General features: G+C 40.4%; 3 protein-coding genes across 5 annotated transcripts; 2 read left to right on the forward strand and 1 right to left on the reverse strand.

The window, feature by feature from the left end:
- Positions 1-9,356: 9,356 nt before the first annotated feature.
- ipmkb (inositol polyphosphate multikinase b) lies at positions 9,357-46,028 on the reverse strand. Of its 2 annotated transcripts, XM_039787946.1 has the most exons (7): positions 44,699-46,028; positions 34,724-34,756; positions 31,609-31,694; positions 25,096-25,192; positions 23,927-24,099; positions 16,071-16,152; positions 9,357-15,931 (listed from the first exon to the last, which is right to left on the reverse strand). In XM_039787946.1, exons 1-7 carry the CDS (start codon positions 44,934-44,936, stop codon positions 15,108-15,110), a joined length of 1,533 nt encoding a protein of 510 aa, XP_039643880.1. In that variant the 5' UTR covers positions 44,937-46,028; the 3' UTR covers positions 9,357-15,107. The 2 variants fall into 2 exon arrangements, with proteins under 2 accessions (XP_039643880.1, XP_039643881.1); XM_039787947.1 differs by lacking the exon at positions 34,724-34,756 and having other exon boundaries at positions 44,699-46,027.
- A 6,651-nt stretch (positions 46,029-52,679) lies between these two features.
- Positions 52,680-60,153, forward strand: LOC120551516 (ubiquitin-conjugating enzyme E2 D4-like). Its single transcript, XM_039789001.1, has 7 exons — positions 52,680-52,877; positions 54,846-54,909; positions 56,684-56,715; positions 57,446-57,523; positions 57,757-57,862; positions 58,818-58,911; positions 59,026-60,153. Exons 1-7 carry the CDS (start codon positions 52,854-52,856, stop codon positions 59,069-59,071), a joined length of 444 nt encoding a protein of 147 aa, XP_039644935.1. The 5' UTR covers positions 52,680-52,853; the 3' UTR covers positions 59,072-60,153.
- A 2,018-nt stretch (positions 60,154-62,171) lies between these two features.
- tfam (transcription factor A, mitochondrial) lies at positions 62,172-68,548 on the forward strand. Of its 2 annotated transcripts, XM_039788199.1 has the most exons (7): positions 62,172-62,461; positions 63,429-63,571; positions 63,752-63,822; positions 64,008-64,157; positions 64,506-64,601; positions 66,755-66,811; positions 66,939-68,548. In XM_039788199.1, exons 1-7 carry the CDS (start codon positions 62,376-62,378, stop codon positions 67,212-67,214), a joined length of 879 nt encoding a protein of 292 aa, XP_039644133.1. In that variant the 5' UTR covers positions 62,172-62,375; the 3' UTR covers positions 67,215-68,548. The 2 variants fall into 2 exon arrangements, with proteins under 2 accessions (XP_039644133.1, XP_039644134.1); XM_039788200.1 differs by lacking the exon at positions 64,506-64,601.
- Positions 68,549-72,089: the final 3,541 nt, after the last annotated feature.

The raw sequence follows: 72,089 nt of genomic DNA on the forward strand, positions 1-72,089 counted from the left end.
TGGCGCATTTGCACGGGATTAGCGAGGCCTGCTTTTACTTTAATTTCCTGACCTGTACCCTGAGGGTTGGGTACCCAGAGGCGCGCGGAGGACGGCCAGGGCGAGACCGCTGCACCGCACTTAGGTCGGGGTTCCGTATCTTTTTTGGCCAGGCCCGGTAGGGGTTACCAGAGGTGCATACTTATCAGGATTAAGATCACAGACAACCTCCGTAATTATTACAAATGACTAGAGGTCTCCAGGTAATACTGGTTCTGTGTGAATAGGGCTTTATTCTGTGGTTAATACACAGACATGAGATTGATATCCAGTGGAACACCTCCCTTGCGTAAAGAAAGCACAAAACAACATGTTTGACTAGTCCTTTAAATCCGAGGCACTACACTGTAACTGCAGGTGGACGTTGAAATGTTTGACCTGCAGGAAATCTTTAGCAATCAATGAGATGGCATTTTCAGACACTGACACTATCATGCTGATCAGTTTGAAGTCAGTCTGAATATTGTGCCTTATTCTGAGCTAATTGACTGTCAGGCTGTGTGCTTCATATCCATAGCACTAATTAGCATCAGGACAAGTGGTCTTGCATAGTTACCAAACAATGTGGATGGCTCTGATCTTGCATAACAATTTTCTACTTAATTTACAATTTCATGCTTATATGGTCCGTGTGAGTGGACCGTTAACCAGTGAGTTTCTGTACAGGTTTATCAACAGAGGGATTTGTTGAATGCTGAGTAATTGCTATGACAAATTGGCTCATGGTGCACCGTAGAAGATAACTTCATGTCTTCTTCCAAGTATTTTTCCTTTTAAAAAATATATATTTTTATATGAAAATTATAGGTGTTAAACTAAGACATTTCACATGTACAACAATCACTTTCTGAAAACAATTGTCTATTTTTATGAGTCACATTTAGTTTTGAGATTTTTCTTTTTGATAAATTGTACTTTTAGTTAATGATAATCAAAATATGTTGAGAGAATAATGATTTTTTTCTTAGTATTTAGCAGTATTTTAGCAATCACTACATTAACACAGCTTACATTCATAATGTGCCAAGAAACACAACATTGTACAATATTAGTTTCTTTATTGTATAAATGCTATTTTTGTATTGTGATGAATTAAGCTGTTGTGATTCTTCAACTCAGGCATGTCATAAAAGTCTTAAGGCTATGTGACTAATAATACAATGATTTCATGCTCCACCTCTGTGTTGTATGTGTGCTTAGTGATTATATTAACTCCACACGTTAACCTGTCATTTCTATATCCATCTGTCCACTGGACTGCAGTGGAGGATAGGGCTGAAGACTATCCCAACATGCTTTGGGTGAGACCACTCACCCAAAGTCACAGAGCTGACACTCAGACAACCATTCAGACTCCTAGTTTAGAGATTCCCTAAATGTGTTTGGACTGTGGAAGGAAACTGGAGCACCTGAAAGAACTATTAGTAGTTTATTAGCAAAATGTATTTAAAGTACTCAAAAAAATGGCCCCTGTGAGCTCCACCCCCCAGATTCAGGGACTGTAACTACTGGCCGGCCGGCTGGCACATTCACATGCTGCCACCATCAACTGTCTCTGCCTGTTGCTGATTGGCTGGAATAGTGTTTTGTGGCTCCTTTCGGTTTGTTCTGTGGATTAACACTGGGGGGGTTTCAGCACACAGAGAATAGAGAGCTAGGTGACCATGAGAAGATATTCGCTGAATTTAACAAAAAGGGTTTTGGATTGGGTGCGCGGTTAGAGCGCGCACCCATACCTATAGGTTTACTCCTTGACACAGCGATGCATTTCCTTAACTTATTATTGAAATATAAGAAATAAGTACAAAAGGTGATGTTTATTAAAGGTTAAGGTAAATGTTAAGTTGTAAAAAGATTCCACGTACAGGCCAACATCCAACATAGTTCCCCTCATCTGGCACCTATTAGGGTTGGAAGCCAGAGGAGCAGTTTGTCCCGTTGGACTGAAGCAGTGATATCAGGGACTCCCCACAAAGAGACTGATGAGTCACAGTGGTCAGAAATGGGACATAGAAAGCTCTCAAAGAACGCAGACGGTCGTTGGAGATTACTTTTTAAACAAAGCACAAAACTAAACGAACCAAAACACAAAAGGACATCAGAAATGAGGCAGGTCATCAAACAGTTTGATTCATATTTTTATTGTTGAAAAAATAATGAGTATCAGGTTTGTAGTTGTAGAGGGACTTAAACTGTTGAGTTCCTCTCCTTATGTACACTGATATTTCCTGTTCTGCTTTAGGCTCATTTGTAAGACATGGTAAATCCAGTATAGCCTATCAAAATACAAACGCTGGCTAAAATCCACATTGAGGATTTAAGTAAGAGCTCACTTTACATTACAGGGCCCAACAGGGCAGATCAGGTTCAGTTCCTCTAGAAACGCCATGTGTTGGACATCTTTCTGTCAGCAAATGATTCCCAGAAATCCAACAGTGGTAGAGAAGCTGAACTGGACCTGGCACACTTTCAGTCCTTCACCAGCTTTTGTTTTAATGATAGCAACCCAACAACACCATGCCACAAGCACTCACACACTGCTCAGCGTTTCCTGCCTTTCACAGTCAGCCATACCAACACCTGGAAGTTTCCAACAGACATCACATGAAGATGCTAAGTGCATCAAAAGTCGTCATCCAGGAGAAAAGTGTTGGACGATATCACAGCCAATCGGAACCCATTTTTGAATGTGTACTTTTGCTTGCTTTTGCATTTTCAGTCAAATTTGAGCATGAAACGCTTTTCTTTCCCCAAGGCTGCATTTGTGTCAAACGGGTTAGATGGTGTGTATGTGTATGTATGTGTGTATATGTGTGTGTGTGTGTGTGTGTGTGTATATATATATATATATATATATATGCTTCCATGACGCTATCAGGCATTATTCGTCCTCTTCTGCTCTAGTTTTGGCCTATGTTTTTTTTTTTTTTCCTCGCTTGGCAACAAACCAACTGGAATGGAGCGTGCATTATCTTGCCGATTAAGGGCCGTAAGGGCCGTTACAGAGTCAATGCATCAGTACGCATACGCGTCCGCAAGGAAGCCAAATGCCAAATGTGTCGTCCCAGTTTTTGATACGAGACGCGCCGATGCGCACAATACTATGCGTTGTCGGTGGGGGCGACACTGCACGTATTGTACATTAAAAATATTGAATCAACGTAGCTGTACAATTTCATCAAACATAGGACTACTGAGTCACATTTTTCGGTATGTATCAACGTTGTGTGTGTGTAGTCTATGCTGTGTGCCCTCCTCAAGAGGCGAGAGAGAGACCCAAATGTATCTATATATTTTTAAAACCTGCTAAACCATGTTTAAGCGACCTTTTATCGATGTATTGGTCAGTGCTACCCAATCGTAGCACACTGTACTGGTGGGGAAACACGCCAGCATCTGATAAAAAGAAGTCAGCCAGCCAGCTGCTCCCTGATGAGAGCCACTCTCCGGGAGGGTCTGGCTCTGCCGACCGAACACCGTGGAGCACTCTGCTACCCCCTGTAGCGTGGGCGGTGTACTGCATTTCACGCATCGCCCGTGACGCTTGGGTCTACTTGCGTCCGCTGTTTAGACTATGAAAGGGAGCGCGTCGCCCGCGTTGCTTGTTCGCGTTGCTCGCGTTGACTCTGTAACGGCCCTTAGGAGCAATGATTCGCCAAACTGCTTTTTTCCAGTGTAAAAACTTTCTTCTGATTTTCTTTTGTAATAACAAGTAGGGTTGGGTATCGTTTGGCATTTTAAAAGTAGCCTACATTTACGGTAGCTAGCTAACGGTAGACTACAGAGAGAGTAGCTAGCTAACGGTAGACTACAGAGAGAGGGGGATATTTTTACGTCCGTTTCGGAGTGACAGAGGGAAAATATTTCAGTCCACACATTAAGTGGAACCAAAGAACTTCTAATATATCAAGAAGTGCCACTCCCTCGTTACTTCCGGGTTCTGAACTGGTTGCAGTTCCACCAGAGTTCCATATAGGGGGCGCTCACAGGCCAGTGCCGAATGAATGGAGCTCTATTGAGCTATACCCCTCAAAACCCACTTTTCTTAAATTTGATATTTTTTAAAAATACACACTGCTGTGTGTTAGATTTTTTAAAGTCGCTTTTTGTTCTAAAAAGCCTTTTAAAATGTCAATGACGTCATACACATATACGGCCAGAGATACTGCTTTACAGCAAGCTCTGAGTCGCTTCCTTTGTTCTCTCGAGGCATCGATAACACAGCTAACAGGTTAGACTCTCTCTGTTAATACAACACAGCTGACAGGTTAGTCTCTCTCTGTTAATACAACACAGCTGATAGGTTAGACTCTCCCTGTTAATACAACACAGCTGATAGGTTAGACTCTCCCTGTTAATACAACACAGCTGATAGGTTAGACTCTCCCTGTTAATACAACACAGCTGACAGGTTAGTCTCTCTCTGTTAATACATGTGCTAGAAAGAGGTTTGCTGATGTTTTAAAGACCACGCCGAAATATTCACTCTGATATTCAGGCTCTGCTTCGGATGCCGTCAAGCGGGATCTCCGATCGTAATCACTCCTTCACTGACCAATCAGCATTCATTAGCAGAATGCTAGCGTGTTATGGGCTACAACGACTCACCCTGTAAGAAATCAAAAGGACATAAGTACTCGTTCATTCAACTTTCGACCTATAACCCATGTTGAACTTGCAAAAACTACAATCAAATCTGAGGTTTCTCAACGGCATTCAGGCGAAAGAGACAAATTTAGCCGTCTAGCTCCATAGAGTCCCATTCATTTTGCACTGGACCACGATCACCACCAGTGGAACTCTGGTGGAACTGCATCCAAAATCCGGTACAATGGGGCTGGATAGGGAGTGGAACGGCTTTCCGTAGACCAGGGGCGATTCTAGGATCTGACCTTTGGGGGTGCTCAGCCCCTAATGAAAAGTTGATAGCAGTTAAGCTAGGGGGGTTCGGGGGCATGCTTCCGTAAGTTTTTAAAACCCTTAAATCATGACTTCTTGTGAGTTTTGGGGAAAGAAATAGACAGATTGAGACATGCAATTATGACAAACTATCAACAGATTCAAGGCATCTCCTGTGAAAAAAGATGGAAACTACAAAGCATGATTATTGCAGCACACATACCCAGGGGCGTTGGACTGGGGGGGGGGGAAGGGGACTGAAAAATATGCTAGAATTCATAGCTTTGGCTGTGTTGAATGACGGGCGAGACCCCCTCCGAGCGCCCCCCCATATTCAAAATAGGGAATAAAACTGTACAACTGTTTAACTAGTATTGATAAAGCTGTACCCGTCCTTGCCCTCCCCTGAATATGTATACCTACTCCTAAAACTACTAATGCCATGTAATGAGTGAGCAAGAATCAGTGAAAGTTGACACATTAAATACTTCAACAAAGTGCCATTTATTAATACACTAAAACTGTATACTCCTAATTAATCATAAAACAAGCTATATATACAGTACAGGCCAAAAGTTTGGACACACCTTCTCATTCAATGCGTTTCCTTTTTATTTTCATGACTATTTACATTGTAGATTCTCACTGAAGGCATCAAAACTATGAATGAACACATATAGAATTATGTACTTAACAAAAAAGTGTGAAATAACTGAAAACATGTCTTATATTTTAGATTCTTCAAAGTAGCCACCCTTTGCTTTTTTATTAATAAGGGAAAAAAATCCACTAATGAACCCTGACAAAGCACACCTGTGAAGGTAAAACCATTTCAGGTGACTACCTCATGAAGCTCATTGAGAGAACACCAAGGGTTTGCAGAGTTATCAAAAAAGCAAAGGGTGGCTACTTTGAAGAATCTAAAATATAAGACATGTTTTCAGTTATTTCACACTTTTTTGTTAAGTACATAATTCCATATGTGTTCATTCATAGTTTTGATGCCTTCAGTGAGAATCTACAATGTAAATAGTCATGAAAATAAAAAGGAAACGCATTGAATGAGAAGGTGTGTCCAAACTTTTGGCCTGTACTGTATATATAGCTTGTTTTATGATTATCATTTCGAGAGGCCCTATGCTATAATTTGAAGAGGTCTATTATGAGTTTTTGTCTGCCAATGCAGATAGAAAAGCTACAATTCTCATTAAGAACGTTTGCATGATGTGCAACGTTTATATAGGCTACTAATGCAATCATACAGTAAAGCATGCCTACTTTTTTTATTGTGTTTATCATCAACAGTTTGTCCACCACTCAGTTTTATCAAGGGGTTGAGTGTTTTAAGGGGAGTTGTGCCTACCGCAGGTTGTAGCCTCACTCCCTCATCTCTGTCCCTCTCCTCCTGAAGTCTCCTCCTCACTGTGCATGTCACTGTAGCCGACACCAGCACCGCTATCATCGGCCACGGGCACGGGAGCTGATGAAGGTCCTGCTACTCCCGAAAACATGTCTTTTCGCTTTTTTCTTTTATTTGAGCCGCTTGGGTAACTTTTTACATTTTGGCGTTTAGACCATTGACATAAAAGAAAGGTTTAGAGCGTTTAGACTTGTCTTGCTCCGTCTCTGTGTACTTCCCATTTCTCCTGTCACCGTGTGTTTATCTTTCGCGCTGCGGCGCACTGTGGGACGGACTAGTCCATTTCATTGTGAAAGTGGGGGGTGTTGACCTCTCTCAGCAAGCAGGGCGCCTGCAGCTGCTGGGGGCGCTGATCTGCCAATTCCCCACACAGTGAAATGATAGAAAACAGAAAAACGCTTCGCGGCACAGAGGATAATTTATATATATTTTTTAAGTTAAGTGGCTGCCCGGTTCGCCCGTGCCAAAAACCGCCACTAGTTTGAGCATTAAACGATTTCACATTATCACAATAAGGACTTTATTTTCAGGGGTGCTGAGATGATTTTTAGGGGTGCTTCAGCACCCCTAAAAATAGCCTAGCGCCGCCTATGCCGTAGACCGACTCTGGTGGAACCAAAATGAGGAACCGAAATTTGCGTTCCAATCCGGTTGCGTAGGAACCGGTTCTGTAGTGGAACTGGGTTTCAGTACCCAACCCTAGTAACAAGGATGCTCAGGGGAAATGTAGTGGAGTAAAAGTAAAAGTTTCAGATACGTGAATATTCTATTTAAGTAAAGTAGCGAAGTATTTGTACTTTGTTACATTACAACACTGAGTCTAGTGAAAGATATGATTCATCGCTTATTTGAACCGTTGAGACAGTTCTTCCTGTGTGACATAAACGCAGCAGTCAACAGCCAGCTGACGCAGCTCAAAGCTCAAACAAGCAAAGTCTAATGGTTGATTGGCCTAGAAGACGCTTGTCTTCCATTCCTTCCCCTTGTTTTTCTTCCTGGACCCCATTAAGGAAGCATAATGCTGGTTTTGCATGTTTTACCCCATTTACTCAGATAGTTTTTTTAGTACTGCTGTCCATTGTTCAAAGCATCCCATCAGGTGTTAGACTGACCCGCCTTCAGCAGCTGCTCGCTTCATGTCGTGCCAGTGTGCTATCAACATTCACTAGCAGTCACTTTAAATTTGCTGCACCTAAAAAAGTTAACTGACAAAATATTTACCGAAAGTATCTGCAGCAAGTCTCTGTAATCATTTTTTTAATTTACTGAAATGAAGTACAGATATCAATCTAAAACAAATGAAAAAGTTATCAGTCAATTCTTTCAATGTAACAAAGATAAGACTCTCAGGGTTTCTCTCACTAAGTTCCTCCAAATTAGAGTAATTAGTATAGGTTTTTTTTAAATATAATTTATTGCCACAGCTTTGAAATGTTCACCTGTTAATTTTAACTGGTTTGGAATATGCAGTTTCTAATTGAGCTTGACTTCCAATTGTATTCATCTGGCACAGCAGCCTCCATCATGTAACTTTCTCCAAATGATTAAATTTTTTTTTAAAGCAAATACAATGCAGGGAGTATATAAAAAAAAGGAAGTTAGCAACGTTTCTAAAACAATTGATAATAAATGTGACAAACTAAGTGAATCAGTTGGACATTTAGTCTACTCATCATTTCAAGTTACATGAACTACATTACTGTACTTTGGTTGAACTGATCTGATACTGGCAAATGTATCTAATAACAGGAATCATACCAAAAGAAGAGATTATTTCATATAACTGATTATGAGATTTTACAGAGTACCGTGTATAGTATGCTTTGAAAATGGCTGGCACTAATGTACAGCACACTCATGGCTCATGGTTTTAAAACGCGTCAAACCACCTTCAGGGTCCTTTAATGGAGAGCAACTGGTTAGTAGGATGGGGCATCGAGAACCGGTTCTTTTGTTGGAATCGTTTGGAATCGGATCATCGGTTCCAAATTTAACACGTGCAAGTTTTGGTTTCCGTAGCGGCCAGCAATCTCCCAGGCGCTTGTTGTGTTGGAGCAATGGAGCACAGTAAGCGGTGCTCTAAAGTCTGCCTTTATTTTACCTTGAAAAAGCCTGGTAAAACTGTAAATCACCATTATATCAAAATAAAATGTTCCTCTTATTTGTTAACCCTACTGTTAGAGATTTTGTTCACACGCGATAAACATTTGTAAAACAGATGCCATCAATTGGCTATTCCATTTGTCTGCAGTACATGATAGACAAATAAAAGCAAAAGAAGAAAAAAAAAGTTGTGCCCAGTACCCAACGACCAGGAGTAAAAGACAGTTCAACTGTAAACACAGGAGTAGAGCAGAGAGAGCAGCGTGCAGTCAGCCCTGACACAGCTCCACTCGGACCTCTGATCTAATCTACGCCATGTTCTATCTCACACTACATCCTAATCATCAGTGGTGAAAAGTCCGAACTCATCTGGACTGATACTGCATACTCATGTTGTATATGTCTGTATGTATGTATGTATGTAGTCTGACTGGTCAGTGTGCTCCATTCTGAGATGACAGATATGATAGTATGTTCAGTAAATATTCTACATGTTGAGGCAGAGGAGGTGGGCAGTGTTACTCCACTGACTGTACAGAAAACTCAGCCCTACATTTCAAACATTCACATTTTGCACAATTCTTGTTTCGTTTGGCTTCAAATGTTAAATTTAAAAGTGACCGGCTGCCATTCCAACAGGCTGCAGGTACTGTATACTGTAGATGTATGTATAGATTAGGGATAGACTGATTATCGGCTCGTTTTTTTGGCAGTTTGCAGATTATCTGTATCTGTGTTTTATTTGCCTGATAACAGATAACGTTAATGAATTAAAAAGTGTTCTACTCTGGCTCGGTGTCTGTCCCTCTGCTTCGGGTTGACTGACCACTGAGTCTGACTTAATGTCCCCCCAACACTATCTGACTTTTTGGGAATTTTAGGCCTTTTTTTTTTTGGACAGCTGAAGACATGAAAGGGGAGAGAGAGGGGCAAGGACAGGTCGGAGTCAAACCCGCAGCCGCTGAATCGAGGAGGAAGTCTCTATATATGGGCGCCTGCTCTACCAGGTGAGCTAACCAGACGGCCACTATCTGACTATCTGTTACTGGGTATTATGTTGAAATTTTCTAATTTATTAAATAATTGCTTAAAGCATTTATACACAGTTTTTTGTTGGAGTTTATAACATTTCAAAAACTTAATTTTGACTTAAAGATGATCATTTTCACTGGAAATGCATATTGGTTCCAAATATCGTTTATTGGTTTCATTAACTACTAATAATCAGTATCGGCCTTTAAAAAAACAGTATCGGTCGATCCCTAATATGTACAGATGTTAATAAGGGCCTAAATGACCATATTAGTATTTATGCATTTTTTTTAACCAATTGAATACAAATTGCATATACTCTGTATTATTATGTTGTCCTCTTCTACCTTCCAGACAGCCATTGGTATCTGTTAACATCGCTGTGGTATGAAAATCAACTGCAGACTTGAAACAATATTTTAGATGGATTATGTATCACAGTGAGCCTGGACTGTGCCACTGAGACTATATAGACCTTTGCAGTGTTTAATCATAATCACAAATTAATTAATGTACCCTTTCCAAAAACTATACATTGCCAATTTATAATTCAATGTCCTTATTCTGTCTTCAAATTATGAATGTAAAATGGAATTACAAAATAACATTTTAAAAAAGTTGATTTTTTTGTTTTTGTTTTTCTGCTTACCATATTCTACAATGCATTTGTTTCCTGCTGTGACATTGGCAGTTTTCATTTCATCACTGTATTGTGAAGACATATAAAAATGAATTGAGCCACTAAAGCAAACTAAGCAGGAGCTCTGATTGGTCAGATTCCTGCCAACACATAACAATGGGCCAATCAGAACTCTTTCTGCTGCTCAGTAAGTTTCATTTCAATTGGCGAAAAGAAATAATTGAAAACTATCAATGAATGAATATGATAGGCAGACAAATAAATAATTGGCTTAACACACGTAAAACGTAAAAGCCCTTTAAAGTAAATGTTGCAATTCCATTTTAAAATCCAACAAATATTACATTTAAAGACAGAATAAGGTCAACTAATTCAGAATCATTTAAATGTATCCGTCTGTAATACATTTGTAATTGAGAATTTGAACAACTGATAGAACTATAATTCTTACATACACTGTAAAAGCCTTTAATTATACAGATGGCACACTCCGGGCTCCACAGTAACATTATTTTTGGTTAGGTTACGGTCGTGTGGTAATTCAGTGATCCAGACTTTTTCCAAATCAGTCTGCATTTGAAAACGACTGTAATACAGTAAAAGGCAGATAGAATTGAAAAACATATTCAGCAATATAACACACTATGTTCTGCTTCAGCTGTAATGTAAAGAAGGAATTCTATGTAAGAAAAACCCTTCTGTGGTCCTTTAGAAGGAAAACTAAATGCTCGTGCTTGCCATCTTCTAAATATTCAGTATAATATGAGGAACATAGTGGATTTGTGGTTGGGATATCTGCCCACCCACACTGGAACACAATGTCTCAGTAACATGGGCTGATTTACTGAGGTTTACACTGATATAAATGGAGTTAAAGTCAAAGGTTGCATCACTATGAGTCAGTCATTAAACCAATTCCATTAACAATGCCCTGTACACAAATGCATGGTATGGTTGTTGTTAGTTAGCCGTGACACAACAGGCTAGAAACACAGAGGAGATTCACAAAGCTGCCCAAATGATCAATAATCAATATTCCAAACACAGAGACGACGAGGAGACATTAACAGAAAATAAGGCAGTGATAAAACATCAATTCTCGAACTCCTGTAAACATCCTTTAAAAGACTCCTTCACGTTGATTACTTCAAAAAAATGAACAATTTTATGAAAAAGAAACGTCAGAGAAAATATTATAATCTAGTAGTTAGCAGTCTGTTTTGGTTCAGATTAAAAATAATAATACAATTTAATCAAGTTAATTTACAAAAGATCAGGATTTTCATAGTTCATTATATTCATATATTACAAGCTACATAAACAGAAGAGACCTGTGCATATTATTAGTTCAAATCAAAGTGGGGTTGTGCCGTACTGGAGCAGGGACAGCTCCAATGTTAGTGTAGAGAGCAGACAGCGCAGTCACACACACACACACACAGACAACAACTGCTGAGCACTGAAGGATGATAAAGTGAAAACAATTTACAGCAAATGATCTTAAAAACACACGGTTGATTCTCTTCAGGTAAATAATGAAATCAATAAAAAGTCTTGCCCTAGGGTGGAAAGACAGACAGCCTGTGTGACACAACAGTTTATTTGCTGTCATCACATTGGAAAGTAGGGTTGGATTAATGTACAGGACAGACTGCAGATCAGACTGAGGTGAGGATCTAAAGTTATTGAACATCTTTAGTGGTGTCCATCTGTAACACTTGCCATAAAAGATGCAGTCTAACTCTCAGTTTCTATTATGTTTTAGAGCTGCATATTACCAAAAATACTGTATATGGACTCTTTAAAGCTGTAGTGTGTAGTTTCTGTCTCTCCCCTGTGAGGAATTCTAAGTAATGACAACAAAACTGTCGGCGCGTCCACATGATACAAGCCTTCCGTGACCATGCACCGCTACTCCACTATATCTTTACATAGCAAACATTTCTTTACTGCTTCCTATTATATGTTCTGAATGTCGAGTACAGCCCCTTTAAATTTTATTAAATTAACTTAGTGAACCGACTTGAAATCCATAAAATGACTACTAATGGTACTTCTGCTTTGCTCAGGGAGACAGGCTTTCATACTTTATATGCATAACCAAATATGCTAATGAAGACTATGAGATGTGGCTGAAAGCTCCAGAAAAGTGGACCTTGTGATAAAATGGGTTTTTTTGTGTCAAACTAAGCACAATTTGTTGCCTGGAGTAAAAGAGATAATGAAGTCATGATTGCAAGAAAAGAGGACGTTATCTCAAGAAAATACAAAAAGTATTGTAGCAACCAAGGCTGCTATGGGCCTTTGGGAGTCCATCACAGATGAATCCATCATTGGTTTCAATGGAAAGCTTTGGTCTTAATACAGTTTCACTAAACCTTCATCAAATTTATACAGAATAGCTACAGAATCATTCTGTGGATCAGCCTAAAAACCCACATTAGCCAACCCTACCAAATATGACAAACCCAAAAAAGCTAAACTAATCAGTTGTACTGTCTCAAGCTGAGATAAGTGTAAAAAGGACGTGCAGACTTCTGTTTTGCTAGCAACAGCACTCTGACATTTCTGCCCAAAACAGAAAAAAAAACATGAAACCATTCACTTGCTGTCTTCCGCTCTTTAGCATCCTGTCCCTCTCTGGAGAGTCTTCCTCTCTTTAGCATCCTGTCCCTCTCTGGAGAGTCTTCCTCTCTTTAGCATCCTGTCCCTCTCTGGAGAGTCTTCCGCTCTTTAGCATCCTGTCCCTCTCTGGAGAGTCTTCCTCTCTTTAGCATCCTGTCCCTCTCTGGAGAGTCTTCCTCTCTTTAGCATCCTGTCCCTCTCTGGAGAGTCTTCCTCTCTTTAGCATCCTGTCCCTCTCTGGTGAGTCTGCCAGTTGACTCGCATTAAAGCAGCATGTTTCAAATATCTTTTTACTACAATCTTAAAATCCTTATGGAGGTTTTATCATGCTTGGTAATATGATAACCAATCATAACACATCATGTGTCATACAGCGTCACCCTCCCCACACATAAAAAAGACTTCCTAACAATCATCTTTCCAGAATTTGGGAAGGGAAATGGTTGATTTCACTATTGTGGCCCAGTTATAACTCAATGAATTACAATATAATAACTTATCATCAATAACTAAATCATAGAATAGCTCATGGTGAATACTAGCACAATGGCATCCAAACCATTAGCAATGTTACCTTTTGATATAAGTAGGTTCTAAAACATAAATAGAATTGCGAGCACAAGTTATGATATCAGCAATATAAGAGCAGAAAGAGAGGGGACACCAAATAACTGGAATAAACACAGCAGAGAGCACAGGCTCTCAGAAGGGGGGCTCGAACATGTACAACGATTAAAACAGCCATGGTAAAAGATAATACAACGCGCAAGGAACGTGAGGTCAACATTAATGAGATGGGGGGACAATCATGAGATAAACTAAACACTGCGTAAGACTCAATAAAACAATCGTTTAGAACTAAACAACCAGACAGCATGAGGATCATCTTGCTGACAGGATAATAGTAGCAATATTAAGTATTTATTTTCCTTACAGTAAATTTACCTGAGTTAGATACCTGTAGACAGGGATTTAAACAAAAACAAAAGGACGACCCGACTTAAACCTCAACACTATCCAGACTTCTGGTTTTACCCAATGCTCACACACTTCAAGAGGCCATTCTGAAATGTTCAGTTGTTGGCTTCAATGGAGGCCAACAAAAAAACCTTCTTCTTCAGACTTCTGTTTCCCAGCCCTGGTTTGTTTGTAATTTAAAAGTGTACTGTAAACTTAAATGGTCCAAATCCAGTTTAGGGCAGTGGATGCCCAGGATGTGAATAAGTAGCAGAATGAAGTTTAATCGTGCTAACATGTCTAACGGTTACTGCAGTAGAGTTAGTTTCCTAGGCAGACTGCATACTCCAACAGTACACCTCATCTTAACCAAAACACAAACACCAAACTCTTTATCACTGATTTTTTAAGTTCACAGAAAACCTAAAATCAATTTTCAGCACATAACTTTTCAAAACCAGTGGTACTGGCCCAAACCCTGTGGAATCCTGAGGACCCAATCCCAATCCACAGGGCTATTGATGAAATCAGAACAGCTACTGATGTTGTACATTGACAACTCCATGACTAATGAGCAAACTCCATCTGCTGATGAACCCCATTTGTGCAGGAGAACGGAAGCCAGTCCACAGGATCGGGAGTGGGCCTGATCCAGGAATTTGTGAATGGCTGTATCAGCCATAGGAAGCCTGATCCATTAGGAATTTGGGCTTATAATTTCCGTCGTCATAACGCTCCTTTGTTTAAGTGGAAGCATTGGATGGCTAAGGGTGAAATCATAACAGCTACTAAGCTTCCATGTCAACAGGTCAATCACCGTCACAACTGATGTGAGATCTGTGTGATACAGCTGAAATCTCTGGAAAAAGCTGGTGAGTGGACCTGGAGTTGGGATTGGGGATAAAGGGTGATAAAATATTTTATTACAGCGCAAGTAATCATAATCTTACTGCAAAATTGATATATATCCATGGCAAGAGCCAAAGATGTGTTTAAGTACAGGGTCGCAATGCCTTCATGGATTGATTAGTGCATGTAGTGCTGCTGATCACAGGGGACACACACACACACACACACACACACACACGCAACTGTCAGCCTCTACTATCCCCACCTTGCTCACAAACAGACAAGAGACACACAAAGACAGACACACACATGACCGACGAACCATCACAAACAGGTGAGATGATGATGATGACGATGATGATGATGATAGTTCGATTTTAATAATCAATTCTTTGATTCTGCCCTCGCGACTCTAAAGGTTTCGGTCTTTTGAGAAGAAAGGCTGGTAGACAGCAGGGAGCCAGTGGTTGACTGAGCAGCTCAGGAGGTAAAGAGAAGAGAGGGAGAAGTGAGAGGGAGAAGTGAGAGGGAGAAGTGAGAGCTCTAAGCGGCGTCACACAGGATCTGCTCCAGCACTGTCAGCAGGTTCTTGAGGCCGTAGATGTAGCCGTGATCGTGGCTCTCGCTCGGGAAAACATGGGCAAAGTCGATCATCCTGACCTCCACCTCCGCGTCTCCTCCACCACCCTCTGTTGCATTGCCTCCTCGTCCTTTCAGCTCCTCCTCCGCCTCTCTCCTGCCTCTGCCCTCCCTCTCTCCATCCTCATCCTTCCCTTCCAGTTGGGATTTGTTTCCGTTTCCGTTTGGTGGCTGCTGCGTCTCACCTGTCCGTTTCCATGCAGAGTTGTCTTCTTCTTCGCACGGTGCTGGGATGTTATCTCCAGCAACGGAGCTCAGTGTCGTCTGCACAGCATCACCGTCACCGCTGTTGCCTCGGAGATGACCCTTGGCACAGTGGTGGTGACCACCCTTCCTGTGGTTGGTGTAGATGGTGGACAAGCTGTAGTCCCAGGGCACTGGTACCTGAATGTTGTTGTTGTTGTACTCAGCCACTTCCTCTTCGGGCCTTGCCCCTTCCCGTCTCACTTTCCCCTCCCCGCATCGACCGCGGTCATCCGCCAATGACAACGAGGCAGTTTTCCCCGCAGTTGGGCTGATCGGCGGCGTGCTGAGAAGGGACGAAAGGGAGGAGGAGGAGGAGGAGGAAGAGGAGGGGAGGCCCTCGTAGACGAAGAGAAGGGAGCTGGCGTAGAAGGTCAGCTGCTGCTGCGACTCAAACCAGCGGAGGATACATTGTACTCTGCGGATGCTGGCTGACACGGCATCCTTCCTCAGACTAACGCCATTATGGAAGAATTTAGCCAGGCCTGGAGGAGAGGAGAAGAGGGGAGAGGAGGGGAAAGGAAAGGGGAGAGAAACGAGTTATACACACTTGTGTCTGACTGGCTGTTCTTCTCTCAGCATACATGTGATTAAGCATGTGATAGCTTGAGAGTCCACATGTACCATCTTTAATGGTGTCCTTAGCCAGTCCCCTCCCGTAGTGCTGGTCATAGGAGTCAAATGTGTCACTGCACATCTTATACACCTGAAACAAAAGAAAATACATTATGTTAAGAGTGTGTGCACTGTGTTTTTGTTGGTCCTTGTCCTTTAACCCACAATATGTTCGTTTCCATATACATACAGGTGTCTTATTACTGACCAAGGATTCATTTAGTTGTGAACTGACAGCAAATAACACAGCTCCTATTGCTCAGATCCTCCCTCATACGTCATCATATCATTTATAGAATTACACATCTCAAAAACAAGAGTTGTTCATGCTGAAGAAAAGCCAATACACATGAAAGTCATTCTGCTGCTGCCAACAGCTGTGTTCAGTCTCTGTTATTGTGTTCATTTCTCAAAACTCACAGAATGGCAACAGATGTGTCAAGATGCACGCTGAGCAGGCATGACCATTACTGAAGTGCTGGTTCTCTTTAACTGATTAAACATTGACTCCATCTAGTGGTCCACAGCTGCACTCACACCTGCCTCCATAACATCAAAGTGACCAGATATGACCGCACATCAAACCATAAACACCATTGTTAGCCTGCAGCCTGCTGAGCCATATCATGATACAAGTTTTAGTGTCCAACAGGTAGACAGAACAGAGTGGCGTGGTGTCACATGAGGGCAAGTTCCCAAACTTTAAAGCATGTTTACACATGCTGCAATACATGCTACCCCTGGGACCCTGACTTCTTCAGATTAGAATGTTTGACAAAAGTCTGGATTTTTTTTGGTTCTTTAAAGCTACAAACAAGTCCTTAAATAGCCTAGAAATCTAGACGCACCCTAGTGGCAGCAAATTTATTTTGCAGCCGGGGGGGGGTCTAGGCACTCTCCATTGACCTGTGAGCTGGAAAAACCAAATTTTGGTCAGGCCAATCACATCGTGTATAGAGTCGGTGGGCGGGGCTTATGGCTGCTGCTTCTGGGAACAGCGGTCTTCTGGAAGACTTGGAGTTCAGCTTTTCTTTGAGGAAAGAACAAACAACGGTTTTGTGTTCAGAGTTTTGCCGACCGGATACAGCAAAAGTTGAATCTATCAACTAGCTCCGCTACCTTCTTCGTTGCTCTGCCTGGTTGTAGCGCTATCCTGTTACGTGCAGAGGGAATTTGAAAGACAACCGTTTATCCGCCCCTCGGATTGAGCTCCGTCAATGGTGAGTTCCCAGACCCAACATCTGGATGTGGGTCTGGCTTGTCATGCTAGTCCTTAAGCACAAACCTGCAAAAGTGCAGCTTATTGGCAGTTAGTTAGATTAGTGGTTCCCAACCTTTTTTCCTTGGCGCCCCCCCTACTCATGTCTAAGAAAAGCTAACCCCCACCCGAAACCGAAGTTGAGGTAACTCTCGAGATAGAGCTTTACTTTCTTTTTTGATACAGAGGAGTTATCAGCACTGTTACGTTTCTCCGCCATGTTTCATTCATAAAATAGTGATGCCGTGGCGGCAGGAAAAACGAGGATACAACAAAATATAAAGTTTGCATACAGACTTTTGTATACATTATATATTCTTTTTTTTTCCTACCACCACCCCCCCTCTTTGGAGGACAACTTTATTTTATATATTCTATATTTTATTTATACACAGTATGTTACATTCAGATTTAGAATTACATTCAGTGCATTAACGGTTGCCCCACCGTGCCCATTCACCCTGTTTTAGTGAGACCCTGGATCCATATAAGGGCAGGGGGATTTAAAGCACCACGTACGGAGTGTAACACATAACACATAAAACGCAACAAGGTGACAAACAGAACAACAGAAGGAAGTGAGACGGGACAATAACAGAACTGACAAGACGGGACTGGACAGAACAGTTGACAAACATCAGAATGTATTATTAGTAATTGGGTAGAATGATCTACGATTCATATTTGGTTGATCACGGTTTTCGTGTTTGAAGGGAGTTGGAAAAACTACATTAATACATTATACATTATATATTCTAGTGTATTATCATAATTTGTTTAACGTGCAAATATTTTTTTTTACCTCAACCCAGATAAAGACTCGCGCCCCCCCTGTGATCTTTGCCGCCCCCCCTGGGGGTGCCCGGACCCCAGGTTGGGAACCACCATAGAGCATAGTCTATATCCACGACGTTCCACTTCTGGGATTATCCGTTGCCGCTGCAAATTCCACCAGATGACACTCTTTTTGGCCGGATGTCCGTTACCTCCCGCTTTCTTTGTGTTGGCGTTCTAACCTCTGGTGGATTTGTGAGGACTATGGTTACCTCCTCCTCAGATCTCTGCAGGGTAAATCCAGACAGCTAGCTAGACTATCTGTCCAATCTGAGTTTTCTGTTGCACGACTAAAACTACTTTTGAACGTACACATGTTCCACCAAAACAAGTTCCTTCAAGAGGCTATTTAGCAGAGGCACCGTGGCTCTGTCTGGAGCTTAGCACCGCCCAAGATGATTGTGATTGGTTTAAAGAAATGCCAATAAACCAGAGCACGTTTTTCTCCCATCCAGGAATGCTGTTTGGACTGGTCAGACCCTCCTCCGCAGTGCTATGGAGGAAGCTCTGGCACAGCGAGACTAGCTAGATCATGACCGAGATGTTTTAGGGTGAACCACATACATGAAGCCATTTCCAGATACAAAGTGCTTGTTTGTTAGATTTATAATAAAATATGGTAATACAATTATGATTTCAGATGAGAACATGCAGGTTACTGCTGGTGTTATTATCAAAATGTAAGAGTTACCTATCCTTATTGATGATAAAATATACAACAAAATAAATGTTTGTACACTAAAAGAACCAATCCAAATGTAGTTTAAAGAGTCACACACATCTATATCCATGAATCATTGCCCCAATACAGATTGCAGTTACCTCATGTAACTGCAATCACATGACTCGATGACTAGGCTAGTCATATTAATGCTGATCATGGTTTTAACTCTCTACTGACTAGGGCTGGGCGATAAAACGATAACGATATGTATCGCGATAGACACGTAATCAATATCAATAGAAAATGCGTTCGATAAAACGTTCGATAACTTGTTTTTCTTCTTCGGAAGAAACCAGAAGTTGCGAAGCAAGTTTGGTTGCATGAACAAAGGCACTCACTCTCTGGTAACCTAGCAACGTAGGGAGTGACACTCTAACAGCCAATCATGTAACAGTATCAAGTTTGGTTGCGCCACATCGCTGTCTCGTGTTGGATTCTACAATAACAGAACCGGCGGCGTGGAGCGATAAGTAACCCTGCTGAGCACTGTCCAGAAGCCAGGTTACCAACCTAGCACTAAACCTGCAGAACATAGTTCTTCTCAGGTTTCAGGTTTCTCTGTTTATATTTAACACTTTGCACCATTTTATTACACCTTATTAAGCAGTTCTTACTTATTCTTTCTTCACTGTGGTTTTAGACTTTTTACATTTTTTTAAAACGTCTTTTTACAGACGTTTACATTTTAATTATTTGAGTGATTTCCATGGTTGTGTTGACATTTCTGCTTTTATAACTGAGGGGATTATAATCAGAGGAAGGTTAAGTTTAAAATAAAAATGTTTAAATTTAATATATTTTTCTCCTGGTCCTTATTTTAAATAGGTCATAAAAAATATCAATAATTATCGATATCGACCGATATGAAACACTTATATCGTGATACAGTTTTCAGCCATATCGCCCAGCCCTACTACTGACTTTGCCTTTATTTCAAAATAAGAGCACACTATTATTCAATATAACTTCATCCAGGATTAACAAATCATGTGTTCAAAGAATCAAATTAGCTGGATGAGAATGAACATCTTTTTAGCCTGATAACAGGATCCTGGGTTATATATTAAAATATATATATATATATAAAGCCAAGCCACGTTTGAAGAATACTACCATAAGGGGCTTCACAGTTTTACATTTAGACCAGAAGGGTTCTCTCCTTTGCGCTACACTTAATCACCTTTATTATCTTTTCCTTTCAATCTATCTCTAACTCTCTCCACCCAAACTATCATGCTTCCATCAGGAACATCATTACCACTGATTAGTCTCCTCTCTATCTAAACAAACAGATAGCAGAATATGTGTATGGGAATTTTCCCAGCTCAGTGCCATGCACATTTTGTTCCAAACTGCCTGTTCTAGGGTACAAAATAGCCAAACTGATTCCTCTCTGCTTTTCAACTATCTGATTAAATTAGACCTTGGGTTGGTATTTGCTCTTCGACTCCATTCATTCCACCTGTGGGCCCATTTTTACAAACTTCCTACTGTACTGACAACATAATTCACAGCCAATAAACCATTGAAATCGATTAAATCTACTATGTAGAGAGACCAAACTTTTTAAAGACACCTAATACTGTATGTCAGGATGGATGCATACAGCGTTCAACTACTGTACTGCTCAAGTACTGTACTACAATTTTGAGACACTTGTACCTTACTGGAGTAACTGCTTTATAGCTGTCACAAATGTGGACATCACTAATGATGATGAGTCTCTAAATGGGTCCGTTTGCTGGTGCTGAGCAGGTAGTGTACAGTGGGTTTATCAGGGCATTTTTTACTGAAAACAGCTGCCTACTGCTGCTAGAAACAAGGTTAGTTAGAGAGCTGAAACTGAATCAAAAATTAAAGTTATGAATCCAAAGCAATGTGCTGAAAGAGGCTACAAAGCTCTGTATAGCTGAGAGGAACTGTAGAGTTGGTAATAATTCTCAGAGTTTGTCACTACGAGCGCCAATTTTCAAATTATAAACAGTCATTTGATTAATTGTTCATATGAAAAATATGGATTAAGGCAGCTTTAAGTGAAGTATGTTTTTCCTCTAAAGCACATTAGGAGATAGCCTGTTTCATATTATGAAACAGGCTGAAAAGAGGAGCTGCAGCAATGTGCAGTACAACAAAAATATGGTGTTTATTGAAAATTAAACCATGTAAACATATTCTGGTACAACCTCAAAATACAATTATGAACCTGAAAATGAGCATAATATGAGCACTTTAAATGCTTTGTCATTATTCAGCCTATGGTGCTATAGCACGGATCTAACATCAAGTTCACCTCTTGTACATTACCACCAGTCTCCATAGAGACCATATAAGCACATGTCAGAGCACTGAGTGGACGGTATATTTATGACTGGTTTACAAAGGGCGGGGACATACAGCCATAAAGCTTTTTACAGTGAGGATCAGGTTAGGCAAACACTACCAGGTCTTCAAGGACAAACTGTCAATCAGTGGACTGTTTCGTCAAGCACACAAAGCTTGGTCGTTAGAAAAGTTACTTATTTTCTCAAAACACAGCTCATGTCTTCCTCTCAGCCCTGAATAACCCCCACCCTCACCCATATCCTCATCCACTACTCATGGTGAAGAGGCTTCTGTTCTCTCTGTCCCTCTTATGTAAGGTTAAGGTAAGTTAAGTGTTAAGTGTGGATAAATGTGTCAGTCTTAGCAGTATGGACCTTTTAGGACTGAATTGTCCTTTTCTGCTGCTAAACAATGACTTTTAAATTCAAAAGTTGTATGTATAGTAAGTTTAAATAGGTGAAATACAAATGATTTTCTGCCCAACTTCAGCCATACTTTAAATTTATATTTAATGTTTTTGTTCATACGTTCAGTAAATTTGATTTATATAGCCCAATATCACAAATCACAGATTTGCCTCAAAGGGCTTTACAGTTTTTACAGCATACAATTTACTTTATTTTAGTAATGTTGCCTGTTAGTTTGAATATCTTAGATTATGTACGAGCAGGCTATGTGAAACACAATAAGTTTGTATTTTTGAATGGTGTACATTGTTAAATGAGAAAATGATTTAAAAAAATGACAATTACAGCAAATGAAAATCCATGCATGTTGTCTAATGGCGTTTTTCCTTGACATGGTACCTGCTCGCCTCGACTCTACTCGCCTTTTTTGGTTTTCCATCATGATAAAAAGTCCCCCCCTTTTTAAATAGTTTAGCTAGTGTTTTTTTTGCTGCCTCCAGCTTCTTTTGAAACTAAATGTGTCTTCTGGCAAACAGCCACATGCTGAGAATCAAACACACCACACACCTTCCACGTTCTCTGTGTGTGTGTGTGTCGCGTTAGGTCACGGCAGTTTCCTGCGGTGTCGCTATGACGACCAGCCACGCTCGCCTCACGCGGTACTAAATCTGCAATGGAAAATGGAGGACGGGGCACCGCGGTCGAGCTGAGCCGAGCCGGTACGAGCAGTGGGTAAGCGCCATATGACAGAGGTCTTCAACAGGGGCTCCGTGACCCCTAGGGGGTCCTCAGAGTTAGTGTAGGGAGGCTGCCAAATGATGTTTGATATTTTTTGAATAGGTCTGAAAATATACATTAATATGAATTCAACATATGAATATCAAAGATAAATTGGCATATTTGTGAGAAAAAAAACATTTACACATTGAAGATAAGCTTACTATAGGTAAGGTAGCCATACAGTTAACCTTAAGGATTCACTGTGCCTTCAAAATGTATATTTAACATTAAAACACTATATATAAATTATATAATAATTCATCCATCCGGCCCAGTTTAACATGCAACTCAATTAGATAAAATATATTTAGTAGGGGGCCCTACACTGTCTCTATTTTCAGCTAAGGGGTCAAAAACATTGATTTATTATATAAACAAAAGACATTTGTTGAAAAATGTGTTTAAACTCAGCAGAGTAAGGTTTTAAAAAAAAGATCATTCTGGCATCAGTTTTGAAACTGCAGTATAATACTGGCATCAACACAGAAACAGTTAATGTAGCTCACTGGGCGTATTTGTTTGTTTCTTGCTGCAGGCAGGAAAACCCAAATCAGGAAACTTTACTGATGATGATGATGATACCGACAGGAGGTTGCAATGGAAACTGATCAAAGCGATAAACGCTTCGCTATTTGACTCTCTTCCTTTCCAACGGAAATCCGTTTCACCCATGTGGACAAAATAATGAGATAGGGACATGATGCATGTTTACCGCAACACTCTGACGAGGTTAGGGTTAGGGATTCAACAAACCGCTTCAGATAAACAACAGCTATTAACACAGGTGGTCAACTGTGTGTGTGTGTGTGTGCGTGCGTGTGTGTGTGTGTGTGCATGCGTGCATGTGTGTGTGTGTGTGTGCTAAAACACATAAGATGGTGAATGATGTGCTGTTCAGCTCAGCCAACGACATAAACATATTTCACATATCACATGGGTTAAACATTGACCCATTCAATGCTGTTCAACAGTACCTCATGTTGTTCATCACCGTGTGTATGAAAGGTGTTATCAATTACTTCTGTTATTGTGTTACTATGGGTGGGCTATTGAGCTGAAGAAGTATTTTGATTCAATTCAGTTTTTCCAAAAGATCAGGGCTATGAAAACTGTACTTGTACTTTTATTTACAACTTTTCTTAAAGATTTGTGTTAGTGTATACTTTATACTTATAAAGAAAATAATATAGTGGGTCTGGGCATCATATCGATATCGTTACATGAGAATAGATATCGTCTTAGATTTTGAATATCGTAATATCGTTATAGTATTAAGTGTTGTCTTTTCCTGGTTTTTAAGGCTGCATTCGAGTAAAGTCTTTTTCTGAACTTACCAGACTGTTCTACATTTTCTATTATATTGCCTTTACCCACTTAGTCATTAAAGCAACATTTGTCATCATTATTTATCAAAAATCTCATTGTGTAAATAAAATGTTGTTAAAGCAGAAGAATATTATATAAACCCCACTCAGAGTTTTGAAATCCTTAGCTTGGTAGCTTAAAGATCCTCCACACCAGCAAAACAGGTCAAACTCACCCTCATGCCAAGGACCAGAAAGCCTATCTCCTCCATCAGTGGGTATTTCCTGATCTGCTGTTCCCGTTTCTCTTGCGAGGCGAATGGATCGTAGCTCCGCTGGCCCAGCTTCACGTCCATGATGCACGGCTTGACGAAGCGTCGGGTCACATCCTCCAGCTTCAGGTACAGGTCTGAGCACAGGCACGGAAACAGAAGTGATGATGTGTGGTATGGAGTTGTACTAGGTTGTTCATATGAGACTGATAATCTGTCAATATTTCTAATAACATTTCGGATATGATATGACAGAGGTGCTCGTTGACTATTAACTGCATTTTAATATCTTCATTTTTGAGAGAAATGTTTACAGTGTAATGTGGGAGGACTCTACTGAATAGTTTATTTAACCTGCTGTAAATATAGCTGAAACTGTACCAGTACCATCGTTCGTAAAGTGAAACTGATGGGGCTTTTACCCAGTGTCCCATTGAGAGTTGCAGGGGCTGCACCTGACTCAGAATACACTGGATCAGAGAGCTTACCAGCAGACCCAGACCAATATCTAGGGTTATTGCTTGTTGTAGATATATCTGTATAGAACAAGAAAATCCAGGACAAAAATGCCAAAGTGGGTTGGATCATTTTAGGGTCTCCATTAAATCTGGTGAGATGGTTATATGTCCACCAGAGAAGACTGACATGTTTAGTTTTCAAATGTAAAATGTCCTGCTCAGAATACATCTTGACCACAGGTGAAGGTGAAGGTGAATTAATATTGTTTGTTTATGTTATGCCAAATAATTTGTCAAAATTATGATTTTCTTTAAATCTTGGGACTCGGGTAAGAGGGAGATAGATACTAGGGGTGTTGAAATTAATCACAGCATCGATGCATCGCGATTCGGACTTGGACGATTCTGCATTGATGCAGTGACAGACCATAATTGATTATTGCCTACTGATGTTACTTGTTGATTTTCCGCTCGCTGCTTCTTTTGTTTTTGCATTTTGTCTGCTGTGTTCACACTCCTCCATATATAATAATATGGAGGAGGTGAGCCATCGTGATCCATCACGATATTGAATTGATTTGAATCGTTGACGGGATAATTGCAATCAAATCGGATCGTGAGACCAGTGAAGATTCACACCCCTAATAGATACACACACAGAGTTCAGGCTCTTACCATTGGGGCTGTCAGGAGAGGACCAGGTCCCGTAGTACTTGGGTAGATGGTTCTGCAGCTGCAGAAGGCATGGATCACAGCAGTCCTCTGCATACACCTAAGACACACACATGGCCATACGCAGGGTCTTAGAAATACCAAGGTCCAAAAACTCAGCAGGGGGTTTCAAAGGCATGAAATTGATTTCCCTGATCTAAATATGTGCAGTTGATGTTTGGAGAGCAAAAATTGGACAACAATAGCTTTAAAATCATGTCAGGGGGCAGTAGCATAACTGATCTGTGAAGCAGTAATGAAACTCAGGTTAAACGTTGCAACAAATGATCCAAACTACAATCTTTAAACACAGAAGAGGTTAAAAGGGTCACAAAACACCTGAAAGTGAATGTTGTCAATGTTTAATTAAAGTGTTCTGCTGAAGGGAAATTCACAGTACATACACCACTGAAATCTAATCATGACCATATCTTTCGCTCTCTGTATCACTGCCTGTCCCTTTCTCTGCAACTCCTACCTTGTTTCTCCTGCCAAATTATATTGAAAATAATTAAGCAAAATTATATACACATTCTGGGGCGCCCTGTTAGCTCACCTGGTTGAGTGTGCGCCCCATGTACTAAGGCTCAGTCCTTACAGCAGCGGCCCGGGGTTCAGGTCCGACCCGCGGCCCTTTGCTACCTCTCCTTATGACCTGTCTCTCTTAGTTACCTGTTATAGTTACGCTGTTATAATTCTAGACTGCCGGGGGACTTCCTTCCTTTGACACACTGAGCTGCTCTCTCCTCTCCCTTTCTATTACTATTACTGTTACTATTACTATTACTATTTGTGTGCAGCCCGTCCCAGAAATGCTTGTTACTAATCCTAGCTTCTGGGGAGTTTTCTCCCGAGTCCTTATGCTTTTTCCCCAGCCGTATTTCCTTGGAGAACGTTGGCACCAAGATCCTGGTTGCAGCTGTGTCGCCGTGGTCCTGCTGCACTCCCTGCTGAGCTCAGCGATGCCCTGCAATGTCATGCTGCGTCCTGCTGAAACCCTGCAGCTTCCCGCTACATCCAGTCACTGTTCCATTATTAATGTGACTACTATCGCCACTGTTCATCACACCCCACAAGCCGCCTTTCACCAAGAGCCTGGGTCTGTCCGAGGTTTCTTCCCAAGAGGGAGTTTTTCCTCGCCACTGTCGCACTGCTTGCTCTTGAGGGAATTACTGGAACTGTTGGAATTGTTGGGGCTTTGTAAATTATAGAGTGTGGTCTAGAACTACTCTATCTGTAAAGTGTCTCGAGATAACTTATGTTATGATTTGATACTATAAATAAAATTGAATTGAATTTAATTTAATTGAAAATTGAATTTGCTGCATCTCATTCCCCCGCTCTCTCTTCCCTTCCCTGTCTTCAGCTGTCCAATCAAATAAAGGAAGAAAATGCCCCCAAATTTTTTTTTTTTTAAATAATAAAAATGTGTCTCAAACAGTTCATAACCATAACCAGATTGTGGGTTATACAATAATATATTTATTATACAATAATATTATATAATGACACTATAATTATGCTAGGTGTTTGTGTTGCTATATTGTGTATAGTTTCCACTGTAATGACAAAAAAAACATATGTAGCTCTGTGGTTTAAACTGGATCATGTGAGTTTTTGTTTGTGTTGAACAGCACAGAGACAGAATGCTAATTCTATCCTGAGCTCAGTTTGTGAGACCAGTTTTTCCTCTCATCTCAATCACCTTCTCCCTTTCTTTTTCTCTCAGACTCCTAATCTTGTCCCGTATCTCTTCCCCTCCCAAAGCTGAGCTTTAACTGATGGAGTCTTTTCATTTTCATCTGTATTAGTGAGGAAAGTAAACACAGTGTCAATTGATATTTATATGTAAATGTTACCGGCTCTGCTAGGATCATCTTGCAATTGAAATTAAAAAAAATATAGTAGTGAAAGTGAAACTAGCCAGCATCCCGATGGATGAATACAGTTTGGTGGGACTGAACAGGAGCAGTTTGTCAGATGATGTCTGGGGATGAATGGCATTAAACTACAAGCAGTCAACTAGTAATCAGTTTTTCCTTTAGGATTTGTTTTAGTAGTGGGGACAGGTCTGTCCGAACAGCAACCCCCCCCTAACCCATTCATTGTGCAAATGTACTTAATTTATACCTAGTCCTAGGTCAGGGGTCATTTTGCCTAGGCCCAGAATACAACCAGCAGCATCATCAAGAATGAAGACGTGAACGTAAATATGGCGTCATTCACGTGCATATTAAGTAGCCAAGTTTGTTTTGGTCTTATAATACATCCATAACTCTGGATTTCCACTGGATGCAGAACAGCTGCGGACCGGCTCCGCTGCGTGCCGGCTGTGTGCTCCGCCGTCCGTCAATACCCACCAGGTCCGGATTAGTTGCAGCACGGCTGCGGGTCACGAGGACCCACAAGTTCTCGCGAATTCACGTAGAATAGAACCACAAAACCAACAACAGTTAGTTTCCATCCAGAGGAGTAGAGGGGAAACTACTCTGAGCTGTGTTTTCAAGCTGTAGTGCAGGGAAATATGATCCGCCGTGAGCACGGTGTATTTTATTTTGAAAATTAATCGGATGTTTTATTTTGTTTCTGTGCTCGACTTCCTGTCCCACACTATCTGCCATGTGCTGAATTGCTGCGGAGCTCTCCGGCGTCCGGCCAAAATAGAAGTTCTGCGTATCTGCTCCGAGGGCTGGGGATCGCCGGGGCTGCGGATCGCCGGAGCAGGGACGGAGTCGGAACACAGCCGTTCCACAGCTGGTGGAAATTGGGGGTAACTGCTCCAGCAGAGAGGATGGTTAGTTATAGTTATGGTGCAGCTGTGACTCAGGTGGTAGAACGGTCGCCTGCCAATCGGAAGGTCGGTGGTTTGATCCCTGCCCCTGCAGTCCCATGCCGAAGTGTCCTTGGGCAAGACACTGAACCCCGAGTTGCCCCCGATGCCGCGCATCGAAGTGTACGAATGTGTGTGAATGTTTACCCGATGAGCAGGTGGCACCTTGTACGGCAGCCTCGGCCACAGGGTGTGTGTGTGAGAATGGTGAATGGTTCCTGTACTACGTTAAGGCGCTTTGAGTAGTCGTTAAGACTAGGCTATATAAAATACAGTCCATTTAGTTTAGCCAGCAGCTAAGTTTACAAGAATTTGTCCAAATTTCAAGATTTGTGGCAAACTAAGATAAACAGTTAAGACTACAAACTGACAGCTTTTGTTTTGTGTTAGATTTAGAGTAGAGTGTGTTTGTGTAAACAGCGTGATGGACCCGAGTGGACCGCCCAGACAGATCAGATTGAAATATATCTCTTCCTACACGTGTATACCTGTAGACAGGTGAGTGAGTATTGATATGTATTTACTTTTAGGTTTTATTGTAGCCTACTTACAGTAACGAGCGTAGCGGTATCTTTCCCAGTCAGGTGCACGTGCTGCGTGTTGTAACACATCTGTGTGTGTGTGTGTGTGTGTGTGTGTGTGTGTGTGCGCTCAGAATCATCGCTGTTCGGGCATCGCTGTTCAGAATCCCGTCTATCTTCCAAAATGTAACGCTTGTATCCAGCTTGAAGCTGCAGGCCATCCAATTATAACAACCTCATCAACATTGTCGAAATCATTTAGATATTGAGCCAGTACATTGAAAATCTTTTAGATAACAGGAGCCTATAAGATCTACTGTAGCCATCCTAACAACCCACTACCTGAACGCCTTTTTCTAGTCTCCCGTTTCACTCTCCACAACGCCGTCTTCAGGCAAAAAGTCACGTCGTGAGATCGATAACGGTTAGCTAGCTAGTCTGTTTATGTTTCTTGTAATGTTAGCCTTAGTTATTTATTTCTTACCTTGATTTTGGGGTCTGCGTTTTTGGTGGAGCTGTTCATTTAATAGTCGACTCGGAAGAAAGTGAATGTTTTGATAATAAACTCCATCAACACAACAGTATGTGGAGTTAAACTGGACGGGCCCAATAACCTCTGAATAGTTCTCCTTGTTGTTAAATTGCAATGTGAGGGGCAGCCATTATGTCGGCAGGATCACTTAAAATGCAACCAAGACTACATTGTGCGTCTGCTCTATTTCTGATACCGTGGCGGGAGAAATTTTGCCATGGCGGGCCGCCACTACAAAATCAACATATTGGAAACAGTGAGTAACATTCTCTAGTTACCTGTATCACGCTTTGCATGGTTTCAATAGAGTTGTTGACATAATCAAAGAAACATCATACTAAGTAAAGATTTTGTAGAAACGACAAGATCATACACTTCATCACACACACCCACAAACACACACGCAATGACGGTCGATGAGCAAGTCGGTAATCTTACACAATAACTTTGTCACACGTTATTTTTAGGCAATTATTCAACACACACACACACACACACACACACACACACACACACACACACACACACACACACACACACACACACACACACACACACACACACACACACACACACACACACACACACACACACACACACACACACACACACAGTACATACAGGTCAGTTGGATACTGTGTATTTAGGGTAGGGTTGCGACTAATGATAATTTTCATTACAGTTTAATCTGGTGGTTACTTTTTGGATTACTGAATCAAGTGTTTAGCCTATCAAATGTCAAAAGATTCTAAAAAACATCCCTTACAAGGGTGATGTCCAAAATGCTTGTTTTGTCTGATCAACAGTCATAACCCAAAAGACATTACAATTAAGATGATAATTTATGTGAATCACTGACCCAATGATACCCCCATTGAAGAAGAAGGAAGCAGCAACTGTTTGGCATGCGTGCTTAATTAATGAGTTAATCAATCAATTCAAAGCTGTGGCTGGTTAGTTTTCTGTTGGTCGACTAATTAATAAATCAACTAAATTATTTCATCACTAATACAGGGTAAATGCAGTAAAGTTTCAATTTAATTATTCTTTTTTTTCTTTCTGAGGCTTTTCTACCCCGATGAGAAAACAATTCTGATGAAAAGTGAAAATTTTCATTTAGTGGCATGAAAATGGTGAAAGTTGAGCACGACATACAGCCGTTTTCACATATACAGTATAACAGCAGTGCATATTGTTAAATATGTCCTGTTATAGTTGCTAGATGTCCAGCCCTGTGCAGGATGTCATGTCAGTGTGAGATGTGTGTGTTGTTGGGATTAGGTCAGGAGACAGCCGGACATGATACCATGACTCACTCCTGTTTGTATGAGACTTGCTGAGGCTGACAGTGCTGCTAAGCTCTAAAGCAAACATTGAAGCTCTGAAGCCATGGACACACATGTGCCACTTTGTGATTACATAAACCCATATGGAATGTCTGATATCTACACCGATTATCAAGAATTCACATTTCTCTGTGCATCCACTTTGTGTTGAAAGTGCTCTTAAACAAGTCAGTATGTGAGTCACAACAGAGGTAAATGCTCATACAAACCTATTTACAGCTCTAAATACACGGCGAAAGACCTTACAAAAGTCTATTTCATTACTGCATTATGAGAAGTGGTGTAATACTGTATCAAAGAATGATATAACTTGTGGCATTTTAGGCCTTTATTTGATAGGAGAGCTTAGACGTGAAAGGGGAAAGAGAGGGGGAACGACATGCAGCAAAGTGCCGCAGGTCGGAATTGAACCTGCAGCTGCTGCGGCAAGAACTGAGCCTCTGTTCATGGGGCCCACGCTCTACCAGGCGAGCTATCCAGGCGCCCCAATATCAACTTTGTTGAAAAAAAACACTAATCAACAACAATTTTTAACAATGAAGTACCTCATCAAACAAAAATGCCTCAAATTAAAGATGTTCTGTGTAAATTCATTTGTTTTTTACTGGTGGTCGGAACAAAACACAGCATATATTTTCACATTTTACAGAAAAGAATCGAAAATGTTATCATCGATGGAAATAACTTAAAACCTTTTACTACACTAAATCTTATCAATTGGTTTTGTAACCAAAGCAATGGTAGCAAATGCAAAGTGTAGTATTGGATTATATTTAAAGGGATGTTGTGCTGATTTTAAACCAGCTGAGCTGTGTTACTTTGGGTGGGCAGTGTGTTCAGATAAATAGCGTTTCCCTCCGTGGTGCAAGAGCAAGGAGCTCCCAGCAAACTTTTTCAACTGAAAAATAGTTTTCACAAGTTTTTGAAAAGCTTGATTTTTCACACTACACTTATTTACAACTGTTATGGTGACAGCTCAGACAGCTCATGCACTAAAGAAATGGTGAAACTACAGAATGTTTGTTCTGCAAATTTTATTATGATGATCGGATTTTCACCTAGATATTTGCACAATTTATTCTTAATCAGATTTTGAACACTTTAAATGCTAATAACACTAATAAACACTTGCTTTTATGTTTATAAATGAACAAAATGAGCCCTACGTATATATTATACAGGTGTTGATATTGTTGTGTACATGATTATGGGAGAGAGTACAGAGGGGTATGAATGCATCAGTATTACCATGCTGTAAAACTGCTTCTCTCGCGGACCTCTGGGCGGAGGCTGAAGCTGCTTCAGGACCGTTCCATCGGGATGCTGCAAAATACCTGCAACATATACAAAGATGGCAGTGAAAATCAAAGCAAAGTTTAGCAAAGTAAAGCATTGTAGGGAGTTGAGTGCTTTAAGCACTGCAGAATAATAAGAACAATAATTAACAGCTGACAAAAAGAGCCCCAGTCATCGGTCGTCCAGCCTTGTTTGAGCATACCAGTGCTACAGTAGTGAAGTACAGTAAAATGATGATTATCAGACACCTCAATTTAATTTCAGTCAGCCGTTGATTCAGAAGAGAAATACATCATTGTAAATGGAAAACATATTGTCCAGTTAACCATAAACAGTTCACTGTGCTCACTGCCTTCAAAACTGAGGTTAATGTTAAATATTGAATCATAAACTCTGACATTTATCCAACAGACACACCTAGACAGCAGCAATAAAATACATGGAAAGAGAGATTAAGACAGAGGGAGCACTATGTAGATGAAGTGTAAGAACTTAAAAGGTAGAATCTGTCAATATGGGGTGAGGACATTAATTTAAAAGAAATATGCTACTGGGAGGAAAATAATGAGGGAGAAAGAGAGGCAGCACGAGAGACCTTAAAATAGATAAGCCAATGAAGTATTGTAGGTCTCCATGAGCTGTCAATGAGAAACTCATTGCCATCATTACCCTATACTCACGCAACGTTTACAACACCTGACAAACATCAGAACTCTTCATTCACAAATTCAATCTGATTTCTGAGCATGTAGACAGGAAAAAAAGACATGCAATCTAATATTTAGAAATAGATCTAGGAATTAGGGCCTGAAAGTATCTCAGAGTACAAACTTAGTCCTTACTGACCAAAGATTTTCAGAGTCACACATTATTTGGTTAAACTGTTAGGCATTTTATCAGCGTTCTTAATTTAGAAAAGGATTTCAATTCCTGCCAACATTTAGGAGAGCTCCAGAGGTGTCCTAACATGTTTAGAGTTACGGGAATTTGAATGCTGACTGAGTTGCTGGTGAGGTTGGGTTCTTTTCAGGTTTATAATACTATGAGACAAGATTTTACAGCTCTGAAGTTATCAGGGTAAAGCCCAATGACATTGTGTTGCAGCAACATTTGAGCAAAGTTCAACTTTTTTGCCCGACAACTTATTTGCTGGATCACTCTGCATCATCAGCCCCACTACGTCAATGTCAAAATGCAGCTTTTCAACAGCGATGACTCGGGTCAATCACAACTAACAATATACAGCAAAAAATAATGCACTAATTCATTTACTTCCACGCTTTTCAGTATGAAGTCATAAAACCTATTGCTACACAGCTCTTTTATATGCATGTAAAACTGTGATTGGATAGGGCTAACTAGAATCATTTCAAACAGTTTAGTCACTTCTTTTACTGAATGGAGTGTTCTTAGTCATGTTTAGCACTGAGACTCCTGATAAATACAGCCCATATTCTGGTATATCCTCATATGGGCTGACTTTATTGTAAACCCAAGCCATTATTTGTTTGTGCAGGCCACGTCTTACACCATAAGTGTGCCAGCACCTCATTCTTTTAAGTTGTATCCAGCCCTACTACTGCCCCATGTCTTACACCATGCAATGAAAAGCTTGCTTTGCCAGTCTTCCTTACACAACGAATAAAAAAGGAGATAATACTATTCTTTATGAGAATTACGATAAGTCAATGATTTGTTAATTTATTCTTAATTGTTTTGTGTTGCATTACATTTGTTTTCGCATGAGGTTAAACTTTGAGTAGGAAAATAACCTAAAGTCACCCTGAATGTGGCTCCCTTTGCCACCCTATTTCCAGTGTAGGAAGCAAGATGCAGTGAGGAAAAGATGAGCGTCCCGTTACATCATCACATGCTGACCACAGCTGATTACAAATGGACTGAGTAAACTCGCAGTGGAAAGGATTAGTCTGTCCTTTGATCTCTAGATTCTTCTAAGAACTCACAGATGTACAAACACACACACACACGCAAATACTAAAGACTATACGAAACATCCATACACATGTAAAAATAACCAGCACACAAAGTAGGCCGTAAGGTCACTAGTCAGAATCCTGAGACCAAGCAGGAGGCAGTCATCCCTTCAATCTACAGCTACTGTCGCACTGCTTCTACAGGCAGTGACCGTTCAAACGGGCTGTGTGAGCACGGCTCATAAGCAGTGAACCACACACCATCAGTCCAATCCACGCAAACATCATTAATCACGCATTAATGCTACAAAGGCTGTGTATCGACAGCATTAGTCAATATCCTGGACATTCCACTTCCGTGATTGCTCTGTTGCAGACGGAAATTCGGCTGGATTTCACCCATTTAGGCCTGATGTCCGTTGCCTTGGGCGTTCTCTGTTCTGGCGTTCTAAACTCTGGTGGATTTGTGAGGACTACGGTTAACTGCTCCTCAGATCTCTGCAGGGTAAATCCAGATACCAATACCAATCTAGATTTACCCTGTACCATATTGGACCATGTCCAATCTGAGTTTTCTGTTGCATGACTAAAACTACTTTTGAACGTACACATGTTCCACCAAAACTTCCTGAAACTATTTAGCAGAGGCACCGCCGCTTTTCCCGGTGACTAGCACCGCCCAAGACAATTGTGATTGGTTTGAAGAAATGCCAATAAACCAGAGCACGTTTTTCATCCATCCCGGAATGCTGTGTGGAGCTCACCTGGTAGAGCAGGTGCCCATATATAGAGGTTTACTCCTCGACGCAGCGTCCGCAGGTTCAACTCCGCCCTGCGGCCCTTTGCTGCAGGTCATTCCCCCTCTCTCTCCCCTTTCATCTCTTCAGCTGTCCTATATAAATAAAAGGCCTAAAATGCCCCAAAAAATAATCTTAAAAATAAAAGAATAGTGACCCAGATATGTAGTGAGCAGGACATTTCACAGTGTATTAATAAACTTGTCAGTGCTCTCTGGTGGAGAAACTATGTCACGGAGACACAATTTCTAAATGACCACAATCAGATCTTAAGCATTTCTCTGCTAGATATTATACATATATCTTCTATTAAAGATGCAATTGATTTGAACTTACTGAGATATTTCACTGCACCAAGGTTTCCATGAACTGGGGAGAGAGAGAGAGACTGGCTGAGTCAGTCATGTGATTGGCAGAGGCACAAAAAGCAGGAAAATATACTGTACAGAGCATCCGCACCCACCCACGCCCTAAATACCACCACGCCCTGATCATATACCACCCTCATATATTATATTGCTTTTTGTTTGTTTAACTGGTGGAACTTGCCTGATGCAATCATTCTTTATATCTAGCACCACACATAGGGCTCAATATTAAGTCATTGGCTACAGATAGGGCCTGTGGGCCACTTGCCTAATGAAATATGAACTTAATACACAATCTTTACATCATACCGTACAACTTTAAAAAACTTTTGTAATAACTAAAACCATAAAATGCAAAAGATTTCTTATCCCCTTCTAAGCCTTTTTAGCCTTTGCAGCTAGCGTGCTTAACAACTTCTCGCAGAACTCTCGTATTAATGAAATTGTTACGTCATGCACTTTCTAATGTGAAGTTCGAATCACACCGATTTAACAGTACGCTTCAGGGACCAGCCAGGGGAAATGACACCAGTTTGATTTTTATGTGTCAAGGGGTTAACTTGCTGGCTATCCTCTAGATGTCTTCATTGATGGTTTCTTAAAAGCCTTGAATCATTGGAAAACAACTCCAGCTGAAGTTAAATGATTGTCAACTGTGTTTTGAGTAGGGATGCACCAAATCCCGATTTTTGGGGTTTGGCCGAATACCGAATCCACTGGTTAAGATTCTGCTGAATCCAAAACCGAATAGCGAATCCTCCTCCCATCCTCAGTCCATGAACACAGTAAACACATGAATGAAGTAAACAGTGCCTGTCCTTCCTTTGCCGTACCTGAAGTTGCTGCATTCTGGCTGCTGTCTGGAGATTCCTTCATGCACAACTCGTATTCTTTCAGATGTTTCATACCAGATGTTGTAACAGCGGCCAGGTTGTGTATTGTTTAGGGTCCTCGCCACCACCAGACAAATCAGCATTGCAGACTGAACATGTAGCTGGACTTGAATGGCCTTCTTCTGACTGAAAGTACTGCCAAACAACACTTTTTCTGTTCACTAGTTCCATTTTCACTTTCTCACAGCCTACTGCATTGAACGCTCTACCTATGTAAACACCTTCCCGTATTGGCGGTGTCATTACGTCGACCAGCATAGCACGCGTAGTGCAAGCGTAGGGTTCGGCAGAAACCGAACCACGTCAAAAAGCCCAATATTTGGCCGAATCCAAAGCCGAATCCTGGATTCGGTGCATCCCTAGTTTTGATATCCCGCAATGGTCTCTGTTATGGGCGTGTGCTGGGCTGTACTCTCAAGACAATCTGATTGGCTGAAGAGTTTGATAGTTTGTGGAAAACATCTGATTGGAGAGAAGTCAATAGCTCTCCCAGTTTGTTTTTGTGTTTACACCAACACAAACAAGAAAGAATAGTTGAAAGGAAGTCGTAGCTTGCGTGTTTACAGCAAGCTATGTTAACAGTTACAACCTAGCCTAGTCTACGGACCACCACCTGATGCCACCACTTTATGTAGTCATGCAGCCAGACCAGGGGTCTCGTTTATAACCGTTGTGTATGCACAAACAGGGCCTATGTTCACCAGCTAGTCTCTAACTGCATCCGTCTGCTGCTGAGCAGGGGGTGTACAGTGAGATTTTAAAAAGGTTTTCTTCTGAAAACAGCTGCCTGCTGCTGCCGAAGACAGCGCTATGAGAACGGTGAGAGTGAACCAAAACAGTAAAATAACCGACCGGACAGATGAACAATCAGCTGAAACTCACTATAAAGCTCAAGGGGAGCTGCAGATTCAGGTGATAATTTTCTGTAGGTTCTTCACTGCACAAGACACCTTTCACATTGTTTTTCACATTGTCATTTGATACATTGTTAAAAAAATATTGATTATAGCTGCTTTAAAGGCCCACTTACATGCTCATTTTCAGGTTCATACTTGTAGTTTGGGTTTATACTACAATAATAATATCAAATTAAAGCTGCAAGCAGCGATGACGGGCCCTCGCTTCTTGCCCCGGGGGGTACTGGCAAATGCAACATTACATGTAGACCACACATTCTAAGTTTCATGTAAATCGCAAAACTTTTGCCAAGATAGAACCGTTCATGTTTCCACACCCACCTACAGGAAGTTGTTCCTCCATAACTTGCGCATTGTGTTAGCTATCAAAATTCTTTTGATAACTTTTAGTCACGAGGGTCAACCAAGTCTATATCCAAGTTTTCGTGCAGATTGGACTCACGGCCCAGGAGGAGTTAGACAAAGTATGTTTCCCATATATCGCGATGTGAATAATTAATAAAAAAAATCTAACAGCGCCATCTAATGGCCGATGCACTATAAATTTGGCGTGGATGCTCAAACCCCTATACGGAACAACTTTGTCATATTTGGTGTCAATCTGGAATAAATCTTGTAAAGATACGCAACTTCCTGTTTCGACAGCCCCCTACAGGAAGTTGGTCCTCTGTAACTTGCGCATTGTGTTAGCTATCAAAATTCTTTTGATATATTTTTGTCATGAGGGTCCACCGAGTCTACGTGCACATTTTTGTGCAGATGGGACTCATGCTCTAGGAGGAGTTAAAAAAAGTAGGTTTCGCTCAAAGCAAATTAGCTAATTAATTTAAAAAAATTAAAACAGCGCCATCTAAAGCCCAATTGACGACATATTTGGCAAACAGCCTCATAGTCACATGAGGAACAACTTTCTTAAGTTTTGTGTCCATTGGAATAGCTGTTGGCAAGATATAACCATTCCTGTTTCCACTCCCACCTACAGGACGTTGGTCCTCCATAACTTGCGCATTGTTTTAGCTATCAATATTCTTTTGATAATTTTTTGTCACGAGGGTCCTCCGAGTGTTTATGCAAGTTTTCACGTCCCAGGAGTAGTTAGACAAAGTAGGCTTCCCATATGTCAATATTTTGATGATTAAATAAAAAAATTAAAACAGCGCCATCTAATGGCCGATTGCAGCCAACTTTGGCACAGTTGCTAAACCGGCCAGGAGGAACATCCTTGTCAAGTTTCGGGGCAATCGGAATAATTGTTGTCAAGATAACGCAACTTCCTGTTTAGACAGTAAGTTGCTATAACTTCCGCATTTTTTCAACTATCAAAATTCTCTGGATAACTTGTCATTATGAGGGTCAACAGATACTTCCTGCAAAGATTCAAGAATATTGAAGTCACGGCCTAGGACGAGTTCGAAAGAATGTAAAACACCTGAAAAATGCATAATTAAAAATGGCCGCCTTCCGGTTGTGGAGCGGAAGAATGTAAATGGGAAATATGTCTGCAATTATTAGAGCAATATGGGTATTAAATCTGGTGAAGATCGGAGCAACTATGTCCAAGTTAAGGCTTTCTACGCATTAGGGGGCGCTATGGAGCCCGCTTACAGGTATGGGCCAAATCGCTGTACAGTCTCGCAAAGCCCCCAGGTGTTTATGTGGGCGCCAATTTTTGTGAGTTTTCGTATATATTGAGGCCGTCAAAAATGTGCCCAAGGGCTAAAACCAATTAGGGTCACATAGGCCACGCCCACTTTGACCAGTCCGTACCTTACTATAGGGGTGGCCTCATGAGTGGCCCTAGATGGTACCCATCAAATTTTGTAAAAATCGGATGAGTAGTTCATGAGGTATAAACTTTATGTACTTGTAGTGCCCCCTAGTGGCCAATGTTCGTAAAATGTGTGGGGCACCTCCAGAGGGTCATGGCAAACAAGAATCTTAAGTTTTGCGTTAATAGCAATTATTTTGGTTGAGATATGGCAAAGTTGGTGTTTTCATACTTAGCTACACACATTTGTTTGTACGTAATATGTGCAATTTTTATCCTATAAAAATTCTTTGGGTAACTTTTTGTCAGGTCCGTCTAGAAATGCTACCTGCCAAGTTTCATGCAGATCGGTCGCACGGTCTAGGAGGAGTTCGGCAAAGTAGGTTTTCAATAAATCGCCATTTTTCACGCATAAAAGTCTAGGCGGAAATGGGCGTGGCCTATATCAGGAGATTCAGCTGGATCCAGGGAATGCGAAGATATATGGTTTTTGAATGTGCGATGTACGGCTTGGGAGTTATAGGGCCAAACGCGGGGTTTTCTGCAATAGCGCCACCTAGTGGTGCATATGAGTAATTATTTTGAATCTTTGCAATTTTCACCAGTTGTGACATGTTTGCAAATTGTTGTGAGTTTTCGTGCATGCTAACCCCCTCAAAAATGCGACGATGGACTCGGAAAAATAATCTGACGAAAAACAATAGGTTCCTTCGCACTTTCAGTGCAAGGCACCGTTGGGGCCTTGCACTTTCGTGCTCGGGCCCTAAATATCGGTTGTCGGCAGAGACATTCTGAAAAGATTGGTACTGCTTCTCTACCCCATCTCGCTCAAACCACAGTGACCCAACATCCTTTGGAGAATATTTTATAATCTAGTACAGAACTGTCTGGCAATCATTTAGAAAAATGTAGCTTTCAGGTTGAAAGGTTATAGTCCTGCCCCGCCTTCAACATGAAGAATCAACATGGAGCAGCTGACAGGTGAGGACTACTGAGTAACATAGCCGGACTTTCCCCTTTGCCTGTCTGTCTTGCATCAGACCTTGTAACTACATTATGATCTAACTACACACAAACCAACAGTGCAGATTTGCATGTAAAGTTTCAAGTTTCCTGACAGTGCTGAAATAACCTCTGGGTCCTTTCTATCTTATTAAAACCTTAGTTTAACTGACAGGGTTGCCCTCGAATTTATGGGAATTATTGAAACCAACTGCTTCAGTCAGTGATCAATGAAAACCTCCACACTTCAGCTCTTCATGGCACATAACTGTCCATAATACACATTTAAACACAGACTTAGAGACTGTAGTCTGGCGGCCTGGGGAAACAGAGCAGTGGGAAGAGGAGTGAGCAGGATCATTTTTAGTCAGCAGCAGTACAAGCTGAACAGGATTCCAGTGCTTGTTCTACAACTGTTATGGAGACTCAAGGAGACTGCTGGCTCAGTCTCAAATATTGTGTCACTTACTACGTTTCCCTGCCTGTTAGTTTGAACTTTGTGGCCTGTGTTAATTATTGTTCACTACCAAGCCCAGCAACATAAGATCATTCCACATTACTGTCACATATACAGTACTGTATCACTGCTGCTATAAAACAGTGCAGACAGAGATAAAGAAGAAAACCGTCACAGTATATTTTACAGAATATATTAAAAGACACAGACACATTCCCAATATTGCACACATTTGGATTGCATTTTTCAGATTACATTATTGATATGGTTTATGTGTAATATATAACTTCTGTTCAACAAAACTAAACTACTATATTTAAGAGATCCAGAGACATTTAAAGCTGTCATTTGTCAACTTCCATTTAGAAAGTTTTGGTTAAAAAGCAATATTACACATTTAGTAGCCTGGCATCCTAATAGCCATTCCTCAGTTCATTTTTGATTTCCAAGGGGCACAGACCAAAATGCCTCCGGGCGCACTTGAATAGACCTACACCCAATCAGAGCAACAAAATGTGACCTACAACCAACCAATCACAGCAACAAAACAAAAGTAGAGCTGAGCGACACCAAAGATCCTCTATACTAAAGATTAGGTATTTCAAGCTGCACCAATGGTATGAAACGGTACACACTTCCTGTCTCCTAAAGGGGCGTGGCCTCGTTTGAACGTGTAGTGAACGTTGTGTGGATGAATGAAAAGTTATATTTGAATAATTTATTAAGATGTTCTTTTGCTAATGTTAGATATTTCCACAGCTAAAAGACATATTTAGCATCACGGAGATTAGTTTTGTTAGGGCGTTCACCAACGTTAGCGGACGTTAGCTTCTCTGTGTTGCCAGATCTCGTGAGAGTTTGGTCCTGAGACAGAAACAGGTCTCAAACTAAGTTAATTTTCTCCTGATGTGTCTGTCTGAAAAATGACATTTTAGTTTCAGAATGTTCTGGAGATATGTGGCTTGTGAACAATGTGAACAATGTGTCCAATATTTACTTTGGTGACTATGGGGTGAAAGAATTGGTCATAATCTGTGTTCACGTTCACTTCTCTCGTTGGAATCAATACACACAGGACCTGCTGCTAGTCTCCTAAAGAGGCGTGGCCGTGGGTGGAGCTCACGTGACACAGACACAGGAAGCTAGCTCGAGTTGGAGCGTCTCGGTTCTAAACCGTCTCTGGCGACACATGCAAGTGTGGACGGTGCTAGGCCCGTTTCGAAGCAGGCAAAAAAAAGATAACTGTCTGGTCACAACCTGTACACTAAAATGTGTCTCTGAAAACATTTGAGGCCAGAAATAGGCAATAAAGGAACAGAATCTTCATTCATATTTGATCAGCACTGCCTAGTTTGACAGTTTGATCTGTGTTTCATGAGCCTGGATTGTGCTGGATGCTGTATGCCAGTTCCGTTCGGTAACTAGGTTCCGTAAGCACCGAAACAGGTGAGTTCACAGATTGGTCTGGTTTCCAGGCTACACACTTAGGACTACAACTAACGATTATTTTCATTATTGATTACTCAATCATTATTTTAATTTATCAATTACCTGTTTAGTTAATAAAATGGCAGAATACAGTGAAACATTCCCATCTGAGAGGCAATGGTTATGTCTTGAAATGTTATGTTTTGTCAGTGCTAAACCAAATATATTTAGTTTACAGTGATATGAAAACAGCAAATCTTCAAAGGTGGAGCAAGAGAATGCACTGTAGGTAATTTTACTTAATAAATAAACCGTTGTACATTGATTTTCTGTTGAGCGACTAATTCATTGACATTGATAAAAATAACGGAGTGTCTACTTGCACCCCCGCCACACAGCTGAGCTATTCACACCCTGTGACGTAACAACAAAAACATGTTGCTCGCGTGCACCGAAATCATGGCGGACGTTCATCTTCCATGACCACAGAAACTGGCATATTAGGAAAGTTTTGTCTCTAAAGTTTATAACAATTGAATTTCTAGCAGAAAATTGATACTACAGTTGCACTTTCTGTCTTCAGTGAAAGCATACAACCGTTAGTTTGTTAGTTAGTACCTATTTTTTGTATACAGTATGGTTACCTAGCAACCGAGGCTTGAAGACACCAAGTGGTAAACAGTTGTACAGCATCCTGTAAGAACTGCTAGGTGAGTGATTAGAGCACTGAGCTTTGGTCTGGGAGTCTGGAGTTCGATTTCCCGCTGATGTGATCTTGTTTTTTTCATTTTGGATTGGATCATTTGCATGCCATTGCGCAAGTCAGGGCCCGCGAACACAAAAATGTTTTGCAGGGTGGTAGGGGAAGACTCATGAATATTCATTAGGGGACTCATCCCTGAATGGCTAGTATTCGTTGCCTGCTCTGGTTGGGTTGGTTAGGTTTAGGCAAGAGGAGTGGGATTGGGATTGGTTATGGTTAGGGTAAACGCCGGGACACACAGGGCCGATAATCGGCCGCTGGACAGTCTGGCAAGGTCAGTGACTCGAGTCTGTTCGGGGTGTCCCGTGCCGTCGTCAGTCTGGGGGGCTGTCGGCGTTCATTTTGGCCGACCCAACATGTTCAGTCGGCGGCAGGGCAGTCGGGACTCACCCGGAAATGGCGAGCGCAATGAGCGTGATTAGGAGTCTCTCAAAATCTGACAAAAATCTTTTAAACTGACCTTTGTTGAGCTGAAATGAAGACAGATTCAGGAACTGCATGGCCTATTTCTCGTTTAAAATGTTTTCAGAAACACGTTTCGGTGAACTATTTTAGTACAATATGAGATCGTATTCTGAACGAGCCGCCATGACAGTCTGGCTTTGAATTTCCGGAGAAAACAAACCCATGTGACGCGTTCGTCCAATCAGCTGCCGGTTTTCATTTCTTGGGCAACAATACAGAGTAGCGCCGTCTGCTGCTATGGAGACGTATTATATTTCTCAAGTCGGTGTCACCTCAGTGTGTCCCGAGGCAGTTTTTTGGACCTCAGGGACCCGACTGATCATCTCGACTGGCTTTTCTGTCTACGGTCGGCCGTCTGGCTGGTGTGTCCCGGCCTTAAGAATGTCAGGGCGAGCTAATCAGTGATGAGTTCCCTAATGAATATTCATGAATCTTCCCCTACCAGCCTGTAAAAAAAAATATTGCGTGTGTAAATATATGCCAAGGTACTGTAAATGCACAGGGGTGCAAATAGCATACATTGATATTTCTACCAGACGGGGTATTAATAGAACACATTGCTGTGTGCACCGGCAGGGTACGAATAGCACTTCTAATTGCACCAGGGTAGGAATAGCATACACTGCCAGGGGTGCAAATAGCCTCACTCTAAAAATAAAGTGGTGGAGCTCAAAAAAATCTGAAGTATTACATTTGGACGCAGGTGAAGTGTCTCTTCTAATTCTGCTTCCAGCGAGTTCCAAATGGTAAAGTACACAACATTTTAAATCTGGGAAAAAGAGAGTTGAGGAATCAAAATTGGTATTGAATGACTTTTATTTATTGCAGATCTCCTAGCTTTTATAAAGTTGTTTTCAGGAGAGACAAAGGTTGGATAAGTACAGCCTACTTTACTCATTGAACCGTTTCGTTCAAATATATAGCAAAGCATATTAATGACAAGATTTTTTTCTTCATTTTCTGTAAATATTGTAATCCATTAATCCATGATCATTGTTGTATTTTAGTTTTCCTCCATTTTGTGTTCACACTAACCCCACAGAGGAAATCACATCTGACTGACTGACAACAGGTCACTGAACCTGATGTATTTTTTTTTTTTTTACTGTCTCTGGTGATACAAGAAATCATTAAGTAATAACTAATTACAAGCATTATTCGCTGAGACTTAAACTGGAGCTCATATATCATAATAATTACAGACAGGTAGAAACAGGAAAGTTTGTTTACAATTCTGGTAAGCATGTAATTCAACACAGTGAAAACTGATGAACCAAATGGAAAAAAGTAAATGTTGGATCACACTAAGAAATGTGTACACTACATCAAAATGGATCAGGTAAAACAGGAAAACTTGTGGACAGACAGGTTTGTCCTGGATGCCTTCTGGCTGATTGCAGGCAGCAGGGAACTCTTGAGAATGCCTGCCTCACAACATAAAGATGCATCTTCCAGGAAGTTGCAATACCTCGAGGTAACAAACTGACCAGCAATGACTCATCCATCTGAGATGTACTGTAAATACCACCAGCTGCTGACTGTAGCATGCCCAATCAATTCAGCTCAACACCTCGCCTGATAACACACAATGAAGGCTTTAATAATGTCAGGTGCCCTGTGTACAAGAGTGTGAGTGTGTGCCAGTGAAGACTAGAGGGAGACCATGGAGCAGGGATGTCAGTTACAAATCCACAAATCATCTCTGTCAGATTTAGTGCAGGGACACACATGTAAAGATGTAGTTGGTGTAGAATAGTAGTGACAGAGTGATGAATGTGGTGCATGACTCCTAACTCACAGTATATACTGTACATGCTGCTCCCTTAAGTATGAAAAAAATCACCAGTCCAAACTTGTATTACATAATCTCCTAATTTAGCCTACTGTTCCTGATGACAGTAAACATACCTGGTAGAGCAAGAGCTAAGAAATTCTCTGAATTATTAGTTTGTTGTCCACAAATATAATCTTTCACATCTGGGTTAATTGATCTTCTCACAACCTTTTTTCCAACAATACAGCATAAAGTTTGAATAAAGTTGTGTGTGTGTTTATATTGGAACAGAAAACTGTAGGTGGTTTATTTGTAGGCCGAATTTTCCACTAAACCCAAACAATGTATATAATGTCCTCGGTCACATATAGGTGTAACAAGCAACATTAAGTTGCGACGTTTTAATTTAAAAAATGTGTAAAGGAAGTCATCTTTTGTGACAGAAGTAAGAAAGATAGTTTGTCTAGTTTACTTACCCACTGTATCCACTCCATACTTGTGACCCGCCACCTGATGTGACAGCGGGACGCAGCCGTTCAGGTGGGCCTGGACTTGTGGCCCCAGTGGCAGCTGACCGCACTTGTCTTTCGCGGGGTGCCCGCCGGAGAGCCGCGGGGTCAGGCTGACCCCACCAGCTCCTGAACTGGGGGTCAGTTCCAGTCTTCCGAGACCTAGAGAGGACTCCATCATCACTTGACGCTGAGTTGTTGACATTTGCACCAAAAATATATATATAAAGGGGGAGAAGCACAGTCTTTTTTTCTCAATAAAAAATAAAAAGTCAACGATGTGACTATCGATTCACATACTGTTATTGTTACGTAAGCACAGAATACAGCCCCGTACACAAACTGTTAGGGCGTGAGGTTGAAAAGCCCTCATGGATATGGTCCAGTCCAGATGAAACCAGCACAGCAGCTTCGGTTGTGTTCGCAGTTTTGCACCACCGACAACAACCACCTTGATGGAAAGCAACACTGCCGTGTCCGGTGGTGAAACAAGGCTCCTGAAGCAGTGCTAATTCAATGATTTTCATATCTTAAACAGAAGCATAAATACACCCTGGCCACATCCCACTTCCTATGAGTGGGTCAAATAGAAACAAAGCACGATTTCCGTTAGCAGCTTCCAAAATAAAACGAACGGAGAAGCATCGATACTGCCTTGTACCACGGTAGTAAATGCGGAGATCTCTGCTGCTGATAAAAAGTCGACAGTCGTGTTGTTCAAGCGTTACATGTCGGTCCAATCCCGAACATCATTATTTACTGTCAATACCAATATATGTGGCAACTTTATTTTGAAGGCAACGTAATCTAACCTCCGGTCTTATCTTTATCAAGTTCAGCTAGCCTGACACACGCAGCTTCACTTCCTTGCTTTAGAGAAGTAAATACTGTTGTATCTCAGTAATGGTGAGGTTACGACACACTCAAGAGTGATATCCAGTTCCAGTCAGCAAATAGAGAAGCAGGCGGGTCAAATAGAGACAATAAACTCTAGAAATTGCACAAAGAGGCTACTCAGTCCTGGTTTTGATTGCTAAGTCATCGATACTGTCCATTAGGCTGCTAAGCAAGCCCTTCATCGCGTCACAATTCAGCAGACCATAGGGACATCACGCTTGCCATGCAGACGCCTTCAAGACGAAAGCCTATCCGTTGAGGTTGAGCACAAAAACGATGCATTGTCGTCCTAAAATTCATTATATTAAAAGGAGTCAGTAGAGTGATCCTCATCTAGATATCCAGGTCAGTGTAGGCGGCTACCGTCAGCGCCCAAAGCCTTTCACAGGTTTGCGACACTTGCCATTGGTGTCGCAAACTTACATTCGCGGCAGCAGTCGTGCCTGGATGATAGATGTATTCTAGATCATCGCAACAAAAGATTATATATATACATTACATACACTCTTGCTTGTCGATGTTGTTAATAATTCCTCCCCAATTTCGGATCCCATTGCTTCTGAAACATGTCCAGTTGTGTAGATTTTGGTTTATGTCATATCATTGCTTCTGGCTTTGGTTGCGCCTTGAAAGGTCAGTGTCAACGAGGTCAAAGTTGAAATAATTTGAACTTTGAGCGCAGTGCTTTCGAGCAATTTCGAGCGGTGGACCGCGCCAAGGTAGCACTTTCTCCAAGTTGTATCCACCCATCCCATAGGAAAAAGTATTTTTGGGCCATAGGGCATCCCATGATGGGCCGGGAGTACTTGCACTGTTTGGCCCATAGACTGTAAAACATGGATGTATAATAATAACTGGATACTGCAATTGCAATTAGTTGCAAGGAGCGCAGTTAATCTTGTTTAATCAGTGATGTCATATACCGACCAATATAAATATTTAGGTTTTACTTTGAATGAGCATGTGACCTTTATCATTGTTTTAGGTTATTCAGAAGGTAGAGGGCTAGGATCAGCACTCAGCAAAGTCAAACTATGTCAGGATCTGTGATTCTGTACTTATACACAACTGTATAAGTCTTGTGTGTGTCACAGTGTGGCTTCAGATGATGCTTCTGGCATGAGCAATTTGATTGTCTTTAGGTGTGGACAAGCTTACACCAGTTTTAGAAATCAGGGGTGATGTAGAATGGAAACCTTACACCCACATCACCACTTTTGCAGTGAAAGGTTTTTACAAGGCTCCATTTCACATGTTGGAGACCTAAGAGAATAAGAAAAACAGTATTGTCCTTTGTTCTACCTCCAGCAGGGATAGAAAACTAAAGAACTTTTAGGGGTCTTCCCTCTAGCCTATTAAGCCCTGGTATTCATCTATGTCTTCTGTAGGTCTCCACCTGCTGCTTGTTTTGCCTCATTTTAAGTTCTGTTCTAGTTCTGTTCTGGCTAGTATATATCCACGACATTTCACTTCCGGGATTGCTCCATTGCCACCGGAAAATCCACCGGATTTCACTCTTTTCGGCCAGATGTCTGTTACCTTCCACTTTGTTTGTGATGAAATTCTAAACTCTGGTGGATTCATGAGGACTATGGTTAACTGCTCCTCAGATCTCTGCAGGGTAAATCCAGACATCTGTCCCATCTTTATCTCGCACGACTAAAACAACTTTTCAACATACACATGTTCCACCAAAACAAATTCCCTCCTTCCGAGGCTATTTTGCAGCGGCACCGTGGCTCCGTCCGGAGCTTAGCACCGCCAAAGACGATTGTGATTGGTTTAAAGAAATGCCAATAAACCAGAGCACGTTTTTCTCCCATCCTGGAATGCTATGTGGACTAGCCAGACCCTCCTCCACAGCGCTGTAGAGGAAGGTCTGGTAAAGCGAGTCTACCCTGGTCGAGGTCTCCTCATTGTTTGCTGTGGTTAAAGGCCCTGGGACACATGAGTGGTTTACCTGCTTGCTCTACGAGTTTCTGTGACTGCACGTGTGGCAAGTATGCACATTCCTAGCGTAGCCTAACACCCCATTTAAAAGCCTCATCCCACTTTTGGTTTGGTCTTTATTTAAATACCAGTAGTTGGCTCACACTTTTTAATAGTGAATTTTCATTACATTTGTAATAAAATAACACAAATCTGTGTGCTTTTTTAAAATTGTGAACTCAAGGTTAGTGGTAGCTGCTAATACCCACTTCGTCATACATATTTCCTGTGGTGTAATTCTCCAGGTTGTGTTTTTGGTCTTCAATCTCATCGCTCTATCAAAGGTACTTCTCCCTTCTCCTCACCCTGCCACACATAGCATGGCTGTCTTACAAACAAGAGGTTATATGTTCAATCCCACTTGTGGGCATCATTAGTCTCCTTCACAGCATTCAACTTCTAATGGCCTGTGTTGGTTTGAACCCCGGAATCGCCGCTTGCTGCTTTATTTATTTTTATTAATTAAACATATGTTCTGGCATAGCTATTCAACAGTGAGTTTATGATATTACTTTCTTATATCAGTAAGAGTATGTATCAGTACAATATTTTACGCAGTCTCTGCATCCTATCAGATAACTAATGCCTTTTACTCGCCATTCATAATATTATTACCAACGCAGCTGTCAAAAGGTCGAAGATAGGTCTCTGTGCTTGTGATTGACAATTGTGATTGTAAATCGACTACAAATTAGCTGCAAATAAACATAATTTGTGGTAGATAGGGTTTAAATCTTAGCTGTCTGTCTAGTAAGTAATGAAATGCATGTAATAAATGATCTAAGGACCTGACATCAACAACCCACCACACACACACACACACACCTCCCTGAGAAATTCAGTCATCCCCTACCATTCCCACCCTTTTGATGGGCCCATAATTGCACTGACAATTAAATGTATCTGTTTGAAAGTTCATGTTAACACTCTTATTGGCCTAAAGTCCCATAAACACAAGTACTGAGACCAGTAAACAGATTGTAGCTCTGTTTACAGGGAAATTAAGTGCTGTCCAGTCTATTCTCTTGCTCACAACAACATAATGATAGTGTTTATGCTGTAGGCCTCAGCTGCCCTATAATGTACAAATGGCAGTATACTACTCTGATTTGGCACATGATTTCTGTATGTATTATATACTGTAAGTTGAACGTAGAGGCCCAGACCTCAATATGCTATATTCTTTCTATTCATGTCTAACAGTAGCCTGATAAGCCAGACCCACATCAAGATGTTGACCCTGGCTGCAAATTACATTTGCTGCTGCTAGGGTGCGTCTAGATTTCTAGGCTAGTCTAACAGGGTACTGGAGACTAAAACACACACACACACACACACACACACATGTAACCTTTAAGTTGTATGGAATTTATGTTGATTTGATACAGGGTACTTCAAGGTGACATTTTATGTTACTGTATCATTGGAGCTAAATAAATGCAGTCTTGCCCATACTTGCCTTTTGTAGGCTTTTCCTTCTAATTATCCAATGTAATCTGTAGGCCAAGAGATATCATATTTTCATTTCATTTATTGTAGCATATATGCAATATTATATTTGTGTGCAATTTGATTTGTATCAATAGCTACATAAACATGTTTATCAAGCAAATAACATTTATGTGACACAACTAAAGGAATGTCGTAGCCTATGTATTAACATTTATACAAAATACATGAGTAGTGGTATATATTACCAATTATGTAAAAATACAAATATATCTACGACACATGCAATGATCATGTCATGCAACTGCTGTATTAGGGTACTGGCACCTGTTTTGGTCCAATTCAGGCACTGGCAGATCAATCAGGACGGATTTTAAAACCAGTTGAAAATGGGGCTAAAGTAACATAAACACGTTATGTGAATATATTATAATTACATTGTTGAATTCATTGAAATAAAGCAGTCCTCAATTATTTGTCTCAAACGTATCCTAACCATGTCATGTGATCGTAGTGCGGAAGAGGATTAGGGCCACATGTGAAAATTGTATTCAAGTTCTGAGTTTAAATACAGAATTCTGAGAAAAAAAGTCAGAATTGTGACTTTAAACTCAGAACTCAAAAACATTTTTTTCACATGTGGACCTAATCCTCTTTCGTAGTTGTGCTACTTCAGTACAAAACAACAATAAAAACAACAAATATTACTGGGACCACTACATTAACATTTCATATCCAGCAAGTCATGTTATAGACACCACTGCTGACCATCCCTGTAACAATTTGGCCTGAATTAAGCACGTTTTCAAGTTAAGTGCAATTTAGCACTAGACACGGTCCAGCCATAGGTTTCAACCTAGTCTTGTTTTTTAAATTTAGAGGCTCCGACAGCTTCGATGTCGCACAGACCGCTACAGGAAATCATTCCTACCACAGGCAATTCAACTTTTTAACACTTCATCACTGAGTGTGAGATAAGACTCATATACATCACAACTGCACTGAATGCACCTTGCACAACCTTGCACAATAGGTTTATCTACATCCTATCATTACTAGTGAAACAGTTGTACATTTTTGCTCCCCAACTTGCACATTAAGTTTATCTATATCTATTGAAACAGTTGTACATTTTATTTCCAAATTGTATATATTTTAAATATTGCTCGTGTAGTATTCAATTATTATTTCATGTATATTGTTTCCTATTATTTAATGTATACTCTGTATACTCTGTATGTGTGCTGTGTGTCTGATGTTTTGCTGCTGCAACACCGTTATTTCCCATTTTTTGGGATCAATAAAAATCTATATCTATCTATCTAGAGCCTATTACATGTGCGGCGCGTTTTATAAATATATATATATATATATATATATATATATATATATATATATATATATATATATATATATACCAACAGCCTCCTTACCTCTACTCCGGATCTCTGCAACTCATTCCTCCACTTTTTCACTGACAAAATCAATCTCATTTACAAATCTCTATCCCCTGTATCTGACCTCCCAGGATCTACTCCAGCACCTACCTTGGACCCTCCTCTCCCCATCCCTCCAGACCTCCCGACCCCTCCTCCACACTTCCTCCTCTCCCAGTTTGACCCAGTCACTCCTCCTGATATCTCCAAACTCATCAGCTCTTCCAAACCCACTACCTGCTCCCTTGACCCCCTCCCTACTCCACTTCTGAAGTCCTGCCTCCCGGTCCTATGCCCCTACCTCACTAACCTCTTCAACTCCTCTCTGTCCCTTGGAACTGTCCCCTCTGCTTTCAAAACTGCTGCTGTCACCCCAATCCTTAAAAAACCTGGTCTGGATCCCTCCTCTCTCAACAACTACCGCCCAATATCCAACCCCCTTTCTGTCTAAAACCCTGGAACATAGTGCCGCTCACAACTACAAACCCATCTTCATGCCAATAACTTATTCAAACCTCTCCAATCTGGTTTTCGCCCCTACACAGCACAGAAAACGCTCTCCTCAAAGTCCTCAACGAACTCCTCACCTTTGCTGACACCGGTTCCCTCAACATCCTTATCCTCCTCGACCTGAGTGCAGCCTTTCGATACTGTGAGCCATAACATCCTGCTCACCAGACTCAAAGACCTCGGTATCAAAGGTACTGCACTCAGCTGGCTCCACTCCTACCTTTCCAACAGATCCCATTTCATATCTCTCCACAACCACACCTCTGCCACAGCCACAGTCACTCAAGGTGTTCCTCAATGCCCTGACCAGCCCTCCCTCTTCATCATCTACATCCTCCGTCTTGGTCAGATACTCCGCCACTTCAACCTGGACTTCCACTGCTATGCTGGACGACACCCAGATCTACCTCAGCACCAAATCCCCCACAATCCTCCCCTCTCCCACATCAACTCCTGTCTGTCAGCTATTAAAACCTGGATGCAACACAACTTCCTCAAACTCAACAGCGACAAAACAGAATTCCTTCTGATCGGCTCCAAATTCACACTCAGCAAAACCAATAACTCCACTATCACCATCGACGGCACCATTGTCTCCCCATCTCCCCAGGCCCGCAACCTTGGCGTTATCTTTGATTCCCCCCTCTCCCTTGAGCCTCACATCCGGCAAGTCATTAAAACCTCCTTCTTTCACCTCCGCCAGCCAAAATCAGCAAACACCTCTCTCACACCCCCCGCTGCTGAAAGAATCATTCACGCTTCTTATCTCCTCCCCGACTGGACTACTGGAACTCACTTCTCCTCGGCATCAGCTCTACCAACATCAACCGACTCCAACTGGTCCAGAACTCAGCCGCCCGCCTCATTACCTGCTCCAAATCCTGGCACCACATCACTCCAGTCCTAAAACAACTCCACTGGCTTCCTATTTCCCACCGGATCACCTACAAAATCCTGGTCCTCACCTACAAAGCCCCTCCACCATCTGGCCCCCTCATGCCTCACTGACCTCCTCTCCCCCTACCAACCCTCACGGTCCCTCAGATCCACCTCAGCCGGTTCTCCTCTCCATCCACAAAGTCCAACCTGCGCTGTTTTGGGGACAGAGCCTTCTTCCAGAGCAGCTCCCAGGCTCTGGAACTCCCCTCCCCAAGAGATCCGCACCTCTGAGTCCCTCACCATCTTCCAGTCCCTACCAAGACCCATCTCTTCACCTCAGCCTACCCATAGTCCACCTGCCCCCTCCCTTTTCATCTGTATCTTGTTTTGTTCTAATTGTTTTGTTTGCTCGTTTTGTTTTGTTATGTTTTTATAATCTACCCTGCCCTGTAAAGCGAACTTTGAGTCCATGAAAAGCCATATATAATTCCAATTTATTATTATTATTATTATTATTATTATTATTATTATAATTATTATATATATATATATATATAATTATAATAATAATAATAATAATATATAATAATATATATATATATATATATATATATATATAAAATGCAATCAAAATATATTGAAACCTTCATGGGCTTCAAACTAACCAGAAACTGCTATATGAGAACTAATAGCAATGCAAGACTCCTAGTGTAATTCCCATGGATGTATTCTGTTGTACACCAAATTGCAATATTCAGAACTACGTTTCCCATGATCCACTTTGGAGGATCGACCGTAAACAGGAGAAAGCGGAAACAAAAGAGGTTTTATAAAAACACAAACACATACCCGGTTGTCGAAGTACTCAGGGAATAAACTACAGCCATTTGGTTCGTCAACAATAATAGTGAAATTTAAATAAAGAGCGAGTCGACGACAGTTGAGGAGCAAACTGCATCTACATGGCACTGAAAAGAATACAGAAGGTAAATTTGACTGGCTAGCTATGGTTGCCAGCTAATGGTAGCTAACTGGCCCAGAGTTCATTTCTATAAAAGGTTTAATAACGATTTAAACGCTACCCCCGCTTCAGAGCAACTTCTGACTAACTACGTAACATTTTTGGAAATGATTTGTTTGTTGACACCTCCCAGAACAGATACAGCAGCCAGTGACAACTTCAAAGTTTCGTGCTAGCTTGCTAACAACTAGTCGGGCTACTTCCATGTTAATCTGTCACTATTTTCGAAGCCGTCACTATTGTGTGTTCTCTAATGTTATCTAACTTGTCTAAGTAACCGGACAACAGCCCTGTTGTACTTGAACTGTACATCTTAACGGTAGACAAATTATGCAGTGACAAGGAAAGTGCTTCTCAACACACAATGCCATTTATTCCTTACGGTTTCTCCGTTTTAATGATGTAACGTTACCCCTGCTATTTAGTTAGCTTAACAGCCTTAGTAGAATACTAGATGTGGATAAAGGCTCAGCGTCAGGTATCTCTAAACTACCACAAGTCCTCATGAAGGACAGAATTTGAATTGGGAAATAGGAACTTCTGATGTGATGAAACACAAGTGATTTTGCTTAATTGTGTGCACTTCATGAAATCTTTAACATAGGTATAGCTCCTCCTAGGGAAGATCTCGAAGGCTCTTCTCCCTTATGCCACTCCTTGCAACCAGGAAGTAACCTGATGGGAGGAGGGCTGAAGGAAAGTACAAAGCTTTTTGGGACAAGTTATTTGCCATTGAAACATCGAGAAGGGATGTCTGCTATTCGGTGATGTGGAAAACTGATGCAGGCCAATATCCCTATGTAGCTAATACATTTTTTTTTTAGCAACCACACCCAAATAATTGTGCACCCTTTACCCTGCTACTGGGGCTGCTGATGTTTGTTAATAAGTGACAGACCAAATATATATTGAAACTTTTATCTTAACAATTTCTTTCTTTGTAAATGCTTTGTGGTGGCATATTGGTTACATCACAATGAAGTTATTTATCCAAAACTGAAAGTGAAAAATGTCCCGCTCAGGGATTAGGGGTGATTATTGTTGACACCAGCAACCTCAGTACAGATACCTTACCTTGCTGAATCCGTTCTTCTACAAAACACATTTTTTCTTGTTCACAAAATAAGCCAAAGATCTTAAATGTATTAGGCTACTTTTCATGTTGTTTTAAAGGGGCACTCCAACTTTATACTTGAAGTTTAGTGCTAAGCATGACTAGTAAACTACTCAGCCTGTGATAACAGTTTGATATCTGCTATGGCTCTGGAGAAGCTTTCTAACATTTGAGAAAATAACCCAAATGAGTTGTCAGGGAGATCTCAGTTTAGGCTTGGAAATAATAACAGCAAGCCTGTCTGAAAAACTAGGGTTGTGGAAAGACGTGGATATTTACCAGGCAAGGTCTGCTGGAGTACACCTTTTAACACATTGGTGGCACTAACCTCAGTTGGAAGAAGAGAGAAGGTAGTGGAGAAAAAGAACCAATTCTATTTACATGAAAGTTAACCTTGGAACCTGTAATTTGACACACAAAAAAAAAATCTTAACTCAGGGTCCGCTTACTGCTCAATCCATTAAGGAATACCTTGAGATGTCGTGGAGAGGACCAGTCAAAGCTGACCTTGAGTTAGGATTGTTTTTTGTCAAATATTTTTTCGTTATCTGATAACTTTCCTGGAAAACCTCATCTGGTACACATGATGAAGTCTTTAGTTTTGTGTTAAAGAGAGAAACAAAACGGACAGATATAAGCGAGTGTCACTTAGAGAAACTCAAACGTTAATCATCAAAAAATCACAGTAGTGCCCAAAAGGTTTGATTCAGATGTGCTCTCAAGCTGTTACTAAAGTTTAAAAAAAAAAATATTATTACATTTGATCAATACCTGTTCAGCTAAATAACTAACAGGAGTATTTTTTGCTGCATTGAGCAGGAGCTGCATGACCTGCAGAGAGACCCACCAGCACAGTGCTCTGCTGGCCCTGTGGGGGAAGACTGTGAGTACACATGCACATTTCATGTCCTGAGTGCTCCCACTGCCTGTTGGCACTTTTTATGGTTAATGTGTGTAAATGCCCAAAATGTATTTCGCAAAAGAAAATGTTTCTCGCCGACTTACATAAAATAAACAAAGAAGGGAATTGTAGAAACAGACTTTGTCCTAGAAATAGAAACGACAGCATGGACGTTTTTTAAGATGATGGCATTTCAGTTGTTGGGCCTTGCATAGTTAAGGGAGAAAGAGGGGTTCCAGATTCCAGTCCAGATTACATAGGTAGCGGAGCCACCACTTAGCTTTGTCAACAACTAGCCTACTTCAAGTGTAGTGAAAATGTCAGATGTTACAAATACCCATCATTCTAGCCATTGTTGGGAAATTCTGCAATACTTTTAGTGGGACTGCAGGTACACAGTGAAGTTCTCTGCCTGCAGGTATCATAACTTAGATTTTTTTGTACAGAGGTTTGAGTGTTTTTGGAAAAGGCAAAAAAATGACACCAATATAGTACACCATGCACACCACTAGAGGTATTCACTACATGTACTAACAAATCCTAATAAATGAATCTTTAAATGGTTCTGACTATACAGAATCGCCATTGTAACTGACCAAACTGCTTTTAGCAATGTGACTGAAAGCACCTTTGTCAGCTGTGATTTACAGTATGTTATTTCCTTATTAAAAGACCACTAAAGCCACAGACACGTTAATAATAGGCTACTGACCCATTCACCTTATGTATAGTGCTTGTATAGGCTAATTTTGTACTAAACTGAGCATAATAGCTTGGACCATAAACAGACTGAATGTACTACTGAACTGAAGAAAGTTAGCACTGAATGTCGCCGCCCCGGGGCGGAGATGCGTTCTCTTATTGTCGTACAATTACCTCTTAATCGTGAGCCGTTCACCTACTGTTTTACGTACTAAAATATCTGAGCCGTGATGCATTCATTTACTGAGGTATGTACTGATGTGCATTTCAACAGTGATGCGAGCACTACGCTTAGACAAATATGCGAATGAAATCCATAGTCAGTGACTGCGAATCTTTGAACAGAACTGAAACAAGTCATTCAAATTAGCAAAGCGATTGGTGATTTCCACCTCAGCGAGAAGACTCCAAAGCTTGACAGTCCTGCTGTGCCTATTTGCAGTTGCAAAGCTATGATTGGACAATCATTTTCAATGTGACAATCAATTTGGGTGAGGGGTTTTCCAAAAGGTCAAGTATGAGGCATTCCTTGTGGGGATATACAGTATGATTTCAACGATTACATTTTATAAAATAAGTACTGAAAAATAGAGTGAATATTTTAATTAATACAATAAAAATTACTTCTTACAAATTTAATAGTATCATTTATTACCTTCACTACTCATTTTGAAGAATGGCTGATTGTTGAAACTACTTATTATAAATCTACAAGATTACGGGTTTTTTTTTTGTTTATAACTTAAATTTTATGTAGGTAAAGTTCAGGGCAATACTTTAAGGCACGTAACCCCTGCAGTTGGTTTGGTTAGCTTTTTAAATAATCGAGGCAAAGACAGTAATCTGGGAAGGTAATGGCTGTTGTTAGTATGGCTGTGGCTTCACAGGTACCTAACATCAGGGAAAGCTGGGTAGAGGTATGAGCTTCTTAAGACACAGTGCGTTGTAACTGATGGATGATGGCTGATGAACATTGTGTCTGTGATGTGTACAGCTTACCTTTTCCTGTGTCTCTCTCTCTCTCTCTCTCTCTCTTCCCCTTAATTGCTTTTAGTGTTTCATTGGCAAGCAACCATAATGGGTCCGGTGAGTATCACACCATCACTTAAGGCTTTCAGTCCTCCCATACATACTCCTGTGGTTGTACTACATTATGGTCTCTTAGTAGCTATTGGGACTAGTGGGGATTTGTTTGGTCCACTATAGCACTTTGTTTCAATTGTTTTGCATCCCCTTGTATTACTTTGGCTCAATTTTGACCAAAAACCAGATGTCGATATTGCCGTGATATTGTAGGGATGACTTTTGGTGCTTTAACAAAAAATATACACAATGACATTTTAGATAAATAACCATCAATAATATGGAAATAATGACTAAGTGGGTAAAGGCAAATAACCGAACAGCTAGAACAGTCTGGTAAGTTCACAAAATCACTTTACTGTAAAGCAGACTGTAAAACCATGAAAAGACATGTCATATCACGATATTCCATTATCCAAAATTTAAGACGATATCTAGTCTCATATATCGATGTCGATATAATATTAATATATAATGCCCAGCCCTACTTTGAACTTGAAAGTACACTTTTTATATTAAGGTGCCATATAACACTCACTTTTAGGTTCAAACTTTTATTTTGGGTTTCTACTAGAACATGTTTACATGCTTTAATGTTCAAAAACACATTATTTTGTCCCTGTCCTCAATGAAAGTGACTGTAATGTGCTTATTGTCACTCATTGGTTTCAGCTGAATGCTTTGTGTGAAATGTTTTACTGACAGCAATGTCTCACACATGTCTTTATATCAGGGTGACAGTCCTTACCAAGGAGGAGTATTCTTTCTCACAATCCACTTCCCCACCGACTACCCATTCAAGCCACCGAAGGTATGAGCTGGTTTGATTACTTAAAGCTTTGACCTGTCATACTGTGGAATTTATTGTGGTCGTTGTGCAATCAGAAAACCCTCTCCTGTCTCATAAATTATGTAAGGAATAATACCTGACAAGTTGTAGATTCCGTGATTGTAATGGATGCCTGTTCTCAAGAACAAGCAGTTGGTGGATCACACAAACCTGTGTGACTGTTCTTTTATTTCTTTATTTTTATTTTTTTACAGGTAGCATTTACAACTAAGATTTATCACCCGAATATAAACAGCAATGGGAGTATCTGTTTGGACATTCTACGGTCACAGTGGTCTCCAGCACTAACAGTGTCTAAAGGTAATTACAGCCTCCTGTTGCTTTCACTGTGTCAACTGTAACTGCAACAGCAACTCCACTGTCATTATTATATTATATTATATATATATATATATATATATATATATATATATATATATATATATATATATATTATATATATATATCTATCTATCTCTCGGCCGGCAATGTAGCTACTAGTGTATAGTATATATAATATAAGGTGTTATGGGTCCTGAGCGTGGTCCCATATGAACAGATTATGCTGGAAAAACCTTCACAAGCCTAAACTGAAGCAACTTGAGCTGTACCACTTGACTGTATTATTTACAAAGAAAATATGTCTTGGTCGATTCACATACTAAACATTGTGCCACATATTATCAATACTGTTGCAGGCAGTGGGCCTAATTGCTAGCTAACCACTGCTAAGAACGAAATCCAGCACATAGACCAGACCTTAGGAGACGGCATTGACACGTGAAACTGGTGATTTAACGTTTAGGTTTTAAACAGTAAAGTGATTCAAATTCAGTGCCCATGACACTATTTCCAAGCTACTGTAGCTGTCCATATTCCACGGGACCTTCGTGAGCGCGGTTTGAATGGGAGGCTTTGATCTCTGTTTTTCACTCTGCCTGAGGAGAAAATGCTGTACTCGCTCTCTCTCGATCTACTCTCTTCCTTGATCAACATGATACTTTTCATAGACTCTTCAATGCACAAATGTCACAATGTTTGCTTCTTGTTTCTATTGTGGAAATAACTAATGAATGCAGTGCTGTTCAGAATTTAAATCTTTAGTTTTGTACAGCATACCTTCCCCTCCCACTTCCCAGTCTATGCTGACACAGGACACAGAACTCATCGCTCCTGGTGACTACAAGTAGGGATATATCTGGGGTAGGCTCATTTTAAACATCCTTTATCTACATGTTAACTAATGTGATCTTTTTTAAATTCCTCTTCATTCCAGTTTTATTGTCCATATGTTCATTGCTTTGTGATCCAAACCCAGACGACCCCTTAGTTCCAGACATAGCTCACATGTACAAGAACGACAAAGACAAGTGAGTGATGGTGCTTTATTGTCCAGTAATATCAATATCAACATCAGCTCAGGACATGTGTGTACCTGATGTTGTCAGTTATCATCAACCAACTCTATTCTTTTCTATCCTCAGATACAACAAACTAGCAAAAGATTGGACCCAAAAGTATGCCATGTAAAGAAAAAGAAAGATGAAGAAAAACATGCTGAGAACTTTTCCTTTTTTTTTTTTATGTCACAACACACTGTAAATTATAGTATGGAATCATTACGTAATCTTAGATAATTTTCATTCAAACAACTGTTATTAACATGATAATTAATCTGAGACCATGACATACATTCTTTGTTTTTATATGGAAGCAGAAGGTTTTACTTTGAGCAGAAGGGAAATATTGCCTATTGGCATTTCATAGATACCGTGATATTTCAAAGTTTGGTATGTTGTTTGTTTTTGTATCAAGGAAATTTTATTTATGAGTTTATTACAAATTGCTTCAAAGCATTCTTCCTTTTTGAAGTAAAACTAGTGGATTGTAGGTCATAAATCCCAATGTATGCCATTCAGCAATAAGCCTTTTTTATTTTTTAAAGGAGCTGAGTAATAGTGCAGCAGAAGAATAGCATACATGTTAGACAAGCTGCTCCATAACTGGAAAAACCCAGGTTCAGTCCCTGCTGCGCTCATCAGCAGCCTGCAAGGAAACGCAGTGAACCATGGAAATGTGGAAGGGTGAATGCCAAATATGTAAGCCCCTTATTCTGACACATTTTCAGTGGGTGATGGAGTTTTTTATTTTTTTTTTTTATAGTTCTTTTGCATCTTGTAGCAGACCAAGTGGAATGAAACAATGTACTGTTGCAGTTTCCCTGAAAATGGGAGCAATTACAAGTCAAGGCACCTAGTACTGTCTTTTTATTATAATTGTTATTAATTGTATAGTATAACATTTTTTTCATTTAGAATGATCACAATGTAAATCTGTCATTAAAAGTATGTACTCTTTTCCCCTGAGATTAGCAGTGATGTTGGCTTTTTGGTTGGATTTACACAGGCACAAAAATTAGATTTTTAACCATGAAACCTGTACCTAAGGTTTAATGTGTTCTGTTTGACCTAGTCTGTCTGTATATCTATCTATGCTATAGAAATGGTAAAAATCCCATTTTCTGTTCCTGTGTAAGCAGTCTCACTTGTGTCTTTGAGGCCTGTGTGGCACCTTTTGTACTGAATTAAAGAATGGTGCAGTTTTTATCATGACTTTATGGTTTTTATCAGTGTTGATTGAACAGTGTTGATCTGTGGCAGGCAGTTTGTATTTTGCAATATTGTTGTGTTGACATGGTCTAATTTAGTGGTCATATTGTTTTGTATTAATATGGTTAGGTCAGTTGTAATTATGGTAGCCAGCATTTAATGGTACATGGGAGAAAGCCTCCAGTTTCTTTATTCCAAAATAATACCTGGCCCCACATTTGATATGTGGTTCTTTAATTAAATCCAAACTAATTTAGTAATATGTAATATTTAAGCACAAATATGAAATAATGGTTTTACAACTTAATTTTGACACAGTCTCAAGATCAGGCAGCAAAATGTTTTTAATTGCATATAGGTTAATTGGGTAGCCAGAGCGGACTGCATTAACAACACACAATGTGGTGGGACAATTCCAGTAAAACAATGTATTACCCACATACAGTTGAAAATGGGGGTTAACCCTTATGTTGTCTTTGGGTCAAATTTGACCCGTTGTCTAAATGTAATATCAGTAATATAATAATAAATGTCAGTAATATGAGTTTCTTTTTAACTACCTAATTGTGATTACCCAAAAATATAACATGGATGATTCCATACAACATGCTTCGCAAGTACAACAAAAATCTATGTTTTCATTGAATTTTGTGTGTTTTGTTAAATTTTTTAGCATTTGAAAAAAACTCGACTGAATGTTGACATATGCCATTCTGTGATTATCCTTGCTTTAATATTAGTTAAAAAAATTCATAATTTCTGCTTTTTAACTCAAGAATAAGTTATAATTTCCTATATAAACCTATAAATGAGGTTTATTGACCATGAATTCCAAAAATAAGTGTAAATCTAGTAATGAGTTTGTGTTGTGTTTATACATGGTAGTGAAAAGAAGCGTTAAACGTCAAAGTGCCAAAAACCCAGGAGGACTATGCATGGTCGAATAGAAGACAACACAAGGGTTAACAGTGAATACAGAGATTGTGTATTTACAATAAAGAGCCTATTCAAAAATCTCTCAATTAATAAGAATTAATTGATGTCTGCACGTGATTTGTGTGACATTCAATTTCTCCATTTTCTTAGTCGTAAGGGTTTAACATTGTGAGGTAGACTTAACTGAGAGCTAACAGATGCTAATGAATGATTTTTTTAACTAAAATGGATCAGCTTGTCTAATTCAAGTTTTGTTCCTACTTTTGACATATGTACACAAGCTCTTGCTGCTCATAGAGTTAGATGTCACTATAAATCTACAGCCATTGTGTGTATTAGGATGTGTATGACTATTATATTACTGTGTTACGAGTGGTTGTGTGTTTTATGTTTCCTTGATAGTTTTGTTACTGTTTTTGTTAATAATTTCATATTTTTTTCACATGAACAAGGCTGGGTTACAGACCACGCAAAGAGGGCAGCTGCCTAAGGGCCACTGACACTGAAGGCCTCATGGTCCTGTGTGGCAATTGTTTGTGTTAGTTTGATTAATTATATTAATTAGTGACACACAATGTAGGCTAAACAGAAATATAGGCCTTAACTTAAGGTGGCTCCTTCATTTGTGCCCTGGTGCCTGTGGGTTCATCCAGTCCTTAAAATGATCTCATACCTGGTTCAGTGATTAGTATATTCCTAGATTACGCGATAGGCGAATTTAAGAACATTTGAGAAGATACCCTTCCTCACTGTATAAAATAAGATGTTTTGCTACTGCATAACGACATAACTGTCGTTTGTAACACTTCAGAGTCTAAAGCGCAATCTAACAGAAGTTTATGGCAACAATGTAGCCAACAGTCACAAGTCCACATGACGATGGCCCCCCCTGTTGGCTATCCGCTCTACTGTAACAACGTCTCAGTGTGTTGTGTGCACAAGGAGAATCTCCATGTAGTGCAAGAAAACCTTCTAAAAATCATTTTATCCCAGATATTTCTGTTAAAACTTCTGCTTCTGCAGGTTCGTACCGGTTCGAAAAAACCGAACAGGATTTATGCGGAAACGGAACTATAGGCTGCTTCTGTCTTTGACCTTTACCCACAATCCACCGGGGGAGACTTAAGGCGCCTTTCGCAGCCCATGCATGTCAACAAGGAGGAGGAGAAGAGGCTCGGCTTCAATAAGAACAATCTAATGCGTGAATATAATAACACGTTGCTTTTGCGGGACAATACTTGTGTCTTCCATTCCTCCGCTTAACGTCATTTACGTGCATTTACTCCGACATGGCTCCGTTTAGCTTCATGACAGCAAGTGCTAGCTGGTTGGCTAAGTCCTTCAGTGTTCTCTCCTGCACAAGCACTCTGGCAAGGTAGCTAACCTCAAGTTACTTTACTATGTTAGCTCAAGTTGTGGTCTAGTTGTAGAGCACAGTTAGCAAGCTAGCTTTAGCTTGCTCTCTTGGCAATCCGCATAACGTTACTGTAACGTTACGTTTTTATCATTAAAATGACAATCATTAGGTAGTATTAGGATATGTGTGTGGTAAATAAGAGAGTTAATTACTCTATGACCCTCAGTCAACAAACGTGCTGGCATATTGATTGTTTTTACGTTCATTTCAATAACCAAAGTGAGGAGCTTTTCGTGAGTTAATATTAGCATGTATATTATATATACATGCTAATATATGGATACATTAAATTGAGACTAATGTACTTGTCGTTAGGTTAGGGCTAGAAGTGAAAGAATAATTCTCTAACGTGCAGCAGTTTTACGCCTTCTGCAGTTTAATGCTGTCTGGCTTTTTGTAATAGAGTTATGACTCGAGGCCATAACATACAGATGGTCCAGTAAGCAATACTTTACGTGAATAAAACCGATCTCTCCATCCACCATTATTGAAAGAAGTTCTGCTTTGGTTTGTGGTATATATATTATGAATTAAGGTATACTGCGCAGTTTAGTGTCCCAAATACCCCATACAATGTCCTTAATTAATTATGAATCTACTAAACCACCTGTTCTATACCTTACCCTACCCCTAGCCTTAACCTGTCTCAAATTAGACCCTCATCCTCTGGGATGCTCAGTCACAGTTTTTGGAAAATAATTTGTGACACTAAACCGCAGTAAGCCCAGAATTAATTAGTTGTGTTAAAAAAAATAAAAAAATAAATTAAAAAAAAGGCTTTTGGACTGCAACTACTTTTTGATATTATTATATGTATGTTACTATTGAGTATGTACCACCATGTAAATTGCAGCATGTATCTGGGATCAATAAAGTATTATCATGATATCATATTTCTGTGTGTGCGTGTACGTGAATGCTGTAGGTGTACCAGTATCCCCCCAGCTGCATACATCAACTCAGTAAAATGGCTGACCTCTCAGGCCAGCGGGCCCCCGAAGAGACCTCTAAACGGATACATGAGATATGTTCTGCAACAGCAGCCAGTCATGACCAGACACAACCCAGGTAAAATATGCAACACTTGATACTTCTACAGAAGGCATCCCAAGTTATTGATTTCATAAACTTGATGCAATGGCTTGGCAGTAACAGCTTGTGGTACAATAAGCAGTGTGAGTAGGTAAGTCAAGGACTCAAATGCTACATTTCTGTCATCAATGATCATCATATAATTGCTGCTCACAGACATCAAATCAGTGGATATCATCAGGAAAATCGCCCAGCAGTGGAGAACGTTGAGCCCTGAACAGAAACAGGTATTTCACTCCTTTACTTGTTAAACCGTATAAACTGTATACCTTTTCAAGTTTTTAATAGTGCCTTGAATTTTTTAAATTGTAGAATAAAGCAGTGGTCAGAAGTGGCAAATTATCTCTGTGATACTAATTCATTGTAAAACACATACCCTTTATCTTCTTTTTTTGTCTCTTTACCCTTGTAGCCTTTTCAGGAAGCCTCTCTACGGGCCAGGGAGCAGTTTAAGTTGGACTTCCAGCGCTACCAGGCCCAGCTGACCCCAGCACAGATCCAGCAACAAGCCGTGGAGAAGAGGCAGAGGATGGCCAAGAGGAAGGCCATCCGCAAAAAGAGGGTAAGAGAGATAGTAGTAGATAGGGACCAGGGAAAGGCCGGGGTGCTATATTGTCAAGAGCTTCAAGATAGATTATCATTTATGTGCTCTTTGAAACACATCTTAAGACTTGATATTCAAACTATCTAAAAGTTTAACTGTGCTGACAGTATATTGTCCTATGACACACTGTAGCACTGCAGGGTGCACACAACCAGAGGTTTGAATGTAGGGCTTACCATGGGAGTGACACATGAACTGGAATAGCCTCAATCAGCAATCTGCGTATGAAACCTTATTATATCACCTGTTGTCGTCACGTCGTTGAACAACACACGTGCCTCTTCTGTGTGCTCGTGTGTGATCCAGGAGTTGACCAACCTGGGGAAGCCCAAGCGTCCTCGCTCTCCGTTCAACATATTCATGTCGGAGCACTTTGAGGAGGCCAGAGGAACCACCACACAGGTCAGTAACCACAGCACCATGACTTGACATTTAACGGGTCAGTTCCGATTTTTTGACATTAGGTGTAGTAGCAATTATTTAATAAATTAGAAACTTTCAACATAATCCTCAGTAACAGAGAGTCAGATAGTGTTGGTGGGGGGGGACTCAGTGGTGAGTGAAACCGGATTAGAACGCGAATTTCAGTTCCGACTGAAATATTTCCGCGCTATTCCCCCGACATGCTACTCTACAATCCCTGCTGATAGACGGCTTTTTGTACACGCTCTGAAACGGACGTAAAAATATCACACTTTCTCTGTATTCTACCGTTAGCTAGCTACCGTAAATGTGGTCTACTTTTAAAATGGCATATTTTCCCTCTGGGCTCACCAAAACAGACGTGAAAGCATATTAACCATTCACTGACTGCACGTGATCGCTAGTAAACATTTAACACTTACTCTGCTAGTCTATCGTTCAGGACAAGAGCCTGTAGCCTGGTGGTGGGGGAGGCCTCCCCAAATTGCCTGCCCTTTCAAACTCCTACCTGTGTGTGTACAGACCTCTTGGACACCGTCTGAGAGAGTTTTCTCCTGTGCAGTAGGCCTACATGCCATAAGTCAGGAGAGGTGGAGTATCTTGCCAGAGAAGGCAAATATGGTCATTTTTCTGCAAAAGAACTGTTAAAGTTTGAAGCTGGTTGGCATACCAACTCAACATTTATTTTGTTGTTACTTGTTAATACTGTTATTTGTTAAATTATTGTAGTTGTGTGTTAGGTGACTTAGGTTCACTTATTATATATTTAAGTACTTTAAAACGTTAATATATTGTTAAATAGAAATAATTTTCAATTAAAAAAAAAAACTCCATAAAAAGCCTTTCTTTTATGTCATTTTTCAGTTTTTCAAGAATCGGTTTAGGAATCGGAATCGTTTTAAAAGTACCGGTTCAGCATCGGAATCGTAAAAGTACAAACGGTACCCAACCCTAATCTGTTATCAGGCAAATAAAACACTGATACATATATTCTGCAAACTTCCAAAAAAATGACCCGATAATCAGCCAGGCCCAATAATCAGTCCATCACTAATACTCACAGGTAGTAATAGTGATGGACTGGTCTGCCAGGGACTGGTCAGACCAAAATGAGTTGCACGTGTCATGTCATAGAACGAAAACATTTAAATCTGAGACACAACATCAAAATGACTCTACAAAATAAACTTGTATAAACAGAACTGTTTGTACTGTAATTAGCGGATCATTTGTTGTAGACTTTTTGTACATATGTAAATTCCAGAGACCTTTCGTTAGTGGGAGGGAAACACTTTATACTGAAATTAACAAAAATAATAAAAATATGAATATTCTCCGTATTGTTTCAACATGATGTTTTAGGAAAATGCCTCCGGGTCTTAAAGCAGACTGCTGTCTATCCTATGTTGCATCCCGAAGTATATCATCACCTATAATAGAATGTATCTTTTCATCCATCTTTTTGACTGTCACTCCCCCTTTCAGCAAGCCTTTTAGGTATCTAACCCATTTTTTGGGGGGCCATCTAATACCACCATTGCCACAAATGTCTTTCTGACTTCGTCTGCAGATTTGTTTTCTTCTTATTTTATAAGATGATTTTTTGGGGCGTATTTTCATATTTATTGGATAGTTGCTAGAGAAGAGGCAGACTGGAACCAGGGGAGTGAGAGAGGGGCATGACATGCAACAAAGCTCCCTGGCTGGGATGACCTGCAGCTGCTAAGCCTCTATTATGATGGACAGGTCGGCGTGTAGCCATGACCCTAAAGCATCCCCTGCTTTATCGTCCGTTTTAATATAAACGGGACCATAATTTACAAAATGTACATCAAGCTGTATTGAAAAAGACAAGAAACTAGCGATTGAGACCATAAACACATTTTGATGTTTACTGAGGTATGAAAACTATGTGAGAAGTAGGCTGATTTTTCCATTGACTAGAAACAGGCTTCTTTTTGCAACCAGTGGAGTCGCCCCCTGCTGGACTTTAGATAGAATGCCAGTTAAGGCATGGGCTTCACTTTTAAGCTTTTTATGGAAACGTGTGATTATATGCTTGTATCACAAAATTCCCATGGCTTTGCACACTAGTCAGTGATATAATGTTTCTGCCAATGCTGTTCATTTAGGCAAAGATGAAGTCACTGATGGAGGACTGGAGGAATCTCTTCAGTCATCAGAAACAGGTTGGCCAAACAATCATTGCATATCCCCTATTTTTAATTAGGCCTTCATGCCGCTGCACATATGAAACAATAAATTCAGTGTTGTGTGCAGTATTCACATATTCTATATGTTTATTCTACATCTCAGGTCTACACACAGCTGGCCGAGGATGACAAAATTCGCTATAAAAATGAGATGAAGTCGTGGGAAGACCACATGATGGATATTGGACGAGAAGACCTGATCCGAGAGCAGACCCTGTCTACCAAGAAAAAACCTGCTGCTAAAACTGTAGCGGCCAAGAAAGGAACGAAGAAAGCTAAAGCAGTGAAGAAGGCCACTGCCACAGGGAAGTCCAAAACAACTGGGAAGACAACAAAAAGTAGCTCTGTGAAAACGGTCAGGACTACCAAGAAGACATAAGATGTGTTTATCGTCACATCTAGAGTAGAGGGAAAAAGAGTCGTGATGGTAACTGACGACAGTTCTGATGACCCAGGGCTGTGCTCGGCTTGTTTTTTTCCCTCAAACTTCAAAGTCACTGTTGTCTTTCTTGTTAGCTTCTTAGGTTCAACAGGGCAAATCTTTTACAGCATTCAGACAGATGAAGATCATTTCACAATAACCTTATTATCACCTTTGTTCTGTGAAAACTACATCAAATATTACATTTTACAAGAACAATGTGATCTTATTGTCGCTCTCTACAAACACACCCTGGTTTTGATTGGTCGGTTGAATCCATCTAAATGATGTAAAGTGGGATTTTTCCAAGCTAAGAAAGTGAGTTAGTTGATGAAATGTAATGTTTTCAGAAGCTTTGACATTTGAATTAAGTGTTAAAGTGATAATAGGCACGGATACTGAGGTTAAACGGTTTTATTGCCCTGAGTGTAACCGCAATATGTTTTAGGGGAATAGAAGGGTTACTGTTGTTGTCCCCAAAATCTAGAATGACAGCCCCTTTATCCTTAACAAAGGGTATGTCACCTGTGGAAGTGTGCTGCCCTTACTGCAGCTTGTTGGCCAGTTCTCAGTAAGTTGAGAAAGTTCCATTGGTTCAAATTCCCAGACACCACTTCCTCTAAGGAGCAGACCGTGTCCTGGTTCCCCTGAATGCAACCTGACTGAATTTGTTGTTTCATTGCTGTTGTTGACTTAGTCAAACATTGTACAGTCGCAACCTCAAACTGTGAAATACTGCTATTTGTCATTTATGGCAAAAGTAACATTATTGACTGACATGTTGGTTTTCTAAACACCAAAAGTTCCAAATGATGCATTGTTGCAGTTGAGCTTTATATGAGATGCTTTTTGTTCTGTTAACTGCTGTAAAAAAAAAAAAAAGCTGTTTATAATAAAATAAGCTTTTTCTCCCACAGCGCCTTCATCCAAATGATTATGTTTTGGTGGCATAAAGGATCTTCCCACCCTCAGATGACAACTGCAAAATACTAGTTTGTTCTGATTTCACCGTATGAAGTCGATCATCAGCAGCTCAGTTGTGTCAAACATTTTATGTGGAAATTCAGCCAATGTCGTTTAACAGTCCTAAAATCCAGATTCTTTTTGGTCTTCATATTTGTAATGAAAACACCTGTTAATTATGAAGAACGTACTTTCAGTATTGACAGTTTATTTTGCTTCTACAGTAGAATGTATTTAGTGCTACCATTTTCAGACCGCATTACCAATGGCATGTTTTCTTTGTAACGTGTATTTACTAAATAAAAATGTGCATACACCTTTCTACAAAATGACCTTTTTATGGTGTAAGAAGAACACACCGCACAAACACAGGGCCTGTTCTCTGTACTATGGGAGGCTTAAAGTTCAAATATGCTCATTTTCAGCAACGCTCCTCTGATCCTCCTACACCGTCTCTGCAGACGCTGAGCCTCCTTCACACTACACATTACTTCTGTTCATTACAACAGCTGTACATTTTCAGCTTTTCTCAGTCGCATTCCTCAGATCACAATTGACACTCTCAAAACTGCTTGTTCAACCTTCACATGATCTAGTCACTTATGCACAAGCAATGTATCATTGTTTTGGTCAAACTGCAATTGCTTTTGTACATGCAAGCAATTGATCATGTACAAGTGTCTGCTGTTTTTTACATGATCAATTGCTTATGTCATGTTGATTGTCTTACCCCCCCCCAAAACATATTGGCATAACTTCATTAAATATGTCTTCAAATGCAAAATTGGTTGAACATGGTTGTCATAATCGGTCAAGCAAGTTTTCCACCCAGTACGTTCCAATTGTTCTTACAGTGTTGTTGTGAATTTGTCCAGAATTGATGACTTGCTCTCCGGTGAGTCTTGACTTGCACTAATGAAGGGGATCGTGTGAAACATTAAATCAACTTCAATTGGCAAGCATATCTAAACAGCCCAACACAGTGTTCCCATTTCTGACAACGGAAGAACACAGAGGAATCAAACGGGGTCAACAGCCGGGAAGAAGAGGACTAGGGATGTGTGGTGGACGAGTAGGGAGGCAAAACAGAAGAAGAGTCCGACAGACTGGAGCGTCAGGAACTACTGGGATTGTCCAGATAGAAAGGTTTCCTGTGGTAACCTTTTCTATGTTGACATTTTTCTTTCTTTCTTTGTGCTATAAAATAGGTTTGTGGTTTTCTTTCTGAATCGCAATGACACTCATTTGTTGAAAAACCAAAAAATAAAAGCATAAATGTGAATCCTGTCCCAATCTCTTGCAATCCTAATGTCACATAAAGGAATGTGTGACTTTGTACTGTTGAAATTTTTAAATTATGTACAGAAAAGGTGAAGTCTTGTACATTTTCAATTATTGTCATCAAAACTGTAGCCACAGTGTACATCAGAAAATGGGTGGGTGGTGATGGTGCAGTGGATATGACCCATGCCTTTGGTGTGGGAGACCATGGTTCAATTCCCACTGCAAAACATCAACCATTGTGTCCCGGAGCAAGACACTTAACCGCTAGTTGCTCCAGAGGTGTGTGACCTCTGATATATATATAGCAATTGTAAGTTGCTTTGGATAAAAGCGTCAGCTAAATGAGATGTAATGTAATGTAAAAAATACCTAAAGAGTACAATTTGATATTGACAACACGACAAAGCTTTTTGACCAAACTAAGCCTCTTCTTTGTGAACACACACACAAGGACTCGACATTCTAAAGCCACTGGCATGTTCATTGACATAAAGATTTACTTTTGAGGAACGGACTAGAGATTTTAAGCAAGTTACAGGCTTTTACAGGTCATCCAATTGTGTGGTGCTGTTTGTAGTAATTCTACCAAAGTGACTGAGAAAAACTGTAAATGGATATTTTCTGCTTTGATTTCTGTTGCAGCTCCACTCTGTGGATGAATGGAGTATTGCAGCTTATTCCCACATATTTCTAAATAACAATCGAAGTTTAAAGTTATACTGAGGTATAAAGTTACCTCAGTATCACCAAAACCAGCCATTTCTCTTATTCTAACAGATACATACTTGCTGTTTAACAAACAGAAAGATCAAACCTGAACCCTGAATTGAATCAAGGCTTCACTAGAGTTTCTCAGCTGACTACAAACAGACTGCGTCTGGACTTTGTTGGAAAGTCAGCACCTTAATATTTAATTTTAGGATGTGTGATCCTGCTAGTTTTCACGTTACATGTCTAAACACATGAAGTCACCCTGTGGAGCTTCCCCCTCAGAAATCTTTGTTAAGGTTTCTCTCCACACCAACATGAACAGGGACCCTACATTTCCATTCTGTACATTATTTGGAATATTTCATTGATAATAGCTGTTCCTAAATGATGAACTTCCAAGTTATATGCTTGTTAGTGCTGAAAAGCTTTCAGATGCAATGTTATTATACTCCTCTGTCCACTGCAGGGCCAATAGTATTGCCAATAGCTCTGTGGCAAACACTGACTGATCCTCGAGCTTTAAAGGGTCTTTTTTTTGTTTTGTTTTTCAAACCTATTTTCCCATGCGTCCGTGTCTAAGGGATTAATGTAAACAAAATTGGTCCAGTATTGAGTGAGAACGCTGTGGCCGGCAGCCACGGACCAGGCTGCAGTGGCACAATATGTGCATCGTCAATTTCAGCAGTGTTTATTAACATCATTCTGAAAAGTCATGTTTCACTAACATGTGAAAGTTTATAATGGTGTAGGCCCACACTTACTGTATAATAACAATAATGTTTATTTGTAAAATAAAAATACAGATAAACAATGATAACAAATATTCATAATTCAAATAAAGGCGGTAAAAAAAACGATAAAACAGACCGATAACAATGTACAGTGTATAAAACATAATGAGTATCAGTATAAAAGACATAAAAACAAAAAAGTTATTGGTGTATTGGTGTCCTGTTTTAATAATAATTAAAAAGGGAGATGATGAAATGAAATCAGGTCATTCCAGAGCCGGGGTGGCCTGACAGCAAACACCAAGTCCCCTCTAGTCTATACTCTAGACACAAGAACAGCCAATAGGACCTGAGGCTTCGCACATGATCTGGAGCCATGAATAGCATTAAAAGTCATCTTTATATACCAGGATAACTTGATCTACCGTATCAAAAGCTGCACTTCGGTCTAGCATAATGAAAATAGAGCAGTCTCTTGTATCTCTTTCACTAAGAGGTCATTCAAGACTCTGAACATGTTTATGTACTTCTACAGATTTGAAAGCTTGGCTGTCATTTTTTTCAAAAATAGATTAGGAGAACTGACAAATTAAATGATGAGGTAGCAAAAAAAAGCAGGCTCCCAAACAGACAAACAAAACATCTAGTTTACTGAAAATATTACTATATCTAAGTTCGCTAAATACTAATAAAGTTACAAAATCCAGCTGTACATCAGTGCAGTTACTGGTTAAAGGCAGGGGTTGGTAACTATTCCCAGTATACACTTTTTATATCTGTAGCCACTGTAAGGCCGGCTACACACTGGCTGCGTGGCGTAAGCGTGGCGTTTCTGTTGCGTGTCAGCTGCGTGGCGTTTTCTACGTTTTTACACACCAGAAAGGTGTCTGACTCGCCGCTGCTGCTGCTGCTAGCCTTGTCTGGACACATGGATGTTTCCCCATTGATAAAATAAAATACCATGTTAAACATAAATATATACTGATCTGATTACAGCAAAGACGTCGGCAGTATTGACGGCAAAATAGGCTCCAGAATATTTCCTTCTGTATTGACAGGTGCAATATTAGAAAATCGATTTTTTTTTTTAAGTTACATTTATATATCTGCATTTATATCAAAACCTAGAGACTCTAACATCAAA

Source organism: Perca fluviatilis, chromosome 21, assembly GCF_010015445.1.
Source record: "Perca fluviatilis chromosome 21, GENO_Pfluv_1.0, whole genome shotgun sequence".
Taxonomy (NCBI): Eukaryota; Metazoa; Chordata; class Actinopteri; order Perciformes; family Percidae; genus Perca; species Perca fluviatilis.

Bases quoted from the DNA above. Each gene is read 5' to 3' on its own strand.
- ipmkb (XM_039787946.1), bottom strand. From the start codon at position 44,936: ATGTCAACAACTCAGCGTCAAGTGATGATGGAGTCCTCTCTAGGTCTC. The intron at 31,695-34,723 runs GTAAGTTCAAAT...TATATGTTGCAG, and splicing joins TGGTGCAGTGAAATATCTCA to GTATTTTGCAGCATCCCGAT. The intron at 24,100-25,095 runs GTAAGAGCCTGA...GCCTGTGCTCAG, and splicing joins CTCTCCTGACAGCCCCAATG to ACCTGTACCTGAAGCTGGAG.
- LOC120551516 (XM_039789001.1), top strand. From the start codon at position 52,854: ATGGCACTGAAAAGAATACAGAAG. The intron at 54,910-56,683 runs GTGAGTACACAT...AATTGCTTTTAG, and splicing joins TGGCCCTGTGGGGGAAGACT to TGTTTCATTGGCAAGCAACC. The intron at 57,524-57,756 runs GTATGAGCTGGT...ATTTTTTTACAG, and splicing joins ACCCATTCAAGCCACCGAAG to GTAGCATTTACAACTAAGAT.
- tfam (XM_039788199.1), top strand. From the start codon at position 62,376: ATGGCTCCGTTTAGCTTCATGACAGCAAGTGCTAGCTGGTTGGCTAAG. The intron at 63,572-63,751 runs GTAAAATATGCA...TGCTGCTCACAG, and splicing joins CATGACCAGACACAACCCAG to ACATCAAATCAGTGGATATC. The intron at 64,158-64,505 runs GTAAGAGAGATA...TGTGTGATCCAG, and splicing joins AGGCCATCCGCAAAAAGAGG to GAGTTGACCAACCTGGGGAA.